General features: G+C 43.4%; 3 protein-coding genes and 1 long non-coding RNA gene across 11 annotated transcripts; 2 read left to right on the forward strand and 2 right to left on the reverse strand.

Moving 5' to 3' along the window:
* The first annotated feature begins 2,190 nt into the window (after positions 1–2,190).
* csnk1a1 (casein kinase 1, alpha 1) lies at positions 2,191–31,977 on the forward strand. 8 transcript variants are annotated; one of them, XM_030367656.1, is made up of 11 exons: positions 2,191–2,874; positions 3,188–3,294; positions 6,197–6,323; positions 6,833–6,931; positions 12,230–12,313; positions 26,902–27,041; positions 27,214–27,292; positions 27,467–27,550; positions 27,653–27,759; positions 28,632–28,780; positions 31,199–31,977. In XM_030367656.1, the coding sequence occupies exons 1-11, from the start codon at positions 2,752–2,754 to the stop codon at positions 31,204–31,206; spliced, it is 1,107 nt and encodes a 368-aa protein (XP_030223516.1). In that variant the 5' UTR covers positions 2,191–2,751; the 3' UTR covers positions 31,207–31,977. The 8 variants fall into 8 exon arrangements, with proteins under 8 accessions (XP_030223516.1, XP_030223520.1, XP_030223518.1 ...); XM_030367660.1 differs by having other exon boundaries at positions 28,632–28,744; XM_030367658.1 differs by having other exon boundaries at positions 27,476–27,550.
* A 5,872-nt stretch (positions 31,978–37,849) lies between these two features.
* On the forward strand, positions 37,850–38,451 carry LOC115551998 (uncharacterized). The gene is made up of 4 exons (XR_003978265.1): positions 37,850–37,904; positions 37,982–38,041; positions 38,125–38,184; positions 38,264–38,451. It is a non-coding gene; the product is annotated as an uncharacterized LOC115551998 (long non-coding RNA).
* Positions 38,452–38,495: 44 nt separating this feature from the next.
* Positions 38,496–40,050, reverse strand: LOC115551992 (putative nuclease HARBI1). Its single transcript, XM_030367664.1, has 4 exons — positions 39,603–40,050; positions 39,389–39,501; positions 39,184–39,295; positions 38,496–39,109 (listed from the first exon to the last, which is right to left on the reverse strand). Exons 1-4 carry the CDS (start codon positions 40,033–40,035, stop codon positions 38,736–38,738), a joined length of 1,032 nt encoding a protein of 343 aa, XP_030223524.1. The 5' UTR covers positions 40,036–40,050; the 3' UTR covers positions 38,496–38,735.
* A 13,961-nt stretch (positions 40,051–54,011) lies between these two features.
* Positions 54,012–56,507, reverse strand: LOC115552739 (uncharacterized). The gene is given in 7 exon segments (XM_030369054.1): positions 54,012–54,162; positions 54,164–54,496; positions 54,498–55,383; positions 55,386–55,893; positions 55,896–56,029; positions 56,032–56,119; positions 56,121–56,507. Coding segments are annotated over 7 exon segments (2,487 nt in total).
* Positions 56,508–72,089: the final 15,582 nt, after the last annotated feature.

A 72,089-nucleotide genomic window follows, 5' to 3' on the forward strand; every position in this document is an offset into this window, starting at 1 on the left:
TTGTACTGCAGCAGTGTTCTTATTCCTGCCCATCATGGTGTTTAGGCTCCTCCATGCATGCCTTATATCTCCACTGATGAACTTCTCCTCCATTTTGTTTTTGTAGTTGAGCTTGGCCAGCTTGGTCTTCTGCTTTAGCTCCTTTTTCAGCTCTTTAACTCTCTGCTGGTCACCCTGGATGAATGCAAACTTTTTTAAATTGAGACAGTTCTTAAGGTCTTTGGTTATCCATGGCTTATTGTTTGCAAAGATCTTAATTTGTTTGGTGGGAATAACACTATCAGCACAGAATGTGACGTAAGAGCATATGGTATCGTACAACAGGTTAAGGTCACCATTGCATTCCCTTAAGAATTCTTCCCAATCTGTCAGCTCAAAACATCCTTTCAGTCTTTGAATGGAGTCTACCTCCCATGCCATGATGGTTTGGGCCTGTACTTTTTGGGTCTTCAATTTTTGTCTGTACTTAGGCAGTAGTAGTATTACATTATGATCTGAGGACCCAAGGGCAGGGCAGGGCTTGGATACATATGCACCCGGGATGTTTCCAAAACATAAATCTAGCATTCTATTCAGCCGTGTTGGCGTTGTTACATACTGTTCTAACTGTGGGAGAAGTGCGGTGACGTCACATGTGTTGAAATCTCCCATCAGAAACACGGGCTGGTCAGATTCCCTGGAGACGGCATTGTCATAACATTCTAAAATGCGCTCTGCTGCCAGCGCGTTGTCAGAAATTCACGGCGAAGATAGTGGGGACGAAATGACACAGACAAGATTTCGTAGTGTCGTGAGCAGTGCATCTCACGAACTGTGAAGTTCGTTGCCCATCTGTCATTTACAACCATGCATAGACCACCTCCGACTGATTTCCCCGTTACTTCTTTGTCCCGGTCAAAGCGTATGAATGTAAAGCCATCCAAGCACACTGTAATGTCCTCAGTTAACCACGTTTCAGTGAAACAGAATAAACTTGTATTCCGATAATCTGAATCAAGCTTAACAAGTGCCGCAAGTTCATCCATCTTATTACGTAGCGATCGCACATTTGACAGAGTGAAAGCAGGTAGTGTTAGTTTACTTCCCCGTCTCCTGATCCTGTTCCTGATCCCTCCTCTCGATCCTCTTTTCCTCCTTCTCTTCTTTATAAGCCGGTGTGTTGGTATGAGATCCAGCTGTTCTGGTGACAAATCAACTGTTTTGCAAGCATATCTCCAGAAGGTCCGCTCTGGTGTAGGTGCGTCTCGATGCCATTTGATGCGCGGTGACTAAGTTTTGTACAGTCTAACTGGAGAAAACTTGAAAAAAAGTCGCTATATAATGTTTAAAAAAGCCTTCAATCACGAGTCGCTCAACAGAGGAGCGCCCCGCGACGTATAACGTACAACGGTTACTGTTATGGCGAAACGAAAGTCATAGACACACTACATTTAAAAAGAAACCAAGAAAGTCAAAGTAGCCGTTTTATTAAAGACTACCAAAAAGTAGTCCCTCCTGGCTGCCTTCAAAATGCACGACGGTCGCTATGCAACACACTTTAGCGTCCCTCCGAGAGAACGGTTGTACCGGTTTCCACTTCAAGGCGCTGAGTGATACTTTCACAAAATCGGGCGTCATAGCAGTTATGTATACGCTCATTATACAACAGTTAGGAACCAATCAGATCGCTCGATTTAGGCCCCCCGTTGTATAAATATCTTTATATTGAATGATAATGTAATCAAGCAAGTTTAAATTTTGTTTTTACCATATTTTTATTTTTATTATTTATGGACCTCAAATAATTGGACTCAACATATGTTTGATACTCGCCTCTTTCACCTCTCGTATTTTCAGCACATTTAGTTACGGAACTAAATTAAATTTTTTGTATTTTAGCTTTATTGCCAATTGCACTGTTCTGTTCTGTTCTAGGCTCTGTATAGACCTGCTTGAGAAAACGGATTCGGACACGTTTTGGGGAGAGGAGGAATGCCCTCGAGTTTCGCTGGGTTCTTCTGATCAGACACGAGGTGGTTCACATGCTCAATATAGGGGATTTACAACTTTAAAACATTTTGATTATGATACAGTTTCAAATAAATCACGAAAGGAATCCCGATTAAGGTTAGGAAAAAAATAAAATAAAAGCATAATGGCCATGGTTTGGCTAGACGCTTAAACTACATTGTAGAGCACAGCGCGTCCCCGAGAGGACAGTGTGCGCGCGCCAGTGCGCGCTCCCGGTGGTTAGCTAATGCTAGCTCAGTGCGAACGGAAACAAGGAGAGAAAAGACTGCGAGGAGAAGATGGCGGATCCAGTGGGTTGCGCTTTGTAAAGACGGCTGCAACCCTTCGATTTCGTCGACCAACGTCGTGAAAGGACTAGCGAATATCGAACTAAATACCATCCGAAGATTGAATTGAGGACTTATTGGCCTCGAGTCGAGGGACTGTCGATGTGTGGACCTCTGGTGTAGCGATGTCCGGCTAGCAGAACGGCTGCTCCGATCGGATGACTTTACGTTTTATTTCGATTAGTTTTGGATTACCGTCTGATTAACCACACTTTTCACACTGGTCGTGTTGGTTTCGTTAAGTTACTCCGCTGGTAGAGAACGTGTTTTTTTCACTGTTGGCTTCGACGACACCTCCCGGGAGGCACGTTAGATCAGCACTATCTCCTCGATAAATCGGCAATTAATCTGACTTTGTATGTTCTTTATATTATACTGATTCTAATCGAAATTGCCGTAATAATTGGTGGGGATTATGGCGAGTAGCAGCGGCTCCAAAGCCGAGTTTATAGTCGGGGGAAAATACAAGCTGGTCCGGAAGATCGGGTCGGGGTCGTTCGGAGATATCTACCTGGCCATCAACATCACCAACGGAGAGGTAACCCACTGCTCCATGTCTTTGTTATACTGATATTAGAGGCAGATCGGTCTTTATGGGTTTTAGAGCATTCTATAAGGCTACTTAGCGTTAAGTATGGCGTGGTGCTGGAAGGCCTCGACCCCACGTCAATCTCTTTTGATCGCCTTAATTCAATAGTTACTAAATGTATTCCACTGTGCCCTTGATAATGTCCCCGAATCGAACTTATGTGGGTTTTCAAAGTAATCCAGATCCTGATTTGAGCATGAGCCCCTACGACAGAGCCGTCTGAAACATGGTCAGCTGTGTTGAGATCCTGTATTTCTTTCAGGAGGTAGCAGTCAAATTGGAATCGCAGAAAGCCAGACATCCACAGCTACTATACGAAAGTAAACTTTACAAGATCCTACAAGGAGGTATCGGCATTCCCCACATCAGGTAAGGTTATATCAGTGATTGTGTTCTGGGTGGCGGTGGTAAAATGCGCATTGACGTCGAGCCTTAATCAGGTTCTTTACGACTAAAGCCGTCGGGTCCACAGCCCTAACCAGTTTATCTGCTGTCCACCGTAGGACTGTTACAGAGGCAGAACGCTGTTTAAACATGCCATGTTTGTGAAGGCCTATGCTTAACGAACCGTACCTATTTTAAATGTATGATAGCGAATGAAGAAGTAGGGAGCTGGAAATGGCCGCTCCTCTTTTGTTGTGCTGCTCCAACATGTCTTCCACTCCCTGTTAGAAAATGGCGGCCGAGCAGAAAGCAGCAGCCTAACCTTGGCTACTGTCGGGCTGGGTGTTGGCTCGGCCTGACCGATACGCACTTGTGTGTCAACTGTCAAATGTTTGGCAAGTTGAACCGTTTGCTCAGGAATGGAGCACGGTTGTATTGGAACAAATGGAAGATTGTCTTCAAATGTCTGCGTTACGTTTGTTGCTAGCGTGTAAGCAAAGGTCCTTTCAAAACCCTAGTAAACGCATATATATTCGTGTAGTTAATAGTTGATAATTTGCTATTTGTTACAAAGGAATAAGTTAGGACCTATTGCCAAATGGTCAACCCATTAAATGTAGGTACCACACGGCAGCCTGGTTCGAACACTAAACGTTGAATTCCGATTCACAAGAACATTGTATTTGTTTCGTGAGGTATGGAGGGGTGCTGATGGACTGTTGTAGACAGGTGAAAAGTAAAATGCACAGGGCTTTGAACTGCCACAGATCATCCTAGTTTGCCAAATGGTTTTTACAGTGGGTTTCAAGTCCTATTAACCTGGGTTTTAGGTCAAAATAAAAGACAACCTGTTATTACTTTGTATAGGCTCCTTGTGGGAGTAAGCTAAATTGTTGGCCTCAGTAATTATAGTCAAACATTCTGTCGGTCTTCCCACCCTGCTGAATATTTCTGTTCCCTCAAATGCACACACACCCTGACTATTGGCAGCCAGCCCAATGGCTGCTGGCTGGAACTTGATCGCCTGTGTGCGTTCAACAACTAGGACATAGTGTCTAGTAACCCCTGTTGGCAAATTAGATCTGTAGCCTATAGTTGGGTTTAGGGGTGCACTTGTCTTGCAGTCAGCACCCAAAATAATTGCAACAATCTACCTTCATGTGGGTACTAGTACTTATAATAAACAAAATCCCAAATGTATGTAGCCTCACTCTGCTTGCTTCATGTTTTTGTGTTTTGATATTTGTATTATTCTAAACAATGGCTAATGCAGAAGTCTGCTACTTTTTCTAATTTACTGTTCTACAAACTGTTTTAATTAAAGAGCAATGCATTTTATTAACTCCCCAAATACGACTTGCTCAATTTTAATTGTGTATATTTAGAATCTCCTATTCATACGTTGGAAACTAAACTATTAGTTTGTTAACGAGGTTGATGTTTTGGTTTTATAAAACACATTTTCTGCAGTCATTGCAAACACTGAAGAAAGCACAGACAACCTCCTCAAGGAAACCAATCCCACTGCAATGGGCCCATTGGTAGAACCTGTTTAACCTGCTCAGCCTGATGCTCCTTCCTCACCCTTCACCCACTTTGCTGCAACAGTGATTCATAGGATGAAAAAGGTGTGCAGGGAGTGAACTGATATACACGGCTGATTCATTCTTAGTGGGTTGCAGAGGTAAAATAATTAGTTTTACTTTGATATCTTTGGTCACTTGCATCTCAATTCCTCTGTTAAAGGTCATTAGATAAAAATAGCAAAACATAATTGAGTGCAAAACATTGAACAACTTGGTTCCATGATTGCAATTCCCACCAAAAAGTCTGGTTGAACCTGAAACAGCAGCCATCTGGTTTCTAAACGGCCAAGAGACGTAAAGGGCCAGGCTAAGAGGCTGAGGGTTCTGTGTAGAGGAATGGTTCTGTGCATGCACCTGAAGGTCTGATATTCATAACGCACTCTGCAGAAATACAAAAACAAGATCATGTTTGGTGTTTACTAGATCGGGTCGGCTTAGCTCAGGAGGTAGAGCAGTTGTATTGTAACAACTGTTGCTAGTTCGATCCCCAGCTCCTCCTAGCTGAGTGTTGATGTGTCCCTGAGCAAGACACTTAACCCACTGCTCCTGACGAGCTGACTGTCACCTTGCATGGTTGACTCTGCCGTCGGTGTGTCAATGTGTGTATTAACTGATGTAAGTCGCTGTGGATAGAAGCGTCTGCTAAATGTAAATGTACTAGATGGGGAACTATTCCCCCCCGCGCCCCCGGGTTTGGTTTAGACCGTGATGGTTGTCACTGTTCGGCTCGTACCGCGGGGGGGAATAACTCTATATAGCGTTACACTATAGCTATCCGTCAAGCCCAACCAAATAAAAAAAATCAACACCTGTTTTGTGTGCTGTCATCTGCGTCTTTAGGCTGTTAATCCATTGTTTATCAACTGTCTCCAATATTATGGTTGGATTTAGCCTGCATGTTCCTTCCTCAGGTGATCAGTTGAATTAACTGGTTGCGTAGCTTCACATTTTTTAACACTTTAGACGCTGCTGTGAGATTTTGATCAGTTGGAATCTTGCAATGACTAAGTAGTCTGACACAAGGTTTATTTTAACCTTTCCTTTGAGCGTGATTTATGCATCTGCTGGTCCGAGCAGTTAACATAAATATATACTAGATCTTCAAATAAAGTCCACTGGTAATTTGCAATGTTTTCGTCCAATCGCCTAAATGCATAATTTGCTGTAGAAAAAAATGTATTAATGTAATTTTATCCTGAATAATCTGGGATTTCAACACCTTGTTTGGGTTAGAATTGTGTTCATCCTCCAGGTAAAGCCATCAGAGGGCTGACCATATACTCTTGTGATTTTCTTTTCAGGTGGTATGGACAGGAGAAGGACTACAATGTTCTAGTCATGGACCTGCTAGGACCCAGTCTGGAAGACCTGTTCAACTTCTGCTCCCGGCGCTTCACCATGAAGACCGTCCTCATGTTGGCCGATCAGGTACAAGGCTTTACTTTTTTTCTTATTTTTTTTTTTCCGTCATTTATTCATAAACCTGGGAATAACCATTGACATTTAAAGAAAATAAAGGCCACATGCACCATAACAAGTAGAAGGAAAGACTAAGCTTAAGATCTAAGCACAATCATTTATCATTTTATTCGATCAAGTTAAATGCCAAACATTTAATAATTACAGAAATGTAGAATCACAGTTTCAGGGCACAAGCCTGCTTACATTTATCATTTGGATGCACGGTAAATCAGTGCCAGGATTATTTGTAGGTAATTGAGGTGTTATCGCTAGAAATGGATCTATGCAATGACAATATTTTACAATTTATGAAGGATTGAATAAAGGGCAGTGACCAAATATGCTAGGGTGCCCACAGATTAAAAAGGTAGGTGCACCAATGCCACCAATATAAAATGTTAGCTGTGGGCCCAGAGTTTCGGTGCTCCACTTATTCTGAATGTGTTTCTGATTCTACCTTTTTTTTTGATAACCAGATGATCAGCAGAATCGAGTATGTGCACACAAAGAACTTCATCCACAGAGACATAAAGCCAGATAACTTCCTCATGGGCATCGGTCGACACTGTAACAAGGTAGGGCGTCACAATCTCTTGCAATTCCAAAACCATCATCTTTCCATCTTTCTACATTGTTGCTTGATACATTTTACCCCTAGCTCCCGGACAATTCCGTTTACAAATCTGCAGGCTCACTTAACCGTTCACTTTTGTTTCAGTTGTATAGCAATTGAATAGTGATTAGAGCCATTAATAATGAATAATTTTGATCTATCTATTATGCATTTCAATACTGTTAAAAGATACACACTTTGTGATGTACTCCCCTCAACTTAATCATGCCCATCCTCTAAGTCAATCAGTTAAATGATGTCATGAATGGCAAAGAGAATTTAACGTTGGAAAGAGGCCCACAAATGGGAAACCAAATCTTAACTCATTCGTTTTTTCATCATTAATGTCAAGTTCAATTGACCTAAACTTTATCGCTCTTTAAAATCCTTCAGCCCTTTACCATGTTGATAATGGATTGTTGTCCTAGATAGAAGATTAAAATCATTTAACGCTAGGGTAAAAGGTCAAACTGTTAGAATGACTAATTATTAGGGGCCTATGAAGATATTATAGAATTAAAGAGCTAGAAGTAAAGATGTATGCTTACGCTATTTAATAAACTCTAAATTATATCCCTGCTGGCCTTTTTCCAAAATGTTGTAAAACGATTTATTTTCTCCATTCACACAGAAGAGCCTCCGCTTTTCTTTTTCCTTATTTGTTGTATGATTTGTTCAAAGATACCCTCGTTGCCTGAACATTATGAATACCCTGTACTTGTGAGCCCTTGCAGACAGGCAACATTTGGCTACGCTAAAGCAAGTCCTTAATGAACATTAGCTGCAACCCTCTTTACTTGATCACACTGATATTAAATATATTGGTGTAGTAATCTTTGATGAATCCCAAGCTATATTTTGGAAGTGTACTTTCAGCTGAATTGTATTGGATTCATATCCATATTTGGAGACAGACGAAACGAGTGACATAGCAATTTTTTGGAGTAGTTTAAAAAATCAAGATCTATGCCTTGGTGCCTCATAAAGTTTGTGCTGGGCAAGCACATAGTTGGTGGTGTTCAGAGTTCTGCCCGAGCTTTTCACTTACAAACTGTTAACTTCTTTACTTTACTGCCTTGTTCTATTACGCTGGAACGGAAGGAGAGTGATTACCTATCTGCTATTTTAAGCCTTATGAAAAACAATGAATATTCAGTGTTCTTATGTCTCTCCAGAATGATTTGGTGGTTTTATGAAACACCAGGGGTCTCATTTATAAAACTGTGCGTGGGATCGCTACTAAAAGTGTACGTACGCCCAAAAGCCAAGTTTTGCGTGCGCCAAAAAATATTCAGATTTATAAAACCCTGCGTACACAGACCGTACGCAATCTTTTCTTTATAAATCAGAATGCCTACAAGTGTGCGCAGCTGAATCAGCTTCACGTTCCGCCCTGTACACGCCCCTTTTTAACCATAAATGGTCAATGCAAATGACGTCATGAATTCGATCTGCATATAAAACAGACTCAGATGCAAGTATTATGTCTTATGGAAACAATGGCAGAAGTACTGATAAAAGCAAAAAAGCGAAATTTCACGGAGGTTGAAGTGGAGACACTTGTTGGTGAGATGGAGGCCCGAAAAGTAGTTTTGTTTGGCGGTCACAGGATTGGGATCGCCAACAACAAAAAGCAGAGTGAGTGGCAACATGTTGCTGCAGCAGTGAACTCTGTCAGTAGCACGGAGCGCACAGTCCCAGAATTAAAAAAGAATTGGTCTGACATAAAGTTACATATTTTTATGTAGCCTACAAATAAATCGTTATGGTCCCTAAAGACCATCTCCCTCCGAATCCTGCCATTTGCGTGGTCCGCCAGAAGTGGCATATGGTGCAGCATAACCACGGCGCTCGCATCTGTATTTATAGGGTTACGGTAATAAGACTGACCGAGAACACCTTGGATAATCAGTTTGTAATCACCCACGTAAAATGTTCTTGAACATAACCCCTTTTTAATGCCTGATTTGTCATGAAAAGCATCTAGAGTAACGGACAACAATTTTGATGAGGAGTGTGGCTTGGTTTTCCACACTTGGGATTTAATTGACATTTGATTATGTGTTTACAGTGTCACATAAAAATATTATGTTATTGACACATGTTGGACTGATGCTTTATTCCATGCAGTCGTGCCGTCAGTGGACAGTATGGAGTGACGGGATTAAATATAGAGAATTTTTTTTGATTTCTATTCTATGGAGATGTTTCTGGAGTTATAACTGAGAAATAACGCAGTTGACTTAAATTATTCTGATTACATAGATTTAACGCATGATACGGGTTGAAATTAAATTTATGAAGGGCGATGATAGAACATAATCGTTCTTCTCACTCTACAATTCTTCGGTCTGACTTCAGTTCACCACCACATCATCTGTGTCGCCAATTCTCCTTTTCCTCTAAACTATGCGTACGCATGGGTCAGAGTTTGCTTAGGGCTGCGCACATTTTCCCGTCAAGTTGTTTTTTTTTATAGATCACAACCGTGGCGTGGAGAGTCACGTACGCCAATTTCAGCCCCGTTTGTGCGTACGCAACGGTTTTAAATGAGACCCCAGTGCTGCTCTTCTGTGTTTTTGGTACTTTACTTACTAAATAGTTTCCGATTAACAATATTGGGATCCCCCATATAAATTTTGAATGGGAAATCTGGCTGTTAAGAAAGATGATGAATGTTCGTTTGAGGAAGCTCTAAAGGAGCATACTGAAGAGCTTTAGGTTTGGGCGTAGTGTTTGATACCGCTGCCCACTTGCTCTGACTTGTCCAATTTACAAACGATGGCACATTTATTCCCTCCTTTAAATGTTTATTTCTCAATTAAGTGTGTGTGTGTGTGTGTGTGTGTTAATCCCATTTAGAGGTTTAACAAGGTTACCATTTTGGTAAATATGGTAAAAAAATAATCACATCGTCTTCATACATTCGGAAAACATTAGTATTTGAAATCCTTATTTGCAAAATTATATATTTCTCTTCATAAATCACTCACCTTTAGGAGCAATAAGTAAATTTTCTACATTTGACTACAGCGCTGACACATAGTTGTGCCAATAATTGAGTGTTGAATAGAGCTATATATTTAATAATGCATGTAGATTTGTTACAAGAATATTCCTAAGGAAAGTTTCGAAGATAAGCTGGGTGTTGTGCACTTGTCATTCTTTGCAAAATTGATTTATTAAAAGCGTTATCGTATCAGGAATTTTGTGTTGACACATTGAGTGTTTTGTGTGTTTGTAATTACAATCTTAAAGTAGCAGCCGGGTCTCCTAGGGAAAGTTCTCAGACTTTAAGTAAAGGCAGCGTGGTGGGTCAACCATCTAGTCGTTGAGTCGTACGTTTAGCACCGTACGGATTCTCATGGCAAGTTCTGTATCCCTCCCAGTCACATCCATTTTAATTGGTTTGGATCTTTAGATTCCCACTTTGACCACCAAACATCAAATTGATTGGTTGAAGACCTACTACAATCTTGAAGGATTTAGTCAGGGTGTTAAACCTCAGGTCAATTGTAGATATTGTCCAGTTGTAAATCATTCTTTATTTTCGTTCAACACGCCTCAACTATCTTTTGACATCAATTATATCCCATACGAGGGTTAACCAGTTTCATAACTATCTTGTTATTTCCCACACAAGTCAGGGCATAGTTACATGTCTAGATGGCTGTCTCCAATAGGGCCCATCAACTATTGAATTCACAAGTTAAGATTCAGTGTTAACGCACTGCACATTCTGACGGACTTGGAGACTGAAGCGTGCTGTAGGGTTTCTGTGCTAAGATAACGTTATGTATTCAATGAGTCATGAGGGTAATTAAAGGTGTATTTACTTATCGCAATAACATTTTGTATATCCCCTAACCCCCCCGCTGCATGCTATCAGGCAAGTTAGAATTCTTAAATGTTTAAAGTCCTGGTCATGAGCACAGTTGTTAATTTTGGGTCCAACTGGATCATGTATTGCATTACCCGCCGGTTGAAATGGAGTAGATAAATTTAGGATTTGTTTGTTGGCACTATTGGCGAAAGATACAGCTATTTTATCAAATGGATGTCAATTGTTCGCCATATTTAAGGAAAGTTTCCACCACAAGAGTAGAGCTTCACAAAAATCATGCCGGTTTTACATGTGGAAATAGTCAAAGTCCCTAATTAACCTGGGTTATTTAGTTTATAACAAAACGGCCAGGTCCTTTTTAACAGTGTAAAACGGTACGTGCAAGTGCACACATCCGCATGGTCAATTGGTGTTAACGGTTCGATCATTATTGCATGGCACCGTGTAGGCTAAGATCAATCTTTTAAACCAGGGTTGAAACAATTTTGATTGGAAAAGCGCATGAGTCATTCAACCTCACTGGGGCAAGGAGTGCCACACTATGCCTTGTCTTGGATGGGCATCACACTAGCTGTTCAGAACAGGTTTCAAAATCTTCAATTAAACTTTGAATAGACTTCTAGGTATACTACAATGTCAAAGTGCTTTTCCTTTTCTCTCTGTATATGTGGCACCATCCCTTTATCTCACTGGTTTAGACTTAAGCTGCTGCAGCCAAGTTAACTTCCTGCTTTTCCCTGAAATTCTTCTTAGAACATGATTATATACTTTCTACCATATAAGCATGAAATGAAAAATGAAGTGATTATTTATTATTGCGTATTGCACTGTAACTACAATTTTATTTTACAGCTTATATTGCAAAATTTGGTTTAATTTTGTTCTTGGAAGACGGCATGAAGAACTAGGTTTATTTTAATGAGTAATGCAAACCAATGTATGGCGTATCTCCATATGTTCTCTGCCCTTAGTGGAGCCTGGACAGCCCTGGGCCCTCCCTGCCCCTGCTCTGCCCCATCTATCCTAACCTTCCTTTGCTCTTTTTGGAGCCGTGGTGTTGCCTGTCTGCGCTGGCCTTCTCCGGGGATGTTGTCTGCTTATTAGATCTAGAATTAGTATGAGTTCACCCTGCACTTCAGGTATATCGGGCAAACTTAAACTTTGCATACATGAAACAAGGATAGTCCTCGTCTTAGAACAACAGGTTTTCTGCCCAAAGACGCTGCACACAGCGGGAACATCATACCTGTGCCTCAATGACTGGAGTCAAAACTAAATTTTGTTGAAATTATGACAAATAATTTGCCCATTAAGCATGCGGCCAAAACCGAAGTGCTAGTTTGACCCATACTAAATCTGTTGAAGGTGGTTAGAGCCTGTGTGTTGTTGACCCTACCCCTCTACTGTCTGCCCTAGTGTTTAGACTCTTCAGTGGGGAAGAGGAAACGAAGCTTGGCTGTTAGCTCTGCTCAGGATCCATCTTTCTCAGGATTAAACCAGGTGTGACCTTTTACCATAACACTAGTATCACTACACCAGTTGACGCTTCACTCCCATACAGTACTGTATAGTAGCGAAATTTGAGGGCCACTCGCACCATGACCTCAGCCGTGCTTACACATTACCAGAATATTCTGTATGGTAATGAGCAGAAAGGATATCTTTCCATTTCTATCCCGAACCATCTGGAATCTAGAGATAAGCCTGTTTCAAACTCTCCCTTTTAAAAACATCAGTTAAGTATTACTAGCGCAAAACAAGAACCACTCTTGATATAACTTTGGTCTCAGCTGATATACAAGATATTGTATTATTTAGACAAATAACAGATCTAATTTCGGTTTCTTTGAAGGTAACTAAATCAATGACATAAAGTCATGTATTTGTATGGGGTAATTTTGACCTAAATATCGTATTTCGTAAGGTAATATATTTTTTACTTTTTACCTGGAGTTTTTATATAACGTACCCTGACCATACCCCACATCCACTGTGAGACGGGCAGGGAAGTAGGCCTAATGTTTTTTCTGCTCCGTTAATGTACTGCTTATAAAAACTCAGCCCCTCAGTAAGATAAATGGAGCAGAGAAAATCACGATTTAATGATAAATTGGCTCCCTGCAGTTCTCATGGTTTGTTAACGTTGTCCCTGGTCAACATCAATAGTTAAAACCAGAACAGGATCTGAGCCATGGCGCATTTATTCAGCTGTGGAAAAGTGTACTACCAATAGGGCAGAAGTGACATACATGATAGGAGGTATGTGTTTGTGTATATGTGTAAAATACCAAATATCTTACAATTCTATAGCTAACCAACAACTAAAAATAGTGGATCGAATATATATTTAGGCATAATCCACATCTTGTATTACGTTTTGTTTATAAATGTATGTAAAAATGCTCCACTGTCCATCAATATTTCTAAGTTGTGTTGTTTTGAAGTGCTTTTTGTTACTTTTTCACAACCAAGCAGTAGGTTAAAAACCTTGACTCACTCACACTGCTTGGTTCTTTTATTCTTCTTGGCGTGTAGCTGCCATCTGCGCATGTTAAGCCTGGGTAGCGAGTGTCCATTTCCTTTACGATAGGGTATCCTCATGCTTATTATGCATCATTTGTCAAATATCTAGTGGAAATTTGTACCCAATAAAAATACCTTCACCACTCAACAATATATCAACAAGCTACGTTGGTTGCGTGCTATAATCCAAACTATTCCGCGTTTGAAACCAAAAAATCAGAATTATTTTTTCAATGCTCCCGAAATTCCTCTTAGCTTGAATACACCATCGAATGCACATATTGTCAAAAGCTTGACCTTGAATATAACTTTTTCTTCCTGAAATACGAGGCTAGAGTTAACCCTTCCCCCCAAGGTCAAAGTTGTTCCGAGGCTTTTTATGATGGAAGTGTCATGTGTCGCCACTAGAAGGATCCTACGTTTCGTCAAACTTATCAATGAGGGCTAGCCAATGAGAAGGAGGGCGGGCTTGCCCTCCGTCGGTTAAACTCTTCTGCTGATAGGCCGTCTCGTTCCGCTCGTTTGCTCATGCAAACTGCTAGCTTCGCCTCCAGGCAGCGTGGAGAGCACGTACACTAAAGGCCTGATTCCACCGGACGCGTTACGGCTGCGGCACGTCTTGGCCGCGGTCACCGCAGCAGATGGGTTCCACTCTAATCAATGAGACCATTTCCATCGGGCGCGGATGCGGAACGTCTCAGCAATGTCCCAGGAGCGGCTCGCCGTGCCGCAGCGCTATCATTCCGTAGCATTTCTATTTTTGCCGCAAGCCGTTGCTGAACCGCGTCAATTTCAACAGAGCAGATCGAGCAGGGCAGGAAGTGAAAAAGTAAAAGCCATAGAGCATCCGGTCAATTTTCAAAATAAAACACAATACTCAGCTCATGTAGCCTATCACAACGTCATTTATGTACCAAATCATCCTTTTTATAAGTGCAATGGCCGGAAGGACAAAGCGTCACATTTAATTGCAGTAGTTTTGGGAGTGGAAGGTGAGTACATTAGGTTTAGGATTATCTCGTGATCTCGCGTGAATACGGCTGGCTCGCAAGGCAACGCTGCGCTGCCGTAACGCGCCCGGTGGAAATGCAAGCAAGGCAGAGTCGCAGCCGTTCCGTGCCACAGCCGTAACGGCTAGCTCCGGCTCCAGGGAGCATGGAGAACATAATGTAAAGGCTTGTTCACACTACCTCCGTCCTTCGACGGATCTCATTGACTTTGCATGGGGCGCTCACGAAATGCATTGTGGGTCCGTCCATCCGGCTCCGTGGCCGGTGTCAAAAGGTTGAGAAATGTTCAACATTTCAGGCAGCGCCAGATCCGTCGGCCAATCAGATCGAGGTAATGCAAATACACTCCACGCGTTTCCTGGATCCATTTTGCAATAACAAAAAGGAAGAAGCAGGAAAAATCCGGCCAGTAAATATTTTTAAAGAAATGTGGAATAATAGGATTGTTTTTAGTCATCTGTTTGTGTCCTCTTTTGTATGAATATCCACACATCGGATTTGTAGAGGGAGACGATTTGATTGGCTGCAGTATGCGTCTACAAAGACTAATCCCCTATACGTCAGACCCGCCCTCGGCCATCCGCCGACGGACGCATGTAGTGTGAACAAGGCGTTCGGCTAGCTCCACCTCCATGCAGCGTGGAGAACACGCACTGTAAGGCTAGCTCCGCCTCCAGGCAGCATGGAGAACACGCACTGTAAGCCAGTGTTAATTTTGTCAGCTATTTTAGATTTAGTCTTAGTCTTAGTCTTTTGACGAAAATGCTTAGTATATTTAGTCACATTTTAGTCATTGTTTTCCTTTGTAGTTTTAGTCTAGATTTAGTCGACGAAAATTCCTTACATTTTAGTCAACTTTTAGTCATTACTTTTAGTCAAAATGTTTTCTCTTTTTAAACTAGTTCAATTAGGCTAACCCTATATAGGCTATATGGACACCTGCTAAGTTGTTCCACTCAAATAGAGTACTAAAGTGAAAACGTTACGTTGTCCTGGCAACCGGATTTTCAGTTCTAAACAACCGAACGGGAGATGGTGTTCTCCATTGCTTCCATGTGTTGTTTCTTTCAAAATTAAAATAAATCAATTTCAAGAGGTGAAAATCACTACCGATCGAAAAATGTCGAGGCGTTCATGTATTCCCCTGGGGTATTAAAAGGAAACGTTTGTAAACGTTAGTTTAGTTTAGTTTTTTTTTTTAATATGAAGACAATCTATTCTCAATATTACTTACATCATTGGTAAAACAAACTCACAAATCAATTCGCAAAAAGATTGTTCCTTTTCTATAAAAGGTTTGTGTGCCATAGGATTTCCCCTTGTTAATTTGGTTGTGTAGAACCGAAAATCTGTTGCTCTCGAAACGTGACGTCACACTTTACTACTCTTGTCTGTTCAGCCTTCAAAACGATAGCTGGTAAATTGTGAAATGCATTAAACTGTAATCAGAAAACGCGGTTATATGCTATAAACCCGATAGTATCTTGGGTATAAAGGCTGGGACGAATTTCAAAGTCCACCTTATGTTGAAGTATAGACCGTGGCGATTCCCATTGAAACGAATGGCGCGGTGATTTTCTTCAAAACGAGAGCCGGTAAATTGTGAAAAATGAATTAAACTGTAATCAGACAACGCGGTTATATGCTATAGACCCTAGTATCTGTGGAATAAAAGCTGGGAAGAATTTCGAATCATGTACAATGCATAACGTTAGCTCATAGCTGAGTGGACCATACCTCCCGTTGCCAAGTCGTAGCTAAGATCCGTCCTATTTACTGGAGGAGTGAACAGTTGCATAAGAACCTTACGGGAGTGTACTGATTGGAAAATATCGTGCATTTTGAATGTCCAAACAGCACACCAATAACATTTTCGTCTCGTCTCGTCAACGAAAACAAAATGACATTTCGTCATCGTTTTTATTATCACAGATCAGATCACAGATCACACACACAGGTCACTCGTCAACGTCTCGTCTAAGTCACGAAAAAAAGGTCGTTGACGAACATTTTTCGTCATATTTTTCGTTAACGAAATTAACACTGCTGTAAGCAAACTTTTTTTTTTAAAGAAATGAGGCAGGTAATAGTTTGTCAATTTATTTTTAATTTGTCTTTTCACGTAAAATGTGAGTGTTCTCTGAATGGTCCGCTGTTGATGCCTGTGTGAGTTATACTTTCTGTACACTAATTGTATCACACTACAGCGTAGCCCATTTCATATACCACATCGCTCATTGTAACGGTCATGATAACGAGTGATAATAATTATGGAGCTGAATGGGACTGTAGGCATGATGCAATTCAGTTTTGTGAAAAATTAATTAATTTTGATCACACCAAGCTTAATGTTTTGACTGCTCGAGCCTGGGCATTTAACAGTTTAACTACCAGGTATCCTTTCCATGGTGCATGTTGTAGAACACGGCGGACTGAACCGACAAGAACCCTCCCGGTGGAAACGCGCCAATACTTGTCCCTGAAGAATTTGCGTATCGAACATTAGTTCTGCATCACATTAATCAATTTGCACGCCAGTTTTATTTATTTTATACCGTGCATTCTCCGTGTCGTGCCATGCAACGTGATGTCCGTACCAAATTCGGTTCAATACAAATGCATGTCGTTACACCACTAGCGCAGCTGTATTGCGATGCCGGGTGAGTGTTATTGTGCTATTTGGAAAGTCAATGAAGATGCACTGCTTTAATCATCAAAAGTGTGCAACATTGTGCAAAGTTTCAATGAAAGGCACACTTTTCTGGATGCAGTTAACAAGAAAAGAATACCTTAATTGGAGTATTATTAACCTTTATTTTACCAGGCAAGAATTGCCTGAGATCAATTGACTTATTTTTCGAGCAAGGCCTTTATATTACCCAATTAGAAGCCGGTTATTCTTAATAGTTATTTGATATAGTAGAAGTGCAAAGTTGATCAGTGAGGTAAGGGATGTCATTAATAAACTGAATGTAAGGTGTTTAGAGGAGAAAGGGGCTTGCTTTCCCTGTAAGAAAGCCATAGCATGGCAGTCAAAGCTGGGCTTTTAGTCCAATCTGATTTTATACATTTTCTTCAACCGCCTGTGTCGTGACATCTTTCGTCACAAACCAACTATTCGCTCTCCTATATCAAAAGTGTATTCTATTTTTCTTTTGATAATTGTCCCAATAAAAGCAAAAGTGTGTCTTCCAGTGATGTTGCTAGGTACGCGTCCTGCGTCCCTGACGCATTAAAATCTGAAAGGACGCACTAAACTCACTATCCATGCGTCCCGGGGACGCATCTCATTTTCCCCATGAAAAACGATACATTGTGAACATTAAACAACTCGTGTTTAATCACAGTAACTGGCCAAAGAAACCTTCTTGTGAGCAGACCGGACAAGCGCTGTTTCAACCCTCTGCGCATCTACTCGGCGCAGACGTGATCCCCTGTACCAAGTATCGCGACATGCTAATTTAGCCGATACCAAAACAACTAGCTCGTCACCGCTGATTTCATTTCAACAATTAAAAATACGAACTTCATAGTAAATAAACCCACGTTTCCACTGCTCGATGCTGTGCTCATTCGTGTCGATTATGTTGTTTGATTTGAATGTAATGTCATGCCACTGTGACAGTGCTGCAATAAACTTTTCAGATTTTGAATTTTATTTGTTTAATTTCAGATACATTTTGAACATACATTAATATATCCGTTTATTATAACCATATCATACCACCATCAAGGAGTTTAACACTATTAATTTAATTTAAGAAATGGAATAATAACTAGAACTGCAAGCAGTTATGCAGGGGTCCAAGAAGTGTGCATTTCGCCGGCACAACGCGACAAGAAATGTGCATTTCGCCGGCACAACGCGACAAGAAATGTGCATTTCGCCACCCTGAACCTGTGGATACAAAGGATTTGACTGTGGTAGGAGTAGCGAGAAGTCATTGTAGCGTTTTCGCAGCGAAATTTTGTAGAAGATATACAATTTCCTCGTTTATTGCGCCCCCTAATGGCGAAATTTTCCGAGATTTTTATCGAACGACATTAAGGTTAGCACCACCATGTGTGTAAAATGTGGACTCGATCCGATGTGTAATTTTGGATTTCTTTGGATTTTTGATATTCCACGTCTAATTTAGCTAATAAACCAATATTCAAAACGATACCGTTTCGTTATCGAAGGACGGATCAAAAAAGTGTTTTGTGCTTTCTTTGCGTGTGCGTCTGAAGATGTCGTGTGCAAAGTTTGGTGTCGATTGGTCAAGAAATGTGGGAGGAGTAGGGAAAAAACAGTTTTGCGGTTTTCGCGATTTTGCGAAAAAAAATTATTGACGCAAATGGGCGTGGCCTATGCCAAAAGATGCAGCAGACTCCAGTGAATATGTGTGTACAAGGTTTTGAATGTGGGAGGTTCGGTGTGGGAGTTATAGCCCCAAACGCGTCTTTCCTTGGTATAGCGCCACCTAGTGGCCGGCGTGTCTGGATTTTGTTATCTGAGTAGCGGTGCCGGACCTGGATCAAGTCATGCAATTGGCGTGTCGGCACCATTTACGGTTTGGGCTGTGGGCCCACTTTTAGCGCGGGAATAATAATAAAAAAAATCCTTACAAAAACAATAGGGATCCAACCTGTTGGCTTGGACCCCTCGAAAAAAAATTATTGACGCAAATGGGCGTGGCCTATGCCAAAAGATGCAGCAGACTCCAGTGAATATGTGTGTACAAGGTTTTGAATGTGGGAGGTTCGGTGTGGGAGTTATAGCCCCAAACGCGTCTTTCCTTGGTATAGCGCCACCTAGTGGCCGGCGTGTCTGGATTTTGTTATCTGAGTAGCGGTGCCGGACCTGGATCAAGTCATGCAATTGGCGTGTCGGCACCATTTACGGTTTGGGCTGTGGGCCCACTTTTAGCGCGGGAATAATAATAAAAAAAATCCTTACAAAAACAATAGGGATCCAACCTGTTGGCTTGGACCCCTAACTAGAACTGCAAGCAGTTATGCAGGGGTCCAAGCGATGTGCATTTCGCCAGCACAACGCGACAAGAAATGTGCATTTCGCCGGCACAACGCGAAGCAAGTGTTCAAAACGCTACCGTGAACAACCTGTGGATATAAAGGTTTTGACTGAGGTTCGGTGTGGGAGTTTCGGCCCCAAACGCATTTTTCGCTACCGTTCAGTCGTCGACGGTTGGATCAAAATAGTTTTTACTGATTTGCAACGCGAAACATATATTCAAAACGCTACCGTTTCGTCAACGATGGTCGGATCAAAATAGTTTTGCTGATTTCTTGTCGTGTGCGTCTGAAGATGTCGTGTGCAAAGTTTGGTGTCAATTGGGCAAGAAATGTGGGAGGAGAAGCGAAAAGTCAGTTTAGCTGTTTTCGCGATTTTGCATAAAGAAAATACTGACGCAAATGGGCCTGGCCTATGCCAAAAGATGCAGCTGACTCCAGTGAATCTGTGTGTAACTTTTTCACAACATTCCATTGGCCAAATAGGAGATATACAATGTCGTCGTTTTTTGGCGCCGCCCTGTTGGCGAAATTTTCCAAAGACAATTTTCCTTTGCCAAATAACTCCCGCCCACATTAATAATTCTTGGCCATATTTTCTATATAGACTCGGGTTTGCCCCTTGATGGTTTCCCTTGAGTTTGAAGAACATTCCTTTGGCCAATTAGAAGATATACAATTTCCTCGTTTATTGCGCCCCCTAATGGCGAAATATTCCGTTTTTTTTATTGAACGCCATTAAGGGTAGCACCGACATGTGGGCTTGATCCGATGTCTAATTATGGTATTTTTTGAATTTTTGCGTTTCGACGTAAAACGTAGCTAATAAACCAATGTTCAAAACGCTACCGTTTCGTCGTCAAAGGTCGGATCAGAAAACTGTCCGACGATTTCTTTGCGTGTGCGTCTGAAGATGTCGTGTGCAAAGTTTGGTGTCGATTGGTCAAGAAATGTGGGAGGAGTAGCGAAAAAACATTTAGCGGTTTTCGCGATTTTGCGAAAAAAAAATTAGTGACGCAAATAGGCGTGGCCTATGCCAAAAGATGCAGCAGACACCAGTGAATATGTGGGTACAAGTTTTTGACTGTGGGAGGTTCGGTGTGGGAGCTATAGCCCCAAACGTGTTTCTCCTTGGTATAGCGCCACCTAGTAACCGGCATGTCTGGATTTGGTTATCTGAGTAGCGGTGCCGATTCTGGATCTAGTCATGCAATTGGCGCGTGTGCACCATTTACCGTTAGGGCTGTGGTCCCACTTTCAAGCCAGTAAGTATAATAATCCTTACAAAAACAATAGGGATCCAACCTGTTGGCTTGGACCCCTAAAAAAAAATCCTTACAAAAACAATAGGGTTCCAACCTGTTGGCTTGGACCCCTAATAAAAAAGAAACGCATTTTTTAAACTGGGGAGTCGGGACCCATTGAATTTCTCAGGGACCCACCCAACTCGCCAACTGTGGGTCCCGGGGACTCACTACATTGAAAACCTATCAACATCACTGGTCTTCATTGGATCTTTGTGGGTCGTTTTCCAATGAGGGCTCGCACACCAGCGCCGCCGTCGGGGATTAAAATTAACAACGTCCCGTCGTCCAGGGGACGTAATTAATTGACATCGGGAGGATTTTTATTCTCTCTCGGGTCGACGTCGGGACGAAGAGAATTTTGCGGGCACTGACTTCATTTTTCTGAAGTTTTCAACACTTTCTGCGAACCAGAACGTGTCGTGATCGGTGGAAAATACTTATTTAATGGAAAGGGCTTTGTGTTGTTCAGTGAGACAAAGGGGGTAAAATCGTTCGTCATGGCGCAGGCTTTCTTTGTTCACTGGAGAAGGCGGGGCTGCGCACGGAGTCTAGACCTCAAATTTTTAAAGTGGACCGACCCACCGGGAGACTACCCGATCTCCAGCCTATGCTGCAGAGCGAATTTAAATCGCCGGCAGAACGGCCTGGGGGTCTAACACCGTCATTTATATAAATTCCATGTGTATATATATATATATATATATAGTATTTCACATTAATCGCAATTATAACACGGGTCTTCTCAATGCCATGGAACGCTCTGTTCACTTGCATGGGCCCTTCACAACTTCCGGCGGTGATTTATATTTGATAATTCACCATTGCTAAGTATAATCATGAGTATAATTGACCACTGTCAAGGAAAACAACAGATTTTTCGCCTCTAATGACGTCTTCGGTATCACTCCGCAAGTACCGGTAACTTGTCAACCCAAGCGTCTAAGGTTGCTAAGCGACGTCAATGTCTTTGGCAGACTATTTCTCTGCTGATCAACACTACGAATTCTGGTATCAAATAAATTATATAAAGACACACCATGTGAAGTTATTTTTTCGTTTTGGCAAGTAGCCGTCTAATAAGCGGGATAATGTAGAGAAAATCGCCGGTCATGATCGAAAAAATGATTTATTTTCCCGATAATTACCGGCGTTCTATACATTATCCCTTACGATATCCCGCTGCTTCAGGTTTTCCTTTGTAGGCGCATTGAGAGGAGGAGCGAATCCGCTGTCTCTGCGTGTGCATGTATGATATGCAGGTTTATCCGATAAGTGGTAGTGTACCCACATTGGCATGCATGCGCGCTTGTCTCTGTGTGCGTGTGTGAACGAGAATGACAGGGAGAAAGAGTGCTACGCGGAGATGACTGAACGGATCGATATTTATTTATTAAAAGCAGAATCAATTTGTGGCGCTCTGTGTTGACTCTGTGGCGCTGCGCCACACATTGTTCTATGTATCTATTCTCTTTCGAGACAGCGCAACACCTCTACCCAAGCCCCCCCTGGAACCGCGGAGCCGTCACATTTACATCAGAATGAAACCCAATAAACCGCCAATGTGTGTAGGGTCCGGGAGGGGAAATTGGGGTTCTAGCTCAAGCAGGCAATTTACCTCGAGCAGTGTAAACGTGCGGACCGTGCCGCGAAAAAGGTGTGCATAAGATGGCATATTGGGCAGTCTCGCGCTGCTCTAGCGGCAAGTAGTGCGAGAGCCTGCTACTCTGCGACCACAGACGCAAAACTGTGGTCACGTAGACCACAGTTCTGCGACTGAGGGTGTTGTTTGTCATCTGGAAATAAATATATTATTTCATCAACATAATGTATTGTGTTTTTATTATATTATCAGTAAGTAACAACTCAAAATGTAAAAAAGATTTATGGGAATAATTCGGGACGGTTCAAAATGTTTTTCGGGACGTTTCCGGGACGGTGGTGAGTGTTTCAAACCACTTTGAAGCAGACTTAATTGAAAAAGCGGTCTGATCGTTTAACTTTGATTGCAAAGCATAGCGCCCCCATGGTTAATTTCCTAATGACTGCCAATTTTTACAGAAACAATCTTTTTTATAATGAAGGCACCATTAAGGATTTTTTGCAAGGTTTTCAAAACTCAAGTTACAGAAACTATCCAGTTGGATTTGTCTTGAGGCAAAAAGGTTTAGCATGTCAGATAAAGCCCGGTTTACATAATTATGTATTCAATTTGACCACTCAAACATCTTTCGATTTTCATCATTTGGTGTATGAAATTTAACCAAACTCCCAACAATGTTGATTTATTTTTTTACAGCTATAGCTACAGAATAATCTGTTTAACCAATCCCATTCGGGTATCTTTATCATAGTCACCATGGACACTACAAGTTGTCGGACATGGTGGAGGTATCAGCCTTTTTATGTCCCTCAACACATGTTCTTGTTGCAATCCTTAGTGGTAAACTACAATCATATAATTATAATCAACGTGTTTTTATATTTATTGATCATTCATCTAATTAGCAGTCTTCCCAACAAGCAAATGTTAAATTGCAGTGTGGTATCAAAAACATTTTTATAGTAATTTCAGCAATCGATTAGTACTTCTTTTTACTTTTCTTTCTATATCCGACTCCAGAAATTCCAACAGTCCTACTATGCAACCACACTAATGAAAATACGATGCAGAAGTACAAGAACTGGCTGCTGTTGTGGCAGCAGTGCTTTAATGGAAATGATTGTGTAAATTAAGTTTATTACTTTGAAACGAGGGCTGTTGGTAATCACAATGTCTTGACAGCAATTTGCGAGGAATGTCCCTTGGGGACAAGAGTACAAATCTTCCCACAATGATTTAGGATGGCCTTGTTTTCTAATAAGACGTCTATATAACGTGTACAAGAATGTGTCACTTGCCCTAGTGGTTATTTGGCAACTATTTTCTTTATAATTTTTCCTAAATCTTTCACTGTAAAGAGAACTCTATGGAGATGGACCTTCTGGGTCGAATCGGACAGATTTCTCCTGGGAGGTGTGGCTAATCGTTTGACCTTGACCTCAAAGCGCCCCTATTGGCAGAATGGAACCAAACCTTTGGAAGAGCTGCTATTCTGGGATACATATACGGTGGACAGATTTGGAAACTTTTTCCCAGTCACAGGATACAGGAGATATGTGCTCCTAAATAAAAAACTATTCTTACATTAAGTATTACTACCCAAAATTACTTAACAAGTTTAAGAAAATACCATAACTACCGGTAGTCTTCTCCATCGTTTTATTCATTGATTAAATGGAATCCCCATTGATGCTCAGTCTCCACGGCCTTCGCTCTCTGACCTCTGTTGATTTACATATTCAGCTGATGCATGTTCTAATAAAACATCTTGGACATTACGACGGTTAACAATTGCATTTATTTCCTGTTGTGCGATGAGCACAAGAGGAAATTGTTAACTCAGTGTAGCCTTTCTCATGTACTGTAGTGCAAAGTGAGGTTGAAAATATTTTTTAATAAAGACGCATAGATTAAGACCTAAAGAAACGTTAAATGGCTGCCTCAAATCAAGTGAAGGGATTTGAACAAAAGTTCAAAAGTCTAAAAAAAGAGTCCAAAATTTGTGGAGAATAAGAAAGAGAATAAAACTTATGAACAATAGTTGAGCGCTGCATGCAGAACTAGCCTAAATAGTTTGGATCACACAAATTGCTAGTTTAATGTGTCACCTTAAATTTGGAACTTGTGTAAAATCAGGTTTGAGAGGGTTCTAGTAGGAATGCATGGAACTGCATGTACTATTTATAGCCTGCAGTCTCTTCAAACTATATTTATCTTGAGTCCTCAAACTACGGTACCATATTGAAGCAAGTAGCAGAAACGTGACGTCAAAAGAAATTTTTATTAATGATCAAAGCTTACTACTTTCACTTGGTGGCTGGATTCACTTAATTCAAACTATTCCGTACCAACATCATCACTAACCGGACTGCTATGGAAGTAAATCTGTCATCGGATTTTGAAAATAAAAAGCAATTGAATTTTAAGCACTGAATATTTATGCATTGAATAACGTATCTGGATTATTTTTTGCCACTCTATACATTTTCAACATAATTTTCACTTTTTTATTTTTCAATGTTCAAAAATTCAAAATCAAATATTCAATGTTCAAAAATTCAATGTGCAAAATTCAACTTAAATATTTTCATCGTCTCCTAATTCAACATGCCAAATCCAGCTACAAAATTAAATTCATGAAATTCAGTGTTAACCTCCGGGGATCCAAGCAATCGATCCTAGAGGCTAGATCGTGGTCAAGCAAGGAGAGCGAGCAGGAATAAGTGTCACTCGGTGGATACCTAACCCTGATGCGGGAAGGCCTGTTGTGCAAAGCAGGTTTTGGCCATCTCCAACAGATGGGTCTTTCTTTCTTGATAGAAAAGTTAATTCTAAACAGCATTTTACACAGTAGGCAAAAATAGGCTATGATAATATTAAAAGGCTCAAAGGTAAATCTACATCATTAAACACTGACTGTATTTTTTTATGGAGAAAGAAGCAACGGTGGTGGACCGTACTAATGGCGCGTTGTACTAATGCCGCAGGGTGCGGATCGGATCGGAAAGGGCGGATCGGGTCGCGTTTCCACCGCCAAAAGTGGGCGTGACCCGGACTTAGCCGTACCCATTTTGGCCTCGTTATCAGGACTCCTCCATTGGGGTACTGGAGACGAGATGCCTGAAAGGGTCCCGGGAAATTCTAGCTACACACCCCCTCCGTTGATTGGTCAACAGAATCATCACTTCCGGGTGACGCGGGGATAAAAACAAACCAACAGTAGCCTCGAGGTATTATTCTTTACAATTAACATGTAACATTTTACGCTTGCTTGGGCGAACAAGGAGGTGGAGACGTTCGTCTGCATTCTTGGAGGAAGACGTTGTTTACGATGTTTACGTAGCTGCCGCGGCGATCGACATCCGGCCTGCTGTCAGCAGTGGAAACGCGACCTTGGAACTGAGCTGGGCTATACCGCCCCCTCCCTACCGCACCTTTGCGATCCGTTCCGCACCCTGCAGTGGAAACGCGGCATAAACGCCCTATCCATTGTATGGGTCTGTAAAATGCTAAGCAAATTAAATGTATTAAGCATGTTTAATAACAAGGTGAGGGGGGATGTGGGAATCTTATCTTTTATTTATGTTTTTGCTATAATGCACAAGTTTTTCTTTTTACTGCAGTTTATGAACTAAACGATGAACTTATGCCTGTGTGTGTGTGTGTCTTTGATTGCAGTGATATGGCTGGATTTGCATGCACCGTAAGGGTAATTGAAGTGGGTTAAGAGCCGAATTTATTAGGGGCCAATTTGGGGCAATCCAAGGTCTCTTTGCCTACGTTTGGTGTAAGGTTGGGGCGATCTGAAGCCGGCTGCCCACTGTGGAATGAGAGTGCAGAGCCGACAGTAGGCGCAATGAGTGGTAACTGAAGCAGCAGCAGCAGCAGCCTGTAGTTCCAGTGGAAGCACGCCCGACAGCAACCTGATTTCATTTAGTCATCCTCATAGCTCTATCAAACCACTGCGTAAAACTTTCGGCTCTGCGCACTCGTTGCGCTATCGTTATGCCAACACAGAGGCATATCAACCGTTTTGCTTCAGCCACTTAACGTGCGCCCGGTGACTCAAAACGAATGCACCCATTCCGAGTGATCGATGTTAATACAAACGTTACGTTTTAAGCTTGTGCTTGTTTCGGAACGATATGAAAACATGCACAAGCTTCATGCCGGTCTACGCTTCAAACTCGTGATTGTGGCAGAAAACAGCGGCCCCTGGGGTCGAACTTTTCGGTGGGTTGCAGAATTCGGTGTAACACCCGCACGCTCCCCTTGCTTGGCTGTGATCTAGCATCTATACAAATTTTGCAGCTGAATTTGGCATGTTTAATTTGGGGACGTTAAATATTTTCATTGAAATTTATACAGAATTTTGCATCTAAATTTAGAAAATTGAATTTAACATTGAATATTTAGTTAGAAGGGAAAAAATCGGATACGTTATTTCAATGCATAAATATTCAGCGCTGTTAATTCAATAGCGATAATTCACTGGCAAAAAAATCCAGATCTGTTATTTCAATGCATAAATATCTATATGAAACACATTTTTGAATTTCTGACAATCATTTATGTCAAACCTTTTTATTTTTTTTCAATGATTAAATGTCAAGAACTGTTTTCCTTCTCTTCCAGCTATTTCTCATTGACTTTGGGCTGGCTAAAAAATACAGAGATAACCGAACAAGGCAACACATCCCCTACAGAGAAGACAAGAACCTAACGGGCACGGCCCGCTACGCATCCATCAACGCACACCTGGGGATTGAACAGAGGTCTGTGCAACAGACACACGGTCACTCAAAGCCTAGCATGTTGTTCTTACGTTAAAATGTGATGCTTAACGTTTGGATACTGGATATTAATATACATTTGTATTATGTATTCGTAGAAACCTTGATATTGAATTACTTTATGGAAGTTCTGTATGGTTCTGTTTTTTCCCAGCCGACGTGACGACATGGAGTCGCTAGGCTACGTGCTGATGTACTTCAACAGAACCAGTCTGCCATGGCAGGGATTAAAGGTAGAAGACTATGTGATATTAGGCTTGTTTTATGCATACAGTATTCTGCTGTTGATGAGCTTGATAATTGGACATACATTTGCTGACGATAGTCTAACGCATAAGACTGCATTGGAGCGTCTACCCTTGAACATGGTTTGTTGTGATGAACTGTACTGTTGATGTCGCCTACATGTTCCTCAGGCTGCAACCAAGAAGCAGAAGTACGAGAAGATCTCTGAAAAGAAAATGTCAACCCCTGTAGAAATTCTCTGCAAGGTGAGTGCAACTCTAATTGAACAATGCTAGATATAGATCTGCTTTATGGTTTTCTCTTTGGCAAATTTGTTGTGCTTAATCCTGAATGTTTATTGTGTTCAGGGATTCCCAGCAGAGTTCGCCATGTATCTGAACTACTGCCGTGGTCTGCGTTTTGAAGAGGCCCCGGACTACATGTACCTTCGCCAACTGTTCCGGATCTTGTTCAGGTATTTCAAACGATCAGAGACTAAATATTACCCTGAAAACGCACTTCTGGCGTGTGTGCGTGTCCTGACCGTTGTGTCTGTATGTCTGCCCCATTGACGAAGACCTGTTCATTGATTTCTATGTTAATAAATGAGCTCCTTATTTTAAAGTCAATCCACAACAAAGCATTTTATTATAATTTTACTTCTGCTGCAGGTATTCCAATCATGTTGTCGAAATAAATCTTCACTCTTGAGCTCAGCTCTCCCCCAGAAGCATAAATCCAACCCATTCAAACATAATCCAGCACCATCAAGGATTGAATATTTAAATATTTTTGAAATGCACTTGGAATCCACAGGAACACTAGGAAAAATGTATTGAAACAAATGACGACAAAACCGCTACGGCAGGTTGCCGCTAGCATGACGTATTGAAAACACTACAGCAGGTAGCCATTGGCATGAACGTATTGAAACCGCTACGGCAGCAAGCCGTTAGCATGAACGTATTGAAACCGCTACGGCAGCTACCTATTAGCATGAACGTATTGAAACCGCTACGGTAGGTAGCTATTAGCATGAATGTATTGAAACCGTTACGGCAGGTAGCCGTTAGCATGAATGTATTGAAACAGCTACGGCAGGTAGCCGTTAGCATGAACGTATTGAAACTGCTACGGCAGGTAGCCATTAGCATGACATATTGCAGTGGAGAAGATCATCAGTATTATATGATAGTTTTTTGTTTTTTTAACTACAATTCAGGAGTGTTTTGGTCCTTGGGTTGCTTTGTGTAGCACTGTATAACTCTTTGATATGACTCAATATTTGAACTGCCAAGCATAGAAGGTGTTGTATTGTGGAAGATTGTATAATGGTGCCTTTCCCAGGACACTGAACCACCAGTATGACTACACATTCGACTGGACGATGCTGAAGCAGAAAGCAGCCCAGCAGGCAGCCTCCTCCGGGGGCCAAGGCCAGCAGGCACAGACCCCCACAGGCAAGCAATCTGATAAACCCAAGCCTAACATGAAAGGTTAGTAGTGTGTGTGTGTGTGTGTGTGTGTGTGTGTGTGTGTGTGTGCCCGCGCGCGCACGCTTTTGCGTGTGCCCCCGCGTGTTTTTGCGTGTGCCTCACTAAAAGTGCAGTAGAAATTAGGAAAGCCTGTTGTATCCATAGCAGCATAACGGAACCAACTCGAGTTCCTTAACACAATTGCTCTGTCCTTCACAGCAAAGACTTCCTTTGAGAATGTGACTACCAACTTTCCTATTCTCATAAATCCTTTACTTAAGGACAAGGTGCTTTTTTATTGTTATACTATAAATTATTATATTATTGACTAACCCATTGACTATAGGTAATGATTATACACCTAATGAATCTCACAACAATGTTCTATCAACCTTCTGTTTGCAGTTGGTGCATTATGGGAACAGGTGTTAACTTTAACACTCTTTAAATATACCAGTATAACAGTAATGGCTGCTTTCAGTAGGCCCGGCGTCATGGGCGGGCCTTAGGGGGCCTGGCCCGCCCTCGGAGTCAGTTGGGCCCGCCCTGGACGGACGAGCCTGTCAGTCTCCCGCCAACCAAAAAAAGAAAAAAAAATCGCAGATCGCAATATTTCAGATTTGTACTAGTTTGAAAGAAATATGGATATACAGCGTTTTTTTAATCAAGGAGCACGGAGGGTCATAGACAGTGAAATTCATGGTGAAAGTCAGGAGTGTTGAGGAGTCACGGTCACCTGAGGTTGACACTCTGCTCAAGCCGAAGCTAACCGGGCTACAGACTTTGGGGTCATCCCTATGTTCCCCGGGTCCTATGTTCCCCGGGTCCTATGTTCCCCGGGTCCTATGTTCCCCGGGTCCTATGTTCCCCGGGTTCTACGTTCCCCGTTTTTCCAAAAAAAGGGTCCTATGTTCCCCTGTAGCCATACATACCGGGGAGCATAGGACCCTTTTTGGGAAAAGCGGGGAACATAGGACCCTTTTCTGGGAAAAGGGTCCTATGTTCCCCGCAATCTATCAATCTTTAAAAATATTTAAACTTTGACGCGACATTCGCGTGATGACAGCCAATCGGCGTTCAACAGCGTGGCCACTGAGTGACATGTGTAACGTAACAGCCAATCAGCGTTCAACCGGCCAACTCAGTGCAGTGCAGTCCGGGGTGAGCTGCAGCATGGAGGAGAAAGTGATTGTTGCCGTTTGCTACTCCTGGAGCTCTTTATATAATAGTATATCGTATAATATAATTGTATAATAATATCACGGCCAAAAGCTCTGTGCGCCTTCGGATGGCCGTAGCGCGGGGAGCTCTCGTAGGGATTGGGCTTCTCGGGGTTTGTTTACCGGCGTATGAATAGACTGCCTCAGGTTCTCCGACGTCTCTCCCTCTTCCACAAAAGGTAAAGACATGCAATGGTAGTTATATCGGCCGGAATTTGGCAGTAATGGTGGAAAAAGTAACAGACCGGGGAACATAGGACCCTTTTTTGGAAAAAGGGACCCGGGGAACATAGACACGCTCCCTATATGTATATCACGGGGGAGAACCCCCCGATTAAATCGACCTATGACTTCACATTTCTGGCCTAAAAAAATTTGCCCCCCGCAGGGCAATGCAAGGCCCCCCCGCAAATCTGTGTCTGGTGCCGGGTCTGGCTTTCAGGCCCTATTCCAGACGCTGATGGCTGCCAAAATATGGTTTGCGTTAACTGTGGAAAAACGTAGATTATACATGTCACATTCAGTTGGGACAACTGCAGAGTATATTTTTTCACCTCGCGTCATAATTTGTATCTTAACCAAAGAAAAGTTTTTTCGTTTAGTTTTACACAAAACAACCATTGCTATATTTAACTTTTATAGAATAGCTTTTTTCAGTACGACTATATTCTGGTGTTGGTGCATGCTAATGGTTCTCCCCTTTGAAGTTTCAGGATAGGCAGGAAGTGAAAATACACAATCTAAAAATAATTGTAGACTCAACTCGGTAGGTTCTCGTGCTCCAACTTTGCCTTCTGTATTGATATTTGTGGAATATTAAGACCCAAAATGGAAACTAGGATGGAATGGTTTTACTTGTATGATGTACGTCAAATTATCTCACTATTTGACTCTTTTCAGATAGAACATGTTAATCATATGGGAAGCACAAAGAGCAGTTAGGTAAATGTTCCCATCTGGACCAAAACAATCCTGATGAACGATATCACATGTGTGTCCGTGAAAACAAACGCTGCACCGCGTTTCAAAGCTTTTCTTGGTTGTTGGAGAAGGCTGATCAACTCAAGTGCTTCCTGAAACTGGTTTTGTTGCTTCCAAATAGGAATGTCTGCTTTTTCTGCCTCCCCTTTTGTGTTTGTACATCAATTACGAAAGATGTCTCTTGCGATTATGTTCGGCCTTTTCTTAATTCTGATTTTTCTAATTCTCTTCTCTGTAGGTTTCTAAGCGCTTTCCTGTCAGGAGTGAAAGTCGGGCGGAGGGACTCCACAGTAGCACCATAATCATTGGCGACTAGGACCACCTCCCGCCCAGAGGGCTTTATTCTCCCCCCCCCCCACCACCACCAAACAAACTTTCTCCTTCCATAATTACTATGTATGTAATGGATATATAGATATACAAATGCCTCTGTTTGCAGCAATATCTATATATTGGTATGTATATAATATTCTCCACTTTGAAGAAAGAAAATAAATTAAAGCTTTTTGTTGGGGCTGAGACATCTTTTTCCCTTATACCACCTTTCCCACTTCCCATTATCCTTATTCTTTTGGTTTCTTGGGTAACAATAGTTGAACAATTTAATTGCTCTTTTAGTCCTTCCCTTCCTTCCAGTGACATGTGTAGACCTGTTAACCCTGCCCCCGTGTGCCCCTTGTTTTATACCCGCCTCAGTGACATTCATAAAACATTAAGTCAAACTTCTTATTTTTTTGTTTGAAAAGAATGAATGATGGAATCCTGGTTATTTACTTTGCTTAAAATGTCGGAGTTCTATTCCTTTTTTCCATTCTCTATTTTTATTTTCTATGGTGATTAGGAGTGTTGAGCAGCTGCGTTAATGTCCCAGCTGGCGACGGTCTACAATAGTCTGGCTCTCCTTGTAAGAGTGCTGCATTATTATTGAATCTGTTGATACACCTATGGTCTTCTGAAACAGTCTTCTAAATGCCAATAAAAATGTAAAAATACAATAAAAAGCCCATCCTGTGTCAATGAAATGTACTAATGATTAGACCTCACAGAGCTATTGAGTCTTCAGCCAATAAGAACCAGAGCACTCAACAGATTTGATGACAATGTCCTTGTGGAAAAAATGAGGTCCACATGATTGATTCTAATGAATTTACCATCCATCACAGTATGCTAACACAAATGATTTGCCTATCTAGGAAATTTCCTATGCAAAAAATAATTCGTAGAGGCCCCATGAATAGAGGGACCCGTCCACAGCCCGCTAAAACAGCTGCAATACCAGGCTTGGCCGCTGAACACAGGTGGATTGCGGAAGTATGCACTGCTCCTGGGGGCCTGAGGCCTGTTTCAGGTAGCTGGTTTAACATACTCTGAGTTTAATCCTGCGCTCTGAGTTGGTTGACTCAGAGTTCAGGGTTGAAAAGCAACTCTGGGTTTTCGGTTTCAGAACAGGTGATCAGCGTTGGGTTAATCAACTCTGAGTATGTTCACTCTGGGTTGGGGGCGTGCCTGTTGACTATCAAGAGCCATCATCAATGGATCTCTGATAACATGATCAAACATGGACCAAAAGCGTAGATCCACTTACTTTTCCCCCACGGAATTGGAAATTCCAATGAACGTGTATGCCGAGCAGTTACCCATTTTAACAAAAAAAAGCAATACCGCCGCGGCAGCGAGAGCGCGAGAGAGAGCTTGGCAGGAAATAGCTGAACAAGTCAATGCGTGAGTCAAATAAATTAGTAAAATAAAATAAAACAAGAGGAAAGTTTAATATCTTCCACTTATTCAATATGTAAAGTGTGTGTGTGTGTGTGTGTGTGTGTGTGTGTGTGTGTGTGTGTGTGTGTGTGTGTGTGTGTGTGTGTGTGTCAATTTACGCAACCCCGAGTTGCCCCACGAGGACTTGGCAGCAAATGAAGTACAAAAATATAGTTTAAACAGGTAAACTAATGTTTAATTGAAATCAAATCAATTGTGCTGTTTTGCCTGCTCTACCTAATTGAACAGCTATGTTCAACATGTATTTTATATTTGTATACTATATTTAAGCAGTAAATGTAAGTAGTAGCCTACATTACCCAGCCACCCCAACACTGCCAATATTTAATAGGATTTAGATATATTAGAAGGCTACACCTAGGCAAAATGCATTATAAATATATATCTGTCTTCAAAATAGCGCTTACTGAATATTAGGGTAACATTTTCCTCCATGTTAGCAAGTCGAAAAAATGCAGAGACCCGGCAGACTGGAGGGGGTCCACCACCTGCAGCCCTCACAGAGGCTGAGGAGATGGCCCTCAGCCAACAGAGTATGCGTCCTGTGGCTGAGGGCATCCCTGGGGGGAGCTCTTCTGATCCCCCCCACCCCCCAGGATAGAAGTGCCTTTACAGTATAAGGGGTTGGTTATTCAAAATAATTAAATATGTACACGCAACCCAGCGCGTTGCAAATTAGATGGGGCAATATTCTGGCTCAATAATTGCACTGTCTAATCATCTTCTTCCAGTTACTGATAGCGCCCTACTTGAACCAGATGCCCTCACCAACCTCCATGCAATTGTAACAATTCAAAAGATGCAAAAGGATGCTTTGGAGATCCAAATTTTGGAACATAAGTTATTGGTGGGTGAGGTGCAAACGGGGATACTGTTCCCTGCTCTAAAAACATACCCAATATAAATGACTTTTTTTTTTTGTGCTTTCAGGAAATAAAAAAATCCTCATAATAAGTAGATTGTCTTTATTAGAACACGGGCCGTGGTGGGACAAGTTATTTTGTTGAACAGTTTACTCAACGGGTTTTACTTCAGTGAACAATGCAGACGATTATGCTGAGCATGTGCATGTAGAGAAGAACAGCATCTGGTTAAAAGCAGCACCAGGGTCTTTTCTGCCTTGCATTCTTAAAATGAGTTTCTTGACTTGCAGCAGTTATAGGTCCGTGGTTAGACAGCTACTCTGATCATGGGAAAGCCACAACGTTGAAGTGACTGTAGTACAGAGCGGGTGGGATGCACGGGGCGGATCATTCTGCACATGCGTTAATTGCGCTAAAAAATAAAAAAATAAACTTAAAGCATGCCCCCGGTGCGTTTGACAGTTAACATGGGGGCTGAGAAGGTGGTCTAAATAAATGATAGATTGCGCCGAACGATAGCGCTCGTGAAGAAAATTATCAGGAAAATAAAGTATATCCAACCGGGGTCTTAATAATCTTAATAATCTTCTGGGGCCGGTATTTCAAAATGATCCGACAGGATTAATCCACCTGGATTGGATTAAATCCTGATCAGATCCTGAAAACGGGTATTTCAAAGCAAATCTGATCTTGAAGATTCAGATTCAGATTTGGCAATCCAATCCTGCCTTTGATCCGGATTAAAAGCTGCTGTTGAGTATTTCAAAACTTAAGTGGGAAATCTGGATCAGTTTGATCCTAAAAATCAGGATCACCCTGATCCCACCTCAGAGGTGGATTTGAGGGAGATTACATGTTAAGATTTGAACAGTTGAAGTGTAACTGCTCCCAAAGTTCTTTGTTTAATACAACTAAGCTTCACTGCTGTTTGATCAATGTTTATTTCCTTTTCACGTTCCTTTTTTTTTTCTGCAAACATGCACGCTGTTCACTGTAATGCTTTAACAAATCGGCGTCAGAAGTGCAAGACAGAATAAACATTACACTACTGCGTGTAAGTGACATTACAAACTCCAATTAACAAGGAATTATGAAGGAAAAACAATGTGATTTATTAAACAAACAGTGTTAAACTATGCAGTATACATTTCAGTCTTTTAACTGCTTTTCCAGCAACTGAATTCTTAACTTCACTTCTTCTTGTTTAAGAAGTGTTAGTTTGATTTGTTCATTTGTTAGAATTATTTGTTGCTGAGCCCGTTCCGTTTCCACCTTCAGTAGTTCATTGTAGCCATCCCCCTTCTCAGCTTGCCTTTTGCGCTTACATGGTGGTGGTGGTGCCGGTGGATTCCACACACACACACTTAATTTTCATAGCCAAAGCTCAAAAAGTAATGCCATTTGGAGCAAGTCTGTGCAAGTCTCTTCCCACAGACATCTGTAAAGAAAATCTAATATTAAGGTTTTAGGGCTGTCCCCTTTGTTAACAACTGTTTCCTAAAAAGATATGTACAACACATTTTAAAATCTACACACAATGCCTTGCGAGTGAATGCATTCAAATGGACTGTGGACCGCGACATACAGACGCTAGCCTATTTACTAGCTTGTTAGCTCCTTAACACAGGAGTCAATGGAGCAGCGTTAGCTCGCATTAGCGCGAACTCTGCTTAATTAGAGATCGCCGAGCTCTTCTTTCAACTTTGTGCTGATTTACATAATTGGTTAACTCAATATAATGATTGCCTTTCATCTAGTCTGAGGACGCATCAACACTGGCTAAGTTTATACTTTAATTCAGAGACAATAGTTGAGCTAGCTTCTCCTTTTTCTGTAAAATGTTGGCTCCATTTCCTGTTTCCAGTCTGTGATCCAGGGGGCGGGACGGATTTGGACATCCCAATCTGCCGGTATCAGGATCACTCTGATCCAATCCAGCAAAGTTTTGAAATACCGGGATAGATCAGGTTGATCCGTGGCTGAGGACAGGGGGATTTGGTTATCCGGATCATTCTGATCTGGATTACAAGTTTTGAAATATCGGCCCCTGAGGATCGCAGCCTCTACGTCCACATGCTCTCGTAGAAAAGGTCCAAGGATATGCCATTTCTAACACTTCCTTCTGTCGGAGAGCTGCCTTCAGCCTTATAGACAACAAACTCAGAGTAGGTCTAACCACCTCCCGAGCAGGTTAGGTCCACGGCGTATGTTGCCGCAGCAACTAACTCTCGGTTGCGCTGAACCTGCTACCTGAAACGGAAAACCCAGAGTTTCCACTAACTCAGAGCGAACAAACTCGGGGTTGCCTCAAAACCAGCTACCTGAAACAGGGCTCTGATCCAGCCACGTCAGGAGTCTCAAAAATCCACATAAATACAGACCAGGGGGGTATACCACGAACCTCGCTGAACATACCCAGGCTTTCTTGGGAAAACCTGGCTCGACAGAGCCGCAACCTCGCAATTAGAGTTAAACGGTACCACAACGCTCACTTTAGATTCAATTAGTCGAACCAGGTTTTCCGCTTTAGGTTCAGTGCGCGTTCACTTGAAAGGGGCGTTTTTTGCGTCATTTTTCTCACCTTTACGATAGATCAAGCAGTCTATATGCGTATAAGTGAAAAGATTCTGCATATTGTCTATAAAATAACTATGCCAAATGCAGAATTGTTCGCCATTAATCCAAAAAGAATGATTTAAAAATGCATAAGCAACGTCCATCCTGCCTTATTCTACCATTTAGGGAATTCACTTTAAATATACCCTATGTAAGAAATGTATGGCATGTTTTCAACCGCTGAGAGGTAGCGGCTGTAGCGTAGTGGATTAGTATAAGACCCGAACGCCAGCGACCGGAGCCCTGTTTCAGGTAGCTGGTTTTGAGGCAACCCCGAGTTTGTTCGCTCTGAGTTAATGGAAACTCTGGGTTTTCCGTTTCAGGTAGCAGGTTCAGCTCAACCGAGAGTTAGTTGCTGCGGCAACATACGCCGTGGCTCTAACCAGAGGCCTGTTTCAGGTAGCTGGTTTAACATACTCTGAGTTTAATCCTGCGATCTGAGTTGGTTGATTCAGAGTTCAGGGTTGAAAAGCAACTCTGGGTTTTCGGTTTCAGAACAGGTGATCAGCGTTGGGTTAATCAACTCTGAGCGTGTTCACGCTGGGTTGGGGGCGTGCCTGTTGACTATAAAGAGCCATCATCAATGGATCTCTGATAACATGATCAATATGGACCAAAAACGTAGATCCAGTTACTTTTCACACACGGAATTGGAAATATTAATGCACGCATATGCCGAGCAGGAACACATTTTCACCCAAAAAAGCAATACCGCCGCGGCAGCGAGAGCACGAGAGAGAGCTTGGCAGGAAATAGCCGAACAAGTCACTGCGTGAGTAAAATAAAATAGTAAAATAAAATAAGAGGAAAGTTTAATATCTTCCACTTATTCAATATGTAAATTGTGTGTGTGTGTGTGTGTGTGTGTGTGTGTGTGTGTGTGTGTGTGTGTGTGTGTGTGTGTGTCTGTGTGTGTCAATTTACACAGGAACAACCCGAGTTGCCCCAAGAGGACTTGGCAGCAAATGAAAATGAAGTATAAAAATATAGTTCAAACAGGTAAACTAATGTTTAATTGAAATCAAATCAATTGTGCTGTTTTGCCTGCTCTACCTAATTTAACAGCTATATTCAACATGTGATGGGTCTATATTTAAGCAGTAGGCAAAATGTAAGTAGTAGGCCTACATTTCTCAGCCACCCCAACACTGCCAATATTTAATAGGATTTAGATATATTAGAAGGCTACTCCTAGGCAAAATGCATTATATGTATGCATGTATGTATGTATGTATGTATGTATGTATGTATGTATGTATGTATGTATGTATGTGTATATACATATATATGTGTCTTCAAAATAGCGCTTACTGAATATTAGGGTAACATTTCCCTCCACGTTAGCAAATCGAAAAAAAGCAGAGGCCCGGAAGACTGGAGGGGGTCCACCACCTGCAGCCCTCACAGTGGCTGAGGAGATGGCCCTCAGCCAACAGAGTATGCGTCCTGTGGCTGAGGGCATCCCTGGGGGGAGCTCCTCTGATCCCCCCCAGGATAGAAGTGCCTTTATCAGAGGTTGGTTATTCAAAATAATTAAATGTGTACACGCAACCCAGCGCGTTGCAAATTAGATGGGGCAATATTCTGGCTCAAGTAATAATTTCACTGTCTCATCATCTTCTTCCAGTTACTGATGGCGTCATCAACCTACTGGAACCAGATGCCCTCACCAACCTCCATGCAATTGTAACAATTCTTCACCTTCCACAGATTATTAATAATGTCTTGATAATTGCTGAACCCAACTGTTAATGTCATTACAGGAAGATGATGGAGAAACATTGTCTGCGGCATTTGAAAGGGAAGAGGAAAGGCCTATTGAGGTTAACACCTTTTAAAAATAACATCTAAAAGTTGATGACAGCGTTGTACAATTTAAAACTGACATCTTCTTTCTCTTAAACAGCATGAAATCGAATTCAATGAGAGGCCATCCACTTCTAGCTCTACTTCACAGCTTACCTCTGTAAGATTCTCCCTGGAATTATAATGAAACGCTGTACTTGGCACTGTGAAATCCAATGTCATCTTTTGCATTCCTATAGCTTCCAGTCAAAGAGCTCTATAAAATCTATCTGGGAAAACAAATAAACAAAGCAGACTTAGAAATGGACCACATAAGGCAAAAGATGCAAAAGGATGCTTTGGAGATCCAAATTTTGGAACACAAGTTAAAGGTGGGTGATGTACAAACTGGGATGCTGTTTCCTGCTCCAAAAACATACCCAATATGAATGACTTTTTTTTGTGCTTTCAGGAAATAAAGAAATCCTCATAAAAAGTAGAATGTCTTTATTAGAACACGGGCTGTGGTGGGACAAGTTATTTTGTTGAACAGTGTCACCCCCTACCAGAGGCTGGGACTGTCACACGAGTTTACTATCATACAAACTTGACCTTGGGTGTCTTGAAAGGCGCCTCTAAATTAAATTTATTATTATACAGGAAGGTGAAAGAATGCCAAAGAAAACATTTCGGAAATAATAAAATACATTTAACTAGGCCTACATAGAAAACTCAAACAAAATGATTTTGGCAGAGTCTATCTCTAACCACCCTTCCGTCCTGTGGATCCATGGCATGGTTTGGGTTTATGGGCTGCTCATCTGCAACTGCAGGTGGGCAATTTTCCCCTCTCCAAATCGCGATGTTGTGAAGAACCACACATGCAATTATTATATCACATGCCCTTTCTGGTGTGACTCGCAGCATTTTGAGGCACTGGAATCTTGCCTTCAGGATCCCGAAAGTGTTTTCGACCCTGGCTCTCGTCCTCATATGCGCCAGGTTGTAGCGCTGCTGTGGTCCTGGCACGGGATCGGCATACGGGGTCAGAAGGCAAGGCTGGCAGGGGTACCCTCTGTCACCTAAAACATGACCGTCGAACTCTCCTACGATACAGGTGAAATATTAATCATCTGAACAAATATGGATTATAAATCCTTCAAATATAGGCTTAACTCACCAATGGCAAAGCGAGTGCTCAAATTAGACTCCCGAAATATGCGTGCGTCATGCACAGACCCCGGCCACTTTGCCTCCACTTGGGTGATGATGTTTCTGGCATCACATACAACCTTCAAATTGCAGAGGAGTATAATTAGATACAGAGGCTGTTTTGTTAAGTATCTTTAATTTAAAATGCTGAAGGTCTAGGCCTTCACCTGTACCTGCACATTGATGCTGTGGAAGGACTTCCTATTAACATAGTCTCCTTCATGCACTGAAGGAGCTTTAATAGGAATATGAGTTCCATCGATGCACCCGATGACACCCGGAAAATCTAGAACATTACAAATTAATTCATTTAATTAAATTGTGCATATTATTTATTAAATTAAAACGTTCCAAGAAACAAATAGGCTACATTGTTGCTACTGTTACCTGCAATTCTGTAGAACTCTTCCTTGATTGTTCTTATAGGTCGGTGACTTGGAAACATAACAAACGTGTAAAGAAAACGTTTAAGTGCCAAAGTCACATTTCTGACAGACCGACACACGGTTGCCTTTGAAATGTGCTCGGCGTCACCGACGTTGTAAAGAAAGCTGCCGTTTGCAAAAAAACGGAGTGCGACACAAATAATTTGAATTGAACTTAAAGCATGCCCCCGGTGCGTTTGACACTTAACATGGGGGCTGAGAAGTTGGTCTAAATAAATGATAGATTGCGCTGAAAAACGATAGCGCTCGTGAAGAAAATGATCAGGAAAAGAAAGTATATCCAAACGGGGTCTTAATAATCGTTCCTCACGGAGATTCCTTCTGAGGATCGCAGCCTCTACGTCCACGGGTTCTCTTAGAAAAGGACATGCCATTTCTAACACTTCCTTCTGTCGGAGAGCTGCCTTCAGCCTTATAGACAACAAACTCAGAGTAGGTCTAACCACCTCCCGAGCAGGTTAGGTCCACGGCGTATGTTGCCGCAGCAACTAACTCTCGGTTGCGCTGAACCTGCTACCTGAAACGGAAAACCCAGAGTTTCCATTAACTCAGAGCGAACAAACTCGGGGTTGCCTCAAAACCAGCTACCTGAAACAGGCCTCTGCTCGGGAGGTGGTAAGACCTACTCTGAGTTTGTTGTCTATACGGCTGAAGGCAGCTCTCCGACAGAAGGAAGTGTTAGAAATGGCATGTCCTTTTCTACGAGAGCCTGCGGACGTAGAGGCTGCGATCCTCAGAGGGAATCTCCGTGAGGAACGATTATTAAGACGCCGGCTGGATATACTTTCTTTTCCTGATAATATTCCTCACGAGCGCTATCGTTTTTCAGCGCAATCTATCATTTATTTAGACCACCTTCTCAGCCCCCATGTTAACTCTCAAACGCACCGGGGGCATGCTTTAAGTTTACGTTTTTTTTTTAACGCAATTAACGCATTTGCAGAATGATCCGCCCCGTGCAACCCACCCGCTCTGTACTACAGTCACTTTAACGTTGTGGCTTTCCCATGATCAGAGTAGCTGACTAACCACAGACCTATAACTGCTGCAAGTCAAGAAACGCATATTAAGAATGCAAGGCAGAAAATACCCTGGTAGGCTACTGCTTTTAACCAGATGCTTCTTCTCTACATGCACATGCTCAGCATAATCGTCTGCATTGTTCACTGGAGTAAAACCCTTTGAGTAAACTGTTCAACAAAATAACTTGTCCCACCACAGCCCGTGTTCTAATAAAGAAAATCTACTTTTTATGAGGATTTCTTTATTTCCTGAAAGCACAAAAAAAGTCATTCATATTGGGTATGTTTTTAGAGCAGGGAACAGTATCCCAGTTTGCACCTCACCCACCTTTAACTTATGTTCCAATATTTGGATCTCCAAAGCATCCTTTTGCCTAAGGTGGTCCATTTCCAAGTCTGTTTTGTGTATTTGCTTTTCTAGATAGATTTTATATAAGTCTTTGACTGGAAGCTATAGGAATGCAAAAGATGAGATTGGATTTCACAGTGCCAAGTAGAGCGTTTCATTATAATCCCGGGAGAATCTTACAGAGGTAAGATGTGATTTAGAAGTGGAGAAAGAAGATGTCAGTTTTAAATTGTACAACGCTATCATCAACTTTTTGAGGTTATTTTTAAAAGGTGTTAACCTCAATAGGCCTTTCCTCTTCCCTTTCGAATGCCGCAGACAATGTTTCTCCATCATCTTCCTGTAATGACATTAACGGTTGTGTTCAGCAATTACCAAGACATTATTAATAATCTGTGGAAGGTGAAGAATTGTTACAATTGCATGGAGGTTGGTGAGGGCATCTGGTTAAAGTAGGGCGATGACGCCATCAGTAACTGGAAGAAGATGATTAGACAGTGAAATTATTACTTGAGCCAGAATATTGCCCCATCTAATTTGCAACGCGCTGGGTTGCGTGCACATATTTAATTATTTTGAATAACCAACCTCTTATAAAGGCACTTCTATCCTGGGGGGTGGGGGGGATCAGAGGAGCTCCCCCCAGGGATGCCCTCAGCCACAGGACCCATACTCTGTTGGCTGAGGGCCATCTCCTCAGCCTCTGTGAGGGCTGCAGAGGTGGACCCCCTCCAGTCTGCCGGGGCTCTGCTTTTTTTCGACATGGAGGAAAATGTTACCCTAATATTCAGTAAGCGCTATTTTGAAGACATATATATATATATATATATATATATATATATATATATATATATATATATATATATATATATAATGCATTTTGCCTAGGAGTAGCCTTCTAATATATCTAAATCCTATTAAATATTGGCAGTGTTGGGGTGGCTGAGAAATGTACTACTTACATTTACTGCTTAAATATAGAACAATCACTTGTTGAATATAGCTGTTCAATTAGGTAGAGCAGGCAAAACAGCACAATTGATTTGATTTCAATTAAACATTAGATACCTGTTTGAACTATATTTTTGTACTTCATCTTCATTTGCTGCCAAGTCCTCTTGGGGCAACTCGGGTTGTTCCTGCGCACACGCACACACACACACACACACACACACACACACACACACACACACACACACACAATTTACATATTGAATAAATGGAAGATATTAAACATTCCTCTTATTTATTTTACTAATTTATTTTACTCAGACACTGACTTGTTCAGCTATTTCCTGCCGAGCTCTCTCGCGCTGCCGCGGCGGTACTGCTTTTATTTTGTTAAAATGGGTAACTGCTCGGCATACGCGTTCATTAGAATTTCCTATTCCGTGGGGGGAAAGTAAGTGGATCTACGCTTTTGGTCCATGTTTGATCATGTTATCAGAGATCCATTGATGATGGCTCTTTATAGTCAACAGCCACGCCCTCAACCCAGAGGGAACATACTCAGAGTTGATTAACCCAACGCTGATCACCTGTGGGGTGTTCCACAAAGCCGGTTTTATCACATAACCGGATAAGTTAACCCAGGGTTTGCTGTAACCCTAGGTTTTCCGTTCCAAAAGGATCACGGTATGTTAGTTGCTATAGCAACATATACTCTGAATCAAACCAGAGGGGTGTTCCACGAACAGAGGTTTAACAAACACTGAGTTAACGCTGAACTCTAGGTTGATTGACCCTGTGCCGACCAACCCAGAGTTTTCGGTTCCACAGCAGCGGTTATGCATTAGTTCAATCAACTCGGGGTTGGTTAACACAGGGTTGTGCGCGTCCACGCCAAACTTAAAAAGACGTGATGTATGGATCATGGAAACCCTGATCGATATGGCGAAACGGGCCGCTTATTTCAATGAAATGGGACTCCAGGTTCTCCTGGAGAGCTATGACGAGGAGAAGGACATTATCACAAGAAAAGGGAACGCTAAAACCTCTGGAACCCGGAGAACCAAAGCCTGGCAGCGGATCGCTGACCACGTAAATGCGTTAGTTACATGTCAAAAGCATGATCCTTAATATTTGAGCCATGAATATATAAATATCCCAGTTAAGCATTCTTAAAGGTCCTACCACATAACCCCTTTCTTCTAAAACAATATGTACTCCGATTGCTTCCAAGCGGTCAGAGGATCAAGTATAAAAATGAAGTATAAAAAACATACAAACTGGTAAGCTTTTCCCACCATCGTATTGGTATAAATTTAAACAAGCCATTTTTTTTAAGCCAATCGTGAAAAGGCCGACAGTCGGCAGACTGGATCTGGCCCTGAAATTGTCTTGACCCCGGTGGAGGAGCTGTTAATAAACATAAATTCAGGGCGCCCTGGCATGGAGGGGGTACCTACCACCTCAGAGAGTCATGGGCCATACCCCACACTGGTTGAATGTAGGTTTTTGTGTTTTCTTGTATTTTAGATTTTTTTTGCCTTCGAAGTAACACATGCAAACCGTGTGCTTGCCACAGCGCACGGTTTTTGGTAACTGGGTAGAAAACCTAAAAGTGACAATTCATCAACTTCACAGATCCAGATGGATCAGTGCTTGTAATGAAGCCGCCGGCTACGATCGAACATTCTCCAGTGGATGCAAGTCCGTTAGGACTATTTTGTACTTTATGTTGTAAATGCCTCTCGGCATAGTACTCAGACAATATTGCTCTTTGTATGATAGGAGGCCGATACAAATCTTGGATGGGTCATCTGAAACGACTGTGATGTGCTCAGCATCTCCAACATTATAGCCTAGATAAAACTACCATTTGCAAAAAACGGAGGGCTATGCAAATAGTCTGGAGTGAACTGAGGCCAGGTCCTCGATTGGTAGTGTTGGCTATGTAAGGCTATTTAAATATATCAAAGATTTGCGCGAGAATCTAGATCTCTCCACTCCAGCAAAAAGTCATCCGATATGCCAAGATGTTGAGCCGTGGTCTTATCAAGCGCTCCCGGTGGATTGCACGTATAATTTGCATTCCGATATCAGCAGTTCTCTCAAAAAAAGGGCAAGCTAATGTGAACACATGAAATCTGCGGTGAACGCCGGTTGAAATACCCACAACCTGGTTATGTTTCAAACTTAACCTGCGCAAAACCTGGTCCGACCAGGTTTGATTCAGAGCATATGTTTCTATAGCAACTAACATACCGTGATCCTTTTGGAACGGAAAACCTGGGGTTACAGCAAACCCTGGGTTAACTTACCCGGTTATGTGATAAAACCGGCTTTGTGGAACACCCCACAGGTTTGGTTGCGAGCATAAGTCACCATGGTGATACAGCGACGCTAAAAGAGATCGACTTTCGCGGTACAACTAACCCAGGCTTTGAGCTCAACATACCTCGCTAACCCTCTAAGCGAGCTTCGTGGTACAGGCCCCAGTTCACACAAATTCAAACAAGTTCACAAATGAAAAGCGTCTTGTTAATTCAAGTTGAACAGTTTGTATTTAAATGTAACAACATCCATATACATCTCTGAAAATTGCAAAAAAAATAATTCATGTTTATGGATTTATATTACATTTATTGAAAACAAGACACGTGTGGATCAGAAATGTGTTTGTGAAACTTATTTTTGTTTAGGGATTTATTTTACATTTATACATACCGATATCCATTTGTGTGCATTGAAATGTATTTATGAGAAGAGTAATTTATTTATAAATCACTTTTTTTTTTTGCATTCATTATTAATGAGCCTGTTCTGACCCCATACGGAAGGGGTGGAACACAAGTTGAACTTCAGTTAACTTTACGCAAATGAGCGCGTCTTGCAGCTTGAGTCCGGGCATGCGATTGGAACATCATCATTCGGACCGATCGTTTTATCTTTATTGTGAGATATGGTGCCCCCTTACGTGGAATAGGTCTATATATATCTACAATAAGGTCCTGATACCAAGTTTCAGATTTTTTTATAAAACGGGGCATGGCTCGCGGCCTTATAGGTTTGATAGCGCTACTCTGTGGTCATAGCCGTATAGGTTTGAGCTATAGCCCTCACCTGTGGTCAGGGGCGTAGCACCAACTTCTGGGCCCTATGTACAAGAAGTCCTGATGGGCCCCCCAGATATGTTGAGGGGGGGGGGGGGGGGGGGGGGCGATCTACACTTAGGTGAGTGTTGCATGCAGCGCTAATCTACTGTTCTTCCTAAATTATACTCTTTCCTTCTTTCTTTCTTATTCTCTACAAACTTTGGGACCCATCTCCTTCCACATTCTTTCACCTAGAGACTTTCTATGATATTCTACTCTTCAAATATTGCCTTAGGGCTTATACAATCGAAGTCAATGGTAGGATTTTTTTTTACCATTAACCTTTGTTCAGACATTTAACAAATCAACTCACTCAATCAAATCAAAACAGAATTTCGATATCATTAATACATTTTTCAGAATCAGTTTAATTTTGTACCCGCCTCGTATATTTTTATTTAGTGAGCTATAGCGGAACGGACTTGGCAGAGATGGAATATAATAATCTGTATGTGTGTGTTACGCAGTGTGCAATGTGTGTGACGTCACACTTCACATGATCTAGCCTATGGCACACCAACGGGGCCAAAACGTCTGTCAAAATAACGTCTCCACGCGTAGATATATTAATTCTCCGGGAGCAATGGTGCTTTCACATCGCTGGAAACTATGGGGAAAACATTTTCGCGACGTCGTAAAGTTTGCGTGAACAATATACACTGTTATGATACTACTTCCGTTCGGAAACTCCGGCCATATTTTGATAACAGATGCAGCCTTCAAAACGAGCTTCCAGGAGGTTCGGCGGTTCGGACCTTATGCCGCCTTCAAAGCAGCTCGGAGGTTCGGAAACTTTTACGTGTCATTACGTAAACGTACGTCATTCCCTTCTTCCGAAATAAGAGTGTTCAGGAAACGTTTGTAGGATACGACATAAAACCGGAAAAACAGATTGTTTGTGAGACTAGACTTCATAACAACAACAAGTATGGATGCCTGCAGGGACCTCTTTGCGTTCTTTGCTGAATCAGATGAATCCGTTATTAGGACTGCTTGTGATGGTTGAACATGAGGGAGAATTTATCAGTTGATGTTTATAATTGTTAGCTATAATGTATCGTAAGGCAAATGTTAGAATGGGTGTTAAGTTCGCTTTTTAGTGCTTGCTGCAAGTTCACTTTAGTCTATCAATGAAATGGGCAGCCATTTCGTCAATTCGGATGCTCGGGTTCCTCTATTTCAGATCAAAGTTCCGAGGGAAATGAAGTTCTAATAACGGATTCATCTGATTCAGCAAAGAAGCGCAAAGAGGTCCCTGCGGGCATCCATTATTGTCTAGGCTTTCAACTATGCACCAATCAACGTGGGCACCGCCCACATTTTTTCACGGTACCGTGTATATAAGGCGGCGCATACCGCCGCTCATCCTCCACGCTATTCTTTCAGCATTTGGAGGGTACAGCAGGTGGGAAACTAAACGGCTACGCCTACAATCATAGAACTAGAGTTATAACATCATAACTATTGTTCTATTTCATGTATGCTACGCCGTCTAGGCTCCGCCTTATGGGCTAAGGCGAAGCTGCGAGCGGAGCCCAATCAATGTACTCCTGCTGGACCCCAGTCAAAAATACTTAAGTCACCAGGGCACATAAGACTCAAAAAAGCCGAGGATGTGCAAAACAAAACAGCTTAATAAAAAACGCATTCCTCCTAGATCAAGCAAGGCGATGATCAAGAGAAAAAAGTGAGTCTGTAAAGACTCCGGTCCCAATCCGTGCTTCATGGAATCCATGAAAAGTGTAGAGAAAAACCAGAGTAATACGGTTTCCATTAGGTCCGCTACCACCGGGGGCGGAGCTATGGAGTTCGACTCTCTAATAAGGGGCTTCTCTCATCCGTTTCTTATTTGAAAAAAACGGCGGGAGTGCTATACTGGCAGACAAAACCAACTCGTCAATTGGCGAGCCAATAGGAACCCCTCTAGTCCGTTTTTCATTTGAAAAACGGCGGGAGAGAAATACTGGCAGTCAAGTCCAACTCGCCAGCCGGAGAGAGGAATTTTAACGATGCCGCTTAAAAGAACATGCCTTTATTCTTAAGCCGTAGAAGGGGCCCCGGACTCCAACACAGAGTTGCCGAGTGAGCTCCAGGACATGTCTAACATGTAAAAACTGACAAAGGGGCCGGGGGAAGACCAAGACGCAGCCGCGCCGATGTCTTCCAACGAAACGCCTCTGAGTAGAGCCGTTGAAGCGGCCACGCCCCGTGTCGAGTGAGCTTTAACGCCCAATGGTGGCGCTATGCCCTGCCGAGAGTAGGCTAGGCAAACACCCTCACATATCCAGCGAGAAAACCGCTGTTTAGAGAGAGCGCGGCCCCTGCTAGCGTCGCTCTAACACACAAACAACTGTTGTGTGGAGCGGAACGTGGACAAGCGTTTTACGTACATAGCCAGCGCCCGCACCGGGCACAGGAGATGCAACTCCGCCTCACTAGAATGAGGCGGGTGGTGAAAAGCCTTAAGCACAATATCTCTCGACCGGAAAGAACTATTAATGTTCTTTGGGAGGAACGCAGGATTAGGTCTGAGCAGCGCAAAGGAGCTGTCCTCGTTTAGCAACAAGCGGCTCGGGGCTGACAGACAGAGCGGTCAACTCACAGGCCCGCTTGGCAGAAACCAAAGCCAATAAGAGCACCGTTTTAAAGGACAGGGCATCCAAAGGGGCCTGAAACAGAGGCTCGAAAGGGTCCCTGGACAGCCCGCGCAACACGGTGGGGAGATCCCAGCGTGGTGTAAGCTCGCGCGAAACAGGCCTAACCCGTCTAGCCCCACGCAAGAATCTCTTGACCAGTGGATGGCTGAAGGTCGGTCCACCATCACAGCCTGCATGGCAACGGCTGCCGCATAGACCTTGATAGTGGAAAAGGCCAAACCTTTTTCCAATAAGTATTGTGAGACGCAAGCACGCTTCCCACCTCGCATTGAGATGGGACAGCGTGGTTCCTGTCACACCAATCAGAGAAAGCGCACAACTTCGCTGCATAGAGGGAAGAAGTAGAAGGTGCACGAGCACCCTGGATAGTGTTGATAACCGCTTCAGGTTTCCCCAATATTCCAGGTCTGGTGACACCGAACGGGGTAAGAGGAGGAGCTGTCACGTTTCTGGACAGCGCTTTCACGTTTCTGAGAATGCGAAAGCGGGAGAGTGCCAACAGGATGGCGTCTCGCCGAGGAGGCGAGAGCATCGGTGTCATGGTGGCTGTGTCTAGGCAAAGCCCCAAGTAGACTATCTGCCGGCCGGGGAGCGGAAAGCTCTTTTCCCAGTTGATGGCAAAACCCCGGGATGAGAGATGGTTTATCACCGTCATGGTGTCCCTTCTTGCAGCTTCCTCTGAGTTGCACAGAATAAGTAGGTTGTTGAGGTAGAAGAGAACCCTCTTTCCCTGACGTCTGAGCGGTCCCAACGCCGTCTCCACACACTTTGAGAAGGTGCGCGGGGCCAGGGAGTAGCCGAATGGCAGGCACTGGTACTCGAATGCCACCCCCATAAAGGCGAAACGGAGAAACTTCCTGTCCGCCTGCCGAACAGGGACGTGGAATTAAGCATCCTTGAGATCCAGGGATGTGAACCAGTCGCCCTCTCTCACACATCGGAGCAGCGCTCTGATAGTGAGCATTCTGAATTTCCTCGCGCCGACGAATCTGTTGAACACGCGAAGATCCAGAATAGGTCTCTTCTCCCCTGACTTCTTGGAAACATTTACATTTACATTTAGGGCATTTAGCAGACGCTTTTATCCAAAGCGACTTACAATAAGTACATTTGTCATAAGAAGTGTATCAATATATCGCTGTCGGTACAGAAAGGATGTTCATAGAACCAAGTGCAAGTACAACAATCGCTAAGCTAACCAAATTCCCTGTGTTACAGCAATGATAGCAGCTACTGCAGTTGCTACACAGTTAAGTACTATAATACAATACAATACAACACAACACAATACAGTGTACAATGGTGGCCACAAGGGGGAGGGTGGCTATGCAGTAGTGGTGCAATGGTTCACGGGTTTCCCGTGATCCGTACGGAAGAGGACAAGAAAGATGCATTCTATGACCAGCTGCAAGCCGTGCTGGATGGACAGAAAGCAAAAGACATCACCATTCTAATGGGGGATTTCAATGCTAAGATCGGTTCTGACAGCACAGGCTATGAAGACATCATGGGAGCACACGGTCTGGGCCAGATGAACGAGAACGGAGAACGTTTTGCCGACCTGTGCTCCCACAACCAGCTGGTCATAGGAGGCAGCATCTACCCTCACAAACAAATCCATAAGGCCACATGGAGATCTCCAGACTAGGGATGTCCCGATCCAGCTTTTTGCACTTCCGATCCGATACCGATATTGTAGCTTTTAGCATCGGCCGATACCGATACCGGCCGATCCAAGCATGTATTAAAGATTAAAGATATTTACTTATTTTGTTGTACTACTCATGTTGAAAAGGGTTTTACTCTTAAAACAACTAGCCAACTTAATTAGGTTAGTTTGAATAATCCACAATAGTTGGTAATGAGAAGCTGACCTGTTTATTCAGGGTTAAATAAACACAAAATAGACAAAATAATAAATAGTCAAATTACCAAACACACACTGAATTGGCATCAGTGCTCTGTTCTTGAACAACAAGAGTGTAAACAATATTGTAAACAATATAACATTATATATAAAAGCAACACACACAAAACCTGAGTAGAAAATAGTCAAATTACCACACACACAGTGTGCGCTAGGTGTGCTGAACAACGCGGACCGGATTTGGGGGGAAAAGCTGAAAAAAACTGGAATGGATTACCTACATTGATGCGCTCGAAAACACGGACCGGAGTTTTGAAAACAAACTGGATCAGGATTTTCCTGGGCAGTCCGATCCGATATTGATATGCATTTTTTTGCTAATATCGGCGGCCGATCCGATCCAAATATCGGATCGGGACATCCCTACTCCAGACCACTTCACAGAGAATCGAATCGACCACATGTGCATCAGGCATAAGTTCAGGAGGTCATGCCAAGAGAGGGGCTGATGCAGCGTCCGACCACCACCTCCTGCTGATGACTGTTAAACTTCGGCTAAAAAAGCGCCCCACAACCACCAGTACAAGAAAACGATACAACGTTGGACTGCTCAGGAGCCAAGAAATAGAGAAAAGTTATCAAATCAGCCTGAGGAACAGATACCAGATCCTACAGGAGCAGTTTGAAGATGGAGATACCGAGACTCATTGGCAACAGACAAGGAAGATGTATCTGGACACCTGTGAAGAAGTACTGGGAAAGAAGACAACAAAACATAAAGACTGGGTCTCTGTTGACACACTCCAGCGACTGAAGGAGAGGAAGGAGAAGAAGGAGAAACTTAACACAAGCAAAACAAGATCATCAAAGGCAAAGGCCCAGGAAGAATACACACAGGTCAACAAAGAGGTGAAGAAGAGTTGTCGGAAGGACAAAAGGGCCCACATAGAGAACACTTCACAGAAGTACTGAATCGATCGGCTCCAGAAGAACCACCGGACATCCCACCAGCAAAGACGGAGCTACCAATAGACTGCCTCAAACCCAGCAGGGCAGAGATTAGGAAAGCTATCAAAGCTCTGAAAATAGGAAAAGCGGCAGGACCAGACGGAATACCAGCTGAGGCAATCAAGGCGGACCTGAAGACTACCACCGACGTGCTCCACAGCCTCTTCACCAAAGTCTGGGAAGAAGAGACAATACCAGAAGACTGGAAGGAGGGAGTTATCATAAAGATACCAAAAAAGGGAGATCTCACCAACTGCAACAACTACAGGGGAATCATGCTCTTGTCTGCACCAGGCAAAGTCCTGAACAGAATTCTATTAGATAAAATAAAGGCTGCAGTTGATCCCCTGTTACGAGACCAACAGGCAGGCTTCCGGAGCAATCGATCCTGTACAGACCAGATCGCCACCCTACGCATCATTATAGAACAGTCAATAGAATGGAACTCCCCCCTATACATAAACTTCATCGACTACGAGAAAGCATTTGACAGTGTGGAAAGAGAGACCTTGTGGAAACTACTGAGGCACTATGGCATCCCAGAGAAGATTATTTCCCTGGTTCAAAACACCTACCAGGGAATGTCTTGCAAGGTCCTACACGCAGGCCAACTGTCAGACAGTTTTGAGGTCAAGACCGGAGTTCGGCAGGGATGTCTACTGTCACCTTTCCTGTTTCTAGTCATTGACTGGATTATGAAGACCATCACAACAGGAAGCAAGACCGGCTGGACCCTCTGGAAACAACTTGAAGACCTTGACTTCGCTGATGACCTGGCTAGTCTGTCCCATAATCACAAGCAGATGCAAGACAAGACTACAAAACTGGCAACAACATCCCTGGGAACAGGCCTCAGGATAAACAAGGAGAAGACTAAACTGATGAGGATTAACACCCCTACCACCAACCCTGTCAATATATATGACAGACCCATTCAGGAAGTTGACTCCTTTACCTACCTTGGCAGCACCATAGACCATCAGGGGGGCACAGACAGCGATGTCTTGGCCAGGCTAGGCAAAGCCAGAGTAGCTTTCATTATCCTGAAGAACATCTGGGGCTCCAAAGAAATAGCCACATCAACTAAAGTGCGCATCTTCAACACTAATGTCAAAAGCATCCTTCTCTATGGTTCAGAGACGTGGAGAATGACGAAGAAGACGTTACAGAAGATCCAGACCTTTATAAACACCTGTCTGAGACGCATCTTTAGAATCAGGTGGCCAGACAAAATCAACAACAAAGAGCTGTGGGAGAGAGGAAGCCAGGAGCCAGTAGCAGAACAGATCCTGAGAAGAAAATGGGGATGGATAGGCCACACACTGAGAAAACCCACAGATAGCATCACACGGCAGACCCTGACCTGGAACCCCCAGGGGAAGCGGAAGAGAGGACGCCCCAGGAACACCTGGAGACGGGACACGGAGGCGGAGCTGAAGAGGCTTGGATCCAGCTGGGGGGGGGCGGAGAAGAGAGCCCAGAGCCGTGCTGAGTGGAGAGTCGTCGTCGATGGCCTATGCTCCAGGCCAGAGCAACGGGCATAAAGAAAAGAAATCCCATTGAAACGTAAACCGGAACCGGAACCGGACGTGTTTAGGTTTGGTTGTAGTCTTTTCGCTCGGTTCGTCGTATCAACAGTAGGGCTAGAACCGAGCGAAAAGACTACAACCAACCCCCCTTGAAATCAGTGGCGTGGCGTGGGGATTTTTTTTGAGGAAGCCAAGTGGATGTATTTAATGCAACTACAAGAGCTATTTGAGCGCCTGGTCATTTACCAGGACTTACACATGCCTGTAATCTGACACACTCACACACACACACACACACACACACACACACACACACACACACACACACACACACACACACACACACAGTAGGCATACTCCTAAACATCTCATTAAATTATACATTTTATTATAAATGCAACCCCTCCCCGACCGAAATGCACAAGCCGCTAATGGTCAAAGCATCGACAGCGCGGCTGTCGGCTATTTCAAGTTTCATGTTCACGTGTAACACGACTCACACAATCACAGTATTTGATATGATAAATAATATGTGGCTTTTTGATTTACCGTGCCTCTCGATTGCCCGGGACAAGTTGGCAAGGTCCACGAATCCTGTAGTGACCGAGGGATTGTTGAGGGAGCACGAATCCTTGTCAAAAAGAAGACACGGCCAGCAAAATAGTCGCTGAGGTTTGCTGCTGCCAGCTAGCCACTCCGTTTGCGTAGTTTTCTTCATTGAACGTCCGAAAGAAGCCTTGCTTTCTCTCAACGCGCAGTTTCAGCTTCGGTGTTGACCTGCCATCGGATTTTATTTTGATTCGCTGCTGTTGTGGTAGTTTGGTAAAATTATTTTTAAGTAAATAATCTAAATCTCCACCCTCCATAACTGCACTTGCTAAGTAGGCTACTCAAAAATGAAAACAATTCAAACAAGCTAATTTCGCGCTATTTGTTTTGTTATAGTTTTTTCGGTGACGTTGATAATGATGCTTTGATTTGATTGGTGTGAAGCCAAGGGCCGAGTGGCTTCCCTTGGCCCCCTCCTGACACCCTCCCGACCAATCAGAGGAGGGCAGTGTCATGACGGTAGCCTCACCTGATTGGTCAATTCTTTCTTTTTTTTTCACCAAGGGATGCCAGCTCGGGCTGGCTTCCTCGCAGTGTGCAGTGTCGTGTTTCACCGCGTCTTTAGTGTAACAGGGGCGCAGTATTGCGCATTGTGAAATGGTCAATGAGAGGAGGAAAATGGGGAAGAAATTACAGCAACACAGCACAAAATAATTAACGAAACTGTTAATATAAATGTTTTTATTGGATGACAACTACAGCCTAAAAAAACAGGGAAGCCTGGCTTCCCTTGGCCTCCGGGAGAAAACGCCACTGCTTGAAATGAGCAATGAGTCTCCCAACCGAAATCAATGGATTTACAAAATGCCAAATAAAACACCACAGAAACTGTATTTCTACTAAAAAAAAAAGAAGATAAGGATGTCTGCATTGCCTTGGGAGAGTGTAGACTCTAAACTCTCCCAAGGCAATGCAGACATCCTGAATTGTAAATCCAGGGTTAGGGATTATTTACTATCCTATCCATGTTAAAAAGAAGAAGGAATAATGCCTCAGATTGCAAATTCTTTAAATATTGACCATGCTTAAAGGAAGCAGGATTATTACCTCATTTTTCACTTTATTTTGTTTTTACACAGTTGAAGATTTTATTTAAAGTCACATTTGTCTTGTTATCTTTATTGTTGTTGTTGATCCGAAAATGATCCGACCCGTGACTCAAAAACCGTGACCCGATCCAAACCTTGAGCTTTGTGATCCGTTGCACCCCTACTATGAAGTGTCAAAGTGGACTCTGAACAGGTGAGTCTTGAGTCTTTTTCGGAAAATAATGAGCGACTCTGCAGTCCTGAGAGCGGCAGGGAGCTCTTTCCACCACTGAGGTGCCAAAACCGGAAAAGTTGTGACTTTGCTGAACGGCCTTTGCCTTGTATGCCAGTACCATCTTCTTAAATTTGATGCGAACTACTACAGGGAGCCAGTGGAGGTCCCGGAAGAGGGGGGTCACATGGGAGAACTTCTTTAGGTTGAACACGAGGCACGCTGCCTCATTCTGGATGCGCTGCAAAGGTTTAATCGCAGAGGCAGGAAGTCCAGCCAGGAGTGAGTTGCAGTAGTCGAGGCGGGAGATGACCAGTGATTGGACTAGAAGCTGAGCTGCTTCCCTTTTTAGGAAGGGCCGGATTCTGCGGATGTTGTGAAGTGCAAATCTGCAGGATCGGGCCACCGCAGTGATGTTTGCGGTGCAGCACAACTGATACCACACTGAGGTTTCTGGCAGTTGGAGAAGGAGATACAGTGATGTTCTCAACGGTGACCAGTAAGTCCATGTGTGAGCAATCTTTCCCTGGGATTAGGAGGAGCTCGGTTTTGTGGAGGTTAAGCCTCAGGTGATGGGCAGTTGTCCAGGTGCTGACGTCCGCCAGACATTCCAATATGCGTGTTGCAATCAGGGCTTTATCAGATGAGGGGAAAGAGAGAAATAGCTGAGTGTCGTCAGCATAGCAGTGATAGGAAAAGCTGTGTGATGCAATTCCCGAGCCCAGAGAACTGGTATAGAGGGAGAACAGAATTGGCCCCAGTACAGAGCCTTGAGGGACACCAGTTTCAAGCGTGCAAGGTTTGGACAAGGAGCCATTCCATGTCACTTGATAGGTGCGGTTCGTCAGGTAGGATGTGAACCAGGAAAGAGCAGATTCAGCGATGCCAAGTTCGGCAAGAGTGGCAAGGAGGATCTGGTGGTTCACCGTGTCAAATGCTGCGGACAGGTCGAGGAGAATATGAACCGATGAGAGGGACGAGGCTCTGGCAGCACGGAGGGACTCAGTCACAGCAAGGAGAGCCGTCTCAGTGGAGTGTGCCTTCTTGAAACCTGACTGGTGGGGGTCAAGGAGGTTGTTAGATGAGAGATAGGAGGACAGTTGGTTAGCAACTCGCATCTCGCTTGAGACATCCTGGAGGAGAGAGGAGGGGATAGCGTCAAGGGGGCAGGTGGTGGCATGGTTAGATGTTATCATTCTGTTGACCTCGTCAGAGGTGAGAGGGCTAAATTGGATAAAGACAGAGGAGGGGATGGGAGGAGGGAGAATGGAGGCAGGGATAAAAGAGGAGCTAATATCCTTCACTTTCTGGGTAAGTAGGTATCAAAGTCATCAGCAGTGAGGCAGGAAGGAGATGGGGTTGAGGGAGGGTTGAGGAGGGACGGGAACAGGGAAAACAGTTTCCTGGGGTTTGAGGCAGAGGAGTTGATTTTGTACCGGTAGAAGGCAGATTTGGTTGTTGACACACAAGAGGTGAAATCTGAAAGAAGGAAAAGATAGTGAGATAGATCATTAGGACAGTCTGATCTCTTCCATTTCCTCTCAGCTGCTCGCAACTTTGTTCTACAAGTCTGCAGAGGATGGGGCAGCCAAGGAGGGGGGGATGAGGATCGCGCTGGTCTGGAGTGGAAGGGACAGAGGGAATCCAAGGAGGAGGAGAGGGAGGATAGCAGAGTGTCTGAAGATTCATCTGTAGATAGTTGAGAGAATCGTTCGATAGAAGGTAGTGAAGACAGAACAGTAGAGGCAAACGTAGAGGGAGAGAGGGATTTGAGGTTACGGCAAATGGTGACAATGTGGGGACTAGAGAGGAGGGGGGAGAGGAATTCAAGGGGAGAGAAAAATCAACAAAGTGATGGTAAGACACAGGGAGCGGGGTAACGGAGAGAGCAGAGGTGCCGCAGGACCTGGTGAATATTAGGTCAAGCTGGTTCCCAGCCCTGTGTGTGGGAGGAGAAGGGGATAGTGTTGAGTGGCGAAAAAGTTGGTTAGTTCAGGTGAGTGCAACCTCTCTGGCAGGATGTTGAAATCACCGAGGATAACGAGTGGTTTGCCATCCCCAAGGAAAGCAGCTGAGGAGGGCATGCATCTCGTCGTAGAAGTCACGGAGGGGACCTGGAGGACGGTAGATCACCACAATGGAGAGCTTGATTGGAATGGTAACAGTGACAGCGTGTAGTTCAAACGCAGATCTGGCCAAGTGTTCTAGTGGAAGTACCTGGTAGGACCACATGGGCGAGATGAGGAGTCCGGTCCCCCCTCCTCGCCCGGATGGTCTAGGGGTGTGCGAGAATGAGTAGACGGTTGAGAGGGCAGCAGGAGTAGCAGAGTTCTCTGGACTGATCCAGGTCTCTGTCAGGGCCAGGAAGTGAAGGGTCATGAGGGACGCGTAGGCTGTAATCAAGTCCGCCTTCTTGACCGCCGATTGGCAGTTCCAGAGTCCTCCCATCACCTCAAGGTCAGTGTAAGCAAGGGTAGGTGGATGGCCCTTAAATGGGCATGGTAGCTCAGGCAGACTTGGCTCCGTCGAGCTATCACGCCTTTTGTTCCCCCTTGAGTGGCAGAAACTATAGCAAGAAGAAGACCTCTGAACTGATCAAACACGACAGGTCTAAATCACACTGTAGTAACAGATGGAAGGTTAGAACAAACAATCGTAATTCTAAACACTAGGAATTTTAGTTACCAAACTCACCTACAGCCAGATATGACACAACCTACTTGTAAGACAAAATGTGTACCAGGTAGTAGCGGGAGTAAAACCCTATGTGTGACTCGTGGTGGGGAACGGCAGTGATGGCCCCCTTCTCCAAGAGACCTCTGGGAGAAGGGGGAAGAGACACCTCTGCTGCCACAGCCGTGCTTGCCGCTGGGTCCCGTAGCCTGGTCTCCACCAAACCCATAAAGGGTGGGGGAAGGCACTTGAACTGTATGGGATGGCCCCATCTCAACGTGTGGTCAAACCACGATGGTAGAACGCACCGTTCTTGCCAACACTCATAGCGGTCGGAGAGAGGGCAAGCTGACAGCTGAGGAACGCTGTCCAGGAATAACCCGTATTCCTCGGCTCCTACCGCCCCCACACTGTGTGTGAACCAAGGGGGGCATCCCATGAAAGGGAGGAGGCTCAGCGAGCGTGGTAGACGTTACAGAGCTAGTCGCTGAACAGGCAGCGAGCCGTCTAGCCGCAGCACTCGTGCCCGCGAGTTGTCCGCTGGCTGTAACCATAGCGCGCAGACCCGTCTTCTCACCTTCCACAGACTGTAGAAGGGAGGTAAAGGGGATAATGTGGGAAACTAGGAGACTGGTACAAGCATCCGTATCTACGGGCTCGTGTAATGAGTCTCCAGTCCGCCCATGAAGCTCAAAGGGACACCGCTTCTTAGAAACAGGTGAACCAGAGGTTATGTAAACACGCCGTCCGGCCGCCACCCTACAGCCACCGGGCTAGGGGGGGGAAAGAAGCAGCCTAGAGGAATATCGCTCTTTAGGGAGTATGTACTGCCGTTGGGTCGAACAGTCTTTGCACACATCTACTCTGCCACTATCTGACACACAGATAGCAGACAGCCCACAGACCTTGAAGAGATACAACAGCCCGCCCGACGCCATCAACACTGTGCCTTCCCCAATCGCTGATGCTGGCTTGACGAGGAACGGCCACCCCCCTCCTCTGCATTACACCATGCCCTGCCCCATCGCCGATGCTGGCTTGGCGAGGAACGGCCACCCCCCTCCTCATCTCTCCCATAGCCACAACAACTCCAGCTCCACTGTCTCCTCCCTTTGCGATTTTCCAGCTGAATTTAAGAAACAGGAATATGTAGGCATCAAACTTGCATCTGTGTCAATGATAGCATCGCCAGGTCATTCCCACAGGCTGATAACACCAAAGCGGAGGGCGCCCCAGCCCCCCGCCCCCTGTACTGATAGTAGTCCTGAGTATTACTGAGACAAAAAAGGGTTCAGCCGTAGACAAAGTATAAAGGACGTTTCGCATAATCTGCTGAACCCAAGGTTGCCTATGTCAAAACATGGCAACTTTTGCATTCCTGCTGTAACCACTAAGAGAGTAAACAAAGGGAAACTTAGACACACTGCTAACCTCACAAATCTCATACATATTTCCTCCAAACCAAAAACAACCTTAAAGCCTATCAACAACACCATCAGGATGGGTCTACTTAATGTTAGGTCTCTTAATAACAAATCATTTTTAGTTAATGATTTTATTACCACCTCTAAACTGGATTTTATGTTTTTAACTGAAACATGGCTGGAACAAAATAACAGTGCAACCGTTCTGATAGAGACAGCTCCTCCCAACTATAACTTTTTTGATGCATGTAGATCTGGAAAAAGAGGTGGAGGGGTTGCTGTTATATTTAAAAATGATTTTCAGGGGAAAACAGATGTTATTTGGTGATTTTCCATCATTCGAATACCTTTGTGCTGTATTGAAATGCTCCCCCAGAGTTCTCCTATTAATTATTTACAGGCCACTGAGGGGAAAAACGGTCTGTCTAGTTACTGGACCAGATAAAATGAGACGGAGAGGTAATAAAGTCTGTCGGCACGAGGACCTTGGATTTATTAAGTAAAGTGGCAACGGTTATACAGAGTCATAAAGCGTGAGAAATCGAATATGTCTAAGTCCCTAATCAGCGCTGATGGTTCGTCCGGAGCTTCGCCTCCGTGGAAGGTCTGCTTCAGAAGAAGATGAAGAGTCCCTGTGTGATACAGTTTTATGCTGTATCCTCCTCTCGATGAGGTGTGTGCGTTTGAGGTGTGTGTGGTTCTGTGTGTTTTTGCTTGGCATTTGCCCCCAGGCCCTGGTGTGTATCCCTTGTGTTTTTCCTAACGGGGGAGAGCTTCGAAATGTCTCCTGTGTGATAAATTAAACCGGGGAGTGCCCCCCCGAAATGTGGCTTCTCAGGCCCTGGTGTGGGCAGGGGTATCTCTTGGTTCCTCCTAACGGGGAAGAGCTCTCAAAATGTCTCCTGTGTGATAAATGAATGTGGCTCTCAGGCCCTTGGTATATGCTTCCTAACGGGGGAGAGCTCCTCGTGTCTCCGGTGTGATAAATTAAAACGGGGAGTGCCCCCCCGAAATGTCTTGTGTGTGATAATTGAATGTGGCTCTCAGGCCCTTGTTATGGGCAGGTGTCTCTCTTGGTTCCTTCTTACGGGGGAGAGCTTCAAAGTGTCTCCTGTGTGATAAATGAATGTGGCTCTCCCGTTCTTGAGGATGACTGGTGCATTGTCTGAGTGTCCACCATCTGCCAGCCTGGGAAATGGGGCCTTCGGCTCCGGCCTTGACCTGACTATATATTATCATGTTTGTGTTCGTTGAGTTAGAGCAAGAGTTGACTATATTGTAATGTGTCTGCCCTGTGATGTGCTCATCAGGCTAGGGTAGGAGTTAGCTATATTTGTAATGTACATGTGATGTACTCAGCAGGTTATTTTTCCCAACACCACCCACATACTCTCAGTATGTATAATAATTCACAGAATTATTGTCTAGCATCTCCACAGACTTTGACTGTCTAGTTATAACTGGTGACTTCAATTTTCATACTGATGATTTGAATGACAAGTGTGCAAAAAAACTTTTTACCATTTTGGACACATTTGAACTGTCCCAACATGTGAAAGAGACTACAAATTTTAAGGGCCACACTCTAGACCTGGTTATCACAAAGGGCCTGAATGTTTCTGATCTCTCTGTGACTGATTCTTCCTTGTCTGACCACTTTTGTGTTTTCTCTAATATATCTTTTATTCCCAACATACAGACAAAATCAAATACTGTCAAAAAACGGTATATCAATGAAGAATCGTATGTACTTTTTAGAAAGGCCATCTCCTTACTACCACCTCTCAACCCATGTTCTGCTGATGATCTTGTAGAAAACTTTAATTTGAAAATTTTGAAAGTCATGGATGTCATTGCACCTTACAAGGTTAAAACGATTTCTGGAAAGCAAAAGGCACCCTGGAGAAAAGCTGCTTCTGTAACAGCACAGAAAAAAGAATGCAGGAAGGTTGAACGCATCTGGCGTAAAACAAAACTTCATATTCACCATGATATCTACAAAGAGAGCCTCTGTGCCTACAATTTAGACTTAAAAAGTGCTAGAGAAACATTTTTCTCCAATATCAATAAATCCAATAATAATAATGCAAAAACCCTATTTGCAACTGTTGACAGACTGACCAACCCCCCAACACAAATTCCACCTGATCTCCATTCCACGCAGAAATGCAATGAGTTTGCAGCTTTTTATACTGATAAAATTGAAGGCATCAGATGCGCCATCAATATCTCCACTTCAAACAAAAATGTTGGACTACCACCCTGTTCAGGCAAAAGTAACGTGGCAGGGATGGCATGCTTTAATGTTATTGACTCTAAAACTCTTGTGGAAACTGTTACACAACTAAAGCCATCCACCTGTTGCCTTGATTCTTTACCTACCAACCTCTTTAAGAATGTTTTTGACTGCCTAGCAATAGACATATTGCAGATAGTTAACAACTCTCTCCAGTCAGGCAACTTCCCAAAAGCCCTGAAAACTGCAGTTATTAAACCCCTTTTAAAAAAGTGGAGCCTAGATACCTCTATTATTAACAACTACAGACCAATATCAAATCTGCCCTTCATAAGTAAAATCATTGAGAAAGTTGTCCTCCAGCAACTTAATCACTTCCTGGCATCAACTGGTTGTTATGACACCTTCCAATCAGGATTTCGACCCCTGCACAGCACTGAGACCGCCCTCATTAAAGTTGTAAACGACATCCGTCTTAACACAGACTCTGGCAAAACCTCAATACTAATGCTACTAGACCTCAGTGCTGCATTCGACACTGTAGACCATACAATACTTTTGGACAGGTTAGAAAACTGGGTGGGGCTTTCAGGCACAGTCTTAAATTGGTTCAGATCCTACCTACAAAATAGGAACTACTTTGTTTCCATCGGCGACTTTGTATCAGAATCAACCAACGTGATGTGTGGAGTCCCACAAGGTTCGATCTTAGGACCCTCTTTATTAGGGGTCCAAGCCAACAGGTTGGATCCCTATTGTTTTTGTAAGGATTATTATTAGGGGTCCAAGCCAACAGGTTGGATCCCTATTGTTTTTGTAAGGATTTTTCCTATTATTATTCCCCCGTAAAAGTGGGAATACAGCCCAAACCGTAAATGTTGCACACACGCCAATTGCATGACTAGATCCAGGTCCGTGAGGACTACGCAGACGACAAAATCCAGACACGCCGGCCCCTAGGTGGCGCTATACCAAGGAATACGCGTTTGGGGCTATAACTCCCACACCGAACCTCCCACAGTCAAAAACTTGTACGCACATATTCACTGGAGTCTGCTGCATCTTTTGGCATAGGCCACGCCCATTTGCGTCTATAATTTTTTTGCGCAAAATCGCGAAAACCGCAAAACTGTTTTTTCCCTACTCCTCCCACATTTCTTGACCAATCGACACCAAACTTTGCACACGACATCGTCAGACAAACACGAAAAGAAAAACTGAAACATTTTTTGATCCGACCTTCGATTACGAAACGGTAGCATTTTGAAAATTTGTTTATTAGCTACGTTTTACGTCGAAAATGAAAAATCCAGAAAAATACCAAAATTAGCCATCGGATCAAGTCCAAATTTTACACACATGTCGGTGCTACCCTTAGTGGCGTTCGAAAAAGATTTCGGAAAATTTTGCCATAAGGGGGCGCAATAAACGAGGAAATTGTATATCTTCTAATTGGCCAGAGGAATGCTCTTCAAACTCAAGGGAAACCATCAAGGGGCAAACCCGAGTCTACATAGACAATATGGCCAAGAATTATTAATGTGGGCGGGAGTTATTTAGCAAAGGAAAATTGTCTTTGGAAAATTAAAAATTTCGCCACAGGGCGGCGCCAAAAAACGACGACATTGTCTATCTCCTATTTGGCCAATGGAATGTTCTGAAAACGCGTTTTAGGCTATAACTCCCACACCGAAGCTCCCACAGTCAAAAACTTTTTATCCACATGTTGTTCACGGTAGCGTTTTGAATACTTGCTTTGCGTTGTGCCGGCGAAACGCACATTTCTTGTCGCGTTGTGCCGGCGAAATGCACACTTCTTGGACCCCTGCATAACTGCTTGCAGTTCTAGTTATTATTATTATTCTTCCCATCTAGAAGTGGGCCCACAGCCCAAACCGTAAATGGTGCCGACACGCCAACTGCATGACTAGATCCAGGTCCGTGAACACTACGCAGACGACAAAATCCAGACCTGCCGGCCACTAGGTGGCGCTATACCAAGGAATACGCGTTTGGGGCTATAACTCCCACACTTAACCTCCCACAGTCATTGTGCGTTGTGCGTTGCTCCCGCGTTGTGCCAGCGAAATGCACATTTCTTGTCGCGTTGTGCCGGCGAAATGCACACTTCTTGGACCCCTGCATAACTGCTTGCAGTTCTAGTTCAACATCTACATGCTCCCACTAGGTCAAATCATGCATAATAACAATATTGACCATCATTGCTATGCTGATGACACGCAAATCTATGTATCGCTATCACCAAATGACTATCGGTCCATAGATCTGCTGTGCCAGTGCATTGAGCAAGTGAAAGACTGGATGTGCCGAAATTTCCTTCAGCTAAATGAGGATAAAACAGAGATAATTGTATTTGGTGCTAAAACGGAAAGGCTTAAAGTAACCCAACACCTTCACTCTCTGTCCCTGAAAAGCTCAATCAAAGCCAGAAACCTAGGGGTTATCATGGATTCTGATTTAAATTTCGAAAGTCACATCAAATCATTTACAAAATCTGCATATTATCACCTTAAAAATGTAGCAAGACTTAGAGGGCTCATGTCCACCGAAGACTTACAAAACCTTGTACATGCCTTTATCACTAGTAAGCTTGATTACTGCAATGGTCTCCTTACAGGTCTCCCAAAACAAACTCTAAGGAAGCTTCAGCTTGTTCAGAATGCTGCTGCTAGAGTTTTAACAAAGACCAAAAAATTTGAACATATTACAACAATTCTTAAATCGTTACATTGGCTTCCTGTAGGTCAGAGAATTGATTTTAAAATCATGTTGCTAACCTATAAATCCCTACATGGTTTAGGCCCAAAATATTTAACTGATATGCTTCCACTACATAAGCCTTCTAGAACACTAAGATCTTCTGAGACCAATCTGTTAATTATCCCCAGAGTAAACACGAAACATGGGAAAGCAGGATTTAGTTACTATGCAACAAATAGCTGGAATAAACTCCCTGAGGATTTAAGACTTGCCCCAACTCTGAGCACCTTCAAAACAAGATTGAAGACTTTTTAGGGGTCCAAGCCAACAGGTTGGATCCCTATTGTTTTTGTAAGGATTTTTCCTATTATTAGGGGTCCAAGCCAACAGGTTGGATCCCTATTGTTTTTGTAGTGTTTATTATTATTCCCCCCTAGAAGTGGGTCCACAGCCCAAACCGTAAATGGTGCCGACACGCCAATTGCATGACTAGATCCAGGTCCCTGAGTTCTAAGCATACGACCAAATCCAGACACGCCGGCCACTAGGTGGCGCTATACCAAGGAATACGCGTTTGGGGCTATAACTCCCACACCGAACCTCCCAAATTCAAAACCTTGTACCCACTTATTCACTGGAGTCTGCTGCATCTTTTGGCATAGGCCACGCCCATTTGCGTCTATAATTTTTTTTCGCAAAATCGCGAAAACCGCAAAACAGTTTTTTCCCTACTCCTCCCACATTTCTTGACCAATCGACACCAAACTTTGCAAACGACATCTTCCGACGCACACGCAAAGAATGCACGAAACACATTTTTGATCAGACCTTCGACGACGAAACGGTAGCGTTTTGAATATTGGTATATTAGCTAAATTAGACGTGGAATATCAAAAATCCAAAGAAATCCAAAATGAGACATCGGATCAAGTCCAACATGTTGGTGCTAACCATAATGTCGTTCGATAAAACTTTCGGAAAATTTCGCCATTAGGGGGCGCAATAAACGAGGAAATTGTATATCTTCTACAAAATTTCGCCGCGAAAACGCTACACTGACTTTTCGCTACTCCTACCACAGTCAACTCCTTTGTATCCACAGGTTCAGGGTAGCGTTTTGAACACATGCTTTGCGTTGTGCCGGCGAAACGCACATTTCTTGTCGCGTTGTGCCGGCGAAATGCACACTTCTTGTTATTATACTACCTCCCCGTGAAAGTGGAACTACAGCCCAAACCGTAAATGGTGCACACGCGCCAATTGCATGACTAGATCCAGAATCGGCACCGCTACTCAGATAACAAAATCCAGACACGCCGGTCCCTAGGTGGCGCTATACCAAGGAATACGCGTTTGGGGCTATAACTCCCACATCGAACCTCCCACAGTCCAAAAACTTGTACACATAGATGCACTGGAGTCTGCTGCATCTTTTGGCATAGGCCACGCCCATTTGCGTCTATAATTTTTTTTCACAAAATCGCGAAAACCGCAAAACTGTTTTTTCGCTACTCCTCCCACATTTCTTGACCAATCGACACCAAACTTTGCACACGACATCTTCAGACGCACACGCAAAGGAATCGTGAGACAGTTTTTTGATCCGACCTTCGACGACGAAACGGTAGCGTTTTGAATATTGGTTTATGAGCTAAATTAGACGTGGAAAATCAAAAATCCAAGGAAATCCAAAATTAGACATCGGAACGAGTCCAAATTGTACACACATGTTGGTGCCAACCTTAATGTTGTACGATAAAAATTTCGGATAATTACGCCATTAGGGGGCGCAATAAACGAGGAAATTGTATATCTTCTACAAAATTTCGCCGCGAAAACGCCACACTGACTTCTTGCTACTCCTACCACAGTCAAATCCTTTGTATCCACAGGTTCAGGGTAGCGTTTTGAACACATGCTTCGCGTTGTGCCGGCGAAACGCACATTTCTTGTCGCTTTGTGCCGGCGAAATGCACACTTCTTGGACCCCTGCATAACTGCTTGCAGTTCTAGTTATACTTCCTTCGTTAGAAGTGGTACTACAGCCCAAACCGTAAATAGTGCACACAAGCCAATTACATGACTAGATCCAGGTCCGTGAGGTGACGGCAGACGACAAAATCCAGACATGCCGGCCACTAGGTGGCGCTATACCAAGGAATACGCGTTTGGGGCTATAACTCCCACACTTAACCTCCCACAGTCAAAAACTTGTACCCACATATTCACTGGAGTCTGCTGCATCTTTTGACATAGGCCACGCCCATTTGCGTCAATTTCTTGTCGCGTTGTGCCGGCGAAATGCACACTTCTTGGACCCCTGCATAACTGCTTGCAGTTCTAGTTCTTTTTATTATTCCAGCAAAAATAAACCTAAAAGTGTGCCCACAGCCCAAACCTTTTATTTCGCCATTAGGGGGCGCAATAAACGAGGAAATTGTATATCTTCTAATTGGCCCAAGGAATGTTCTTCAAACTATAAGGAAACCATCAAGGGGCAAACCCGAGTCTATATAAAAAATATGGCCAAGAATTATTAATGTGGGCGGGAGTTATTTGGCAAAGGAAAATGGTCTTTGGAAAATTTCGCCAACAGGTCGGCGCCAAAGAACGACGACATTGTATATCTCCTATTTGGCCAAAGGAATGTTCTGAAAAGCCTTTGGGGATATATCTCCCACACCGAACCTCCCACAGTCAAGACCTTTATATCCACAGGTTGTTCACGGTAGCGTATTGAATACTTGCTTCGCGTTGTGCCGGCGAAATGCACATTTCTTGTCGCGTTGTGCCGGCGAAATGCACACTTCTTGGACCCCTGCATAACTGCTTGCAGTTCTAGTTATACTTCCTTCGTTAGAAGTGGTACTACAGCCCAAACCGTAAATGGTGCACACAAGCCAATTACATGACTAGATCCAGGTCCGTGAGGTGACGGCAGACGACAAAATCCAGACATGCCGGCCACTAGGTGGCGCTATACCAAGGAATACGCGTTTGGGGCTATAACTCCCACACCGAACCTCCCACAGTCAAAAACTTGTACCCACATATTCACTGGAGTCTGCTGCATCTTTTGACATAGGCCACGCCCATTTGCGTCTATAATTTTTTTTCGCAAAATCGCGAAAACCGCAAAACTGCCCTACTCCTCCCACATTTCTTGACCAATCGACACCAAACTTTGCACACGACATCTTCAGACGCACACGCAAAGGAATCGTTAGACAGTTTTTTGATCCGACCTTCGACGACGAAACGGTAGCGTTTTGAATATTGGTTTATGAGCTAAATTAGACGTGGAAAATCAAAAATCCAAAGAAATCCAAAATTAGACATCGGAACGAGTCCAAATTGTACACACATGTTGGTGCCAACCTTAATGTCGTACGATAAAAATTTCGGATAATTACGCCATTAGGGGGCGCAATAAACGAAGAAATTGTATATCTTCTAATTAGCCAAAGGAATGTTCTTCAAACTCAAGGGAAACCATCAAGGGGCAAACCCAAGGCTATATAGAAAATATGGCCAAGAATTATTAATATGGGCGGGAGTTATTTGGCAAAGGAAAATTGTCTTTGGGAAATTTCCGCACAGGGCGGCGCCAAAAAACGACGACATTGTCTATCTCCTATTTGGCCAATGGAATGTTCTGAAAACACGTTTTAGGCTATAACTCCCACACCGAAGCTCCCACAGTCAAAACCTTTATGTCCACATGTTGTTCACGGTAGCGTTTTGAATACTTGCTTCGCGTTGTGCCGGCGAAACGCACATTTCTTGTCGCGTTGTGCCGGCGAAATGCACACTTCTTGTTATTAGGGGTCCAAGCCAACAGGTTGCATCCCTATTGTTTTTGTACGGATTATTAGGGGTCCAAGCCAACAGGTTGGATCCCTATTGTTTTTGTAAGGATTTTTAGGGGTCCAAGCCAACAGGTTGGATCCCTATTGTTTTTGTAAGGATTATTATTATTTCGTACGCCTTAGAAGTGGTACCACAGCCCAAACCGTAAATGGTGCACACGCGCCAATTGCATGACTAGATCCAGAATCGGCACCGCTACTCAGATAACAAAATCCAGACACGCCGGTCCCTAGGTGGCGCTATACCAAGGAATACGCGTTTGGGGCTATAACTCCCACATCGAACCTCCCACAGTCCAAAAACTTGTACACACAGATGCACTGGAGTCTGCTGCATCTTTTGGCCTAGGCCACGCCCATTTGCGTCAATGAATATTTTTCGCTAAATCGCGAAAACCGCAAAACTGTTTTTTCGCTACTCCTCCCACATTTCTCGCCCGATCAACACCAAACTTTGCACACGGCATCTTCAGACGCACACGCAAAGAAATCGTAGAACAGTTTTTTGATCCGACCTTCGACGATGAAACGGTAGCGTTTGGAATATTAGTTTATGAGCAAAATTAGACGTGGAAAATCCAAAATCCAAAAAAATAAAAAATCAGACATCGGATCGAGTCCAAATTGTACACACATGTTGGTGCTAACCTTACTGTCGTTTGATAAAAAATTCGGAAAATTTCGCCATTATGGGGCGCAATAAACGAGGAAATTGTGTATCTTCTACAAAATTTCGCCGCAAAAACGCTACACTGACTTCTCGCTACTCCTACCACAGTCAAATCCTTTGTATCCACAGGTTCAGGGTAGCGTTTTGAACACATGCTTCGCGTTGTGCCGGTGAAACGCACATTTCTTGTCGCGTTGTGCCGGCGAAATGCACACTTCTTGTTATTAGGGGTCCAAGCCAACAGGTTGGATCCCTATTGTTTTTGTAAGGATTTTTATTATTAGGGGTCCAAGCCAACAGGTTGGATCCCTATTGTTTTTGTAAGGATTTTTATTATTTTTATTATACTTCCCGCGCTAAAAGTGGGCCCACAGCCCAAACCGTAAATGGTGCCGACACGCCAATTGCATGACTTGATCCAGGTCCGGCACCGCTACTCAGATAACAAAATCCAGACACGCCGGCCACTAGGTGGCGCTATACCAAGGAAAGACGCGTTTGGGGCTATAACTCCCACACCCAAAACCTTGTACACACATATTCACTGGAGTCTGCTGCATCTTTTGGCATAGGCCACGCCCATTTGCGTCTAGAATTTTTTTTCGCAAAATCGCGAAAACCGCAAAACTGTTTTTTCGCTACTCCTCCCACATTTCTCGACCAATCAACACCAAACTTTGCACACGGCATCTTCAGACGCACACGCAAAGAGTGCATGAAACACTTTTTTGATCCGTCCTTCGATAACGAAACGGTAGCGTTTTGAATATTGGTTTATTAGCTAAATTAGACGTGGAATATCAAAAATCCAAAGAAATCCAAAATTAGACATCGGATCGAGTCCACATTTTACACACATGTTGGTGCTAACCTCAATGTCGTTCGATAAAAATTTCGGAAAATTTCGCCATTAGGGGGCGCAATAAACGAGGAAATTGTTTATCTTCTAATTGGCCAAAGGAATGTTCTTCAAACTCAAGGGAAACCATCAAGGGGCAAACCCGAGCCTATATAGAAAATATGGCCAAGAATTATTAATGTGGGCGGGAGTTATTTGGCAAAGGATAATTCTCTTTGGAAAATTTCGCCACAGGGCGGCGCCAAAAAACGACGACATTGTCTATCTCCTATTTGGCCATGGAATGTTCTGAAAACGCGTTTTAGGCTATAACTCCCACACCGAAGCTCCCACAGTCAAAACCTTTACATCCACATGTTGTTCACGGTAGCGTTTTGAATACTTGTTTCGCGTTGTGCCGGCGAAATGCACATTTCTTGTCGCGTTGTGCCGGCGAAATGCACACTTCTTGGACCCCTGCATAACTGCTTGCAGTTCTAGTTAGGGGTCCAAGCCAACAGGTTGGATCCCTATTGTTTTTGTAAGGATTTTTTTTATTATTTTTCCCCCCTAGAAGTGGTACTACAGCCCAAACCGTAAATGGTGCACACACGCCAATTGCATGACTAGATCCAGGTCCGTGAACACTACGCAGATAACAAAATCCAGACACGCCGGTCCCTAGGTGGCGCTATACCAAGGAATACGCGTTTGGGGCTATAACTCCCACACCGAACCTCCCAGAGTCCAAAAACTTGTACACACAGATGCACTGGAGTCTGCTGCATCTTTTGGCCTAGGCCACGCCCATTTGCGTCTAGAATTTTTTTTCGCAAAATCGCGAAAACCGCAAAACTGTTTTTTCGCTACTCCTCCCACATTTCTCGACCAATTGACACCAAACTTTGCACACGGCATCTTCAGACGCACACGCAAAGAAATGGTAGACAGTTTTTTGATCCAACCTTCGACGACGAAACGTTAGAGTTTTGAATATTTGTTAATTAGCTAAATTAGACGTGGAAAATTAAAAATCCAAAAAAATCCAAAATTAGACCTCGGATCGAGTCCAAATTCTACACACATGTTGGTGCTAACCTTAATGACGTTCGATAAAAATTTCGGAATATTTCGCCATTAGGGGGCGCAATAAACGAGGAAATTGTATATCTTCTACAAAATTTCGCCGCGAAAACGCTACACTGACTTCTCGCTATTCCTACCACAGTCAAATCCTTTGTATCCACAGGTTCAGGGTAGCGTTTTTAACACATGCTTCGCGCTGTGCCGGCGAAACGCACATTTCTTGTCGCGTTGTGCCGGCGAAATGCACACTTCTTGGACCCCTGCATAACTGCTTGCAGTTCTAGTTATTATTATTATTTCCCTCTAGAAGTGGGCCCACAGCCCAAACCGTAAATGGTGCCGACACGCCAATTGCATGACTAGATCCAGGTCCGTGAACATTACGCAGACGACAAAATCCAGACACGCCGGTCACTAGGTGGCGCTATACCAAGGAATACGCGTTTGGGGCTATAACTCCCACACCAAACCTCCCAGAGTCAAAAACTTGTACGCACTTATTCACTGGAGTCTGCTGCATCTTTTGGCATAGGCCACGCCCATTTGCGTCAGTAATTTTTTTTCGCAAAATCGCGAAAACCGCAAAACTGTATTTTCGCTACTCCTCCCACATTTCTTGACCAATCGACACCAAATTTTGCACACGGCATCTTCAGACGCACACGCAAAAAAATGATAGACAGTTTTTTGATCCGACCTTCGACGACGAAACGGTAGAGTTTTGAATATTTGTTTATTAGCTAAATTAGACGTGGAAAATTAAAAATCCAAAAAAATCCAAAATTAGACATCGGATCGAGTCCAAATTCTACAAACATGTTGGTGCTAACCTTAATGACGTTCGATAAAAATTTCGGAAAATTTCGCCATTAGGGGGCGCAATAAACGAGGAAATTGTATATCTTCTAATTGGCCAAAGGAATGTTCTTCAAACTCAAGGGAAACCATCAAGGGTCAAACCCGAGTCTATATAGAAAATATGGCCAAGAATTATTAATGTGGGCGGGAGTTATTTGGCAAAGGAAAATTGTCTTTGGAAAATGTCGCCACAGGGCGGCGCCAAAAAACGACGACATTGTCTATCTCCTATTTGGCCAATGTTCTGAAAACGCGTTTTAGGCTATAACTCCCACACCGAAGCTCCCACAGTCAAAACCTTTATATCCAGATGTTGTTCACGGTAGCGTTTTGAATACTTGCTTCATGTTGTGCCGGCGAAACACACATTTCTTGTCGCGTTGTGCCGGCGAAATGCACACTTCTTGGACCCCTGCATAACTGCTTGCAGTTCTAGTTCTTTTTATTATTCCAGCAAAAATAAACCTAAAAGTGTGCCCACAGCCCAAACCATAAATGGTGCCGACACGCCAATTGCATGACTAGATCCAGGTCCGTGAGGTGACGGCAGACGACAAAATCCAGACATGCCGGCCACTAGGTGGCGCTATACCAAGGAATACGCGTTTGGGGCTATAACTCCCACACCGAACCTCCCACAGTCAAAAACTTGTACGCACATATTCACTGGAGTCTGCTGCATCTTTTGGCATAGGCCACGCCCATTTGCGTCCATAATTTTTTTTCGCAAAATCGCGAAAACCGCAAAACAGTTTTTTCCCTACTCCTCCCACATTTCTAGACCAATTGACACAAAACTTTGCACACGGCATCTTCAGACCTACACGAAAAGAATTCCTGCATTACTTTTTTGATCCGACCTTCGACAACGAAACGGTAGCGTTTTGAATATTGGTTTATTAGCTAAATTAGACATGGAAAATCCAAAATCCCAAAAAATCCAAAATTACACATCGGACCGACTCCAAGTTTTACACACATGTTGGTGTTAAACTTAACGTCGTTCGAAAAAAAATTCGGAAAATTTCGCCATTAGGGGGCGCCATAAACGAGGAAATTGTATATCGTCTACAAAATTTCGCCGCAAAAACGCTACACTGACTTCTCGCTACTCCTACCACAGTCAAATCCTTTGTATCCACAGGTTCAGGGTAGCGTTTTCAACACATGCTTCGCTTTGTGCCGGCGAAACGCACATTTCTTGTCGCGTTGTGCCGGCGAAATGCACACTTCTTGGACCCCTGCATAACTGCTTGCAGTTCTAGTTAGGGGTCCAAGCCAACAGGTTGGATCCCTATTGTTTTTGTAAGGATTTTTTTTATTATTATTTTTATACTTCCTACCAAGAAAGTGCTACTACAGCCCAAACCGTAAACTGTGCACACACGCCAATTACATGACTAGATCCAGGTACGTGAAGACTATGCAGACGACAAAATCCAGACATGCCGGCCACTAGGTGGCGCTATACCAAGGAATACGCGTTTGGGGCTCTAACTCCCACACCGAACCTTCCACAGTCAAAAACTTGTACCCACATATTCACTGGAGTCTGCTGCATCTTTTGACATAGGCCACGCCCATTTGCGTCTATAATTTTTTTGGGCAAAATCGCGAAAACCGCAAAACTGTTTTTTCCCTACTCCTCCCACATT

Source organism: Gadus morhua, chromosome 10, assembly GCF_902167405.1.
Source record: "Gadus morhua chromosome 10, gadMor3.0, whole genome shotgun sequence".
Taxonomy (NCBI): Eukaryota; Metazoa; Chordata; class Actinopteri; order Gadiformes; family Gadidae; genus Gadus; species Gadus morhua.

What these genes read in the sequence shown, in the direction of transcription:
- LOC115551992 (XM_030367664.1), bottom strand. Translation starts at nt 40,035, where the DNA reads ATGGCATGTCCTTTTCTAAGAGAACCCGTGGACGTAGAGGCTGCGATC. An exon ending in AGAGTTCTACAGAATTGCAG is followed by an intron (nt 39,502 to 39,602) that starts GTAACAGTAGCA and finishes GTAATGTTCTAG; the next exon opens with ATTTTCCGGGTGTCATCGGG. An exon ending in TCCACAGCATCAATGTGCAG is followed by an intron (nt 39,296 to 39,388) that starts GTACAGGTGAAG and finishes TGCAATTTGAAG; the next exon opens with GTTGTATGTGATGCCAGAAA.
- csnk1a1 (XM_030367656.1), top strand. Translation starts at nt 2,752, where the DNA reads ATGGCGAGTAGCAGCGGCTCCAAAGCCGAGTTTATAGTCGGGGGAAAA. An exon ending in TCCTCATGTTGGCCGATCAG is followed by an intron (nt 6,324 to 6,832) that starts GTACAAGGCTTT and finishes TTTGATAACCAG; the next exon opens with ATGATCAGCAGAATCGAGTA. An exon ending in TGCCATGGCAGGGATTAAAG is followed by an intron (nt 27,293 to 27,466) that starts GTAGAAGACTAT and finishes TGTCGCCTACAT; the next exon opens with GTTCCTCAGGCTGCAACCAA.